Source organism: Talpa occidentalis, unplaced genomic scaffold, assembly GCF_014898055.3.
Source record: "Talpa occidentalis isolate TD23 unplaced genomic scaffold, MPIMG_talOcc4v2.1 talOcc4.12, whole genome shotgun sequence".
NCBI lineage: Eukaryota > Metazoa > Chordata > Mammalia > Eulipotyphla > Talpidae > Talpa > Talpa occidentalis.
Window position 1 is genome coordinate 31,742,073 of NW_023601212.1, and position 71,151 is coordinate 31,813,223.

Sequence of the window (71,151 nt, forward strand, 5' to 3'; positions counted from 1 at the left end):
ACTCTTGGTTCACTGGATTCTTCTAAAGAAGAGATTTTAATTCTGCCTCTTGGTCTGATAGGAGGCAGAGTCGGAGACATTAAAGAGGACAGAAGAATGGCTGGTGTCTGATTTCAGACTCTTCACCCTCTGATGTTAACCAGACTGGTGGCTTTCCCTTATCAAAGGAAAGTGAGGATAAAAGCTCTAACTATAAAGCCACTGTGAAGCTCCGTGGCCTGAAGGAAGTCTCTGTTACCTCAGGAAAAGGGTGAGAAGTTATAAAAAGTCCAGCCCCAGGCCCTCCTCTGCATCTCCAGCAACAGGGTCTTATGAAAGATGTTTGGGTAAAGGAGGCAAAAGCCACCCATCACTTCTGCTGACGAGAACAAGCTTGTGAAGCTCTTGAGAGAATGTGTTCCTTCTCTACTGCCAAAGAGCCGGTGATAGGATGGGGATCTTGAGACAAGTCTCCTAGCTTTGGGTCTGAGGAATCCCCCAAAAACAAAGAGATAAAGTTGAATTACCTCACAGAGAATACGTCCATGTTTGGTTTGGGCACTTAGTGTTATAGGCTAATTCTAAAAGAAGCAAGAAAGTCAAGTTCAGAAGCAAGACCTTTTCCAGGACCCAGTCTGGGCTGTGCCAAGACCCACCCCAGAGCCTTTTTCCATAATTCCATCACACTCCCTCCAAACCAATCTTCACTGCCTTATTCCCCAGGCTGCCTCCTCCCAGGCAATCGATCCCCTTCCCTTGGGACAGTCCCCAACTTGGAACTGCACCCTTCTGGGTACTAAGTTATCATGTAACCCTCAGAAGGAAGGTGAGGTTTATGTCCCTGGGTTTTGGTCACATGCCAGGACCCCACCTTCTCCTCCACGATTTATGTGGCTTTCTGATCCCCTTCCTACCTTACAAACACCTGGCAAAAGAACTTGACCTCCTCTCTATAATCCAATTCTCTAATTCCCCTTCCTGAAATACTCCATCCCATCAATTACCTTATTCAGCCTAGATCTGGGGCCCTCTCCCCAAAGCAATGAGCAGCATGACCCCAAAGGGCTTCACACTCCAGCCTGCCCAAAAAGACCAGAAAGGCATAGCTGGGTTGAGAGATGCCCTGAATACATGCACTTCCCCTCAGAGAGAGTGGTACTCAGGAGACCTGCCTCACCATCCTGTCCCCCTCTGCCCTTCCTACCTCCCAGTGGTGCCCCCAATGCTCCTTTACATGCAAGCAAAGCAAGGCCAAGATTACCTTTAGCTTTTCATATGATTCGCTACATAGTGATAAAATGTACTTTATGTACAATTCTTCCCCCCAGCCCACCCCAACCCCCAAAAGACTTTTTCTAAGAAAATTGGAAGAAACAGCTCCAGGCACATACACTTCAGCCCTGGGTTCTAATCCTGGGAAGTGGGAGCCAGGATCAGATCCCGATGCTCTGTGAAGTCTGTTTCTCCCTTGAAGCTACTTTTTAATCCACCTTGCCCCCCCAAATAAAGGAAATTCAGGAAATTCCACATCTGAATCTCTGGATGAAAAGGACAAAGGAAAACAACTAAAATCAGTTTGACTGCAAATATTTCAGACCCCCAAATCCAAAATCAAGACAGAGACCATTGAAAAATATTAATCACGCCTCACCTCAATTCACTCTTGCTTGAGACCCCCCAAGAGCATGAACATGGGACACAGTCCCCTCCACAAAGGGGGTCACAGATCCTGCCAGCCCCACAGAACAAAGTCCCCTTTCTGTGGAGAAAGTGAAATTTCAAAAGGCCCCTCATAAGACTCCTCTCACGGAGGTAAGCTCCTAGGGAGAAGGGCAGGGGAGACCATGGGGTTTCCTCCTCCTGTGAGGGTGAGGAACATATCACAGTCCATACACATTACATTACCCCACTCAAGCCAGGAACCTACTCAGCCTGGCCAACCAGCAGTCACGAAACAGCCTTCATATTGCTTATTGTCTTCCCCAAACGATTCCCAGACTCCCCAAGTGCCTGCAGCCTCAGGCCCCTTCAAGAATCATTTTGCCCTTTTCCTGGTCACCTAACCCTGAAACAGCTTTCCAGTCAAGACTCACTTTTCAGGGGCAGAAAACAGTCTGAGACCCAAGAATAGATTTTTATCTGAGCCACTTCTACTGCAAGGCTGCCACGCCACACAGGGGGAAGCTTGGAAGACCTCTGACTTCCCACCGATTGGCATGTGGACGTCCTAGGAAACTCACTAATGCTCATCCAATGGTCCGAAGGCAGGGGACAAAGGACATATGTTCCCTAGAAATGGCTGCAGCCCGATCACGCGCATACACCCACACCCTCACACGCTTGCACACAGCCAGCAACGTGTGTGTCTGGGACATCCTTGGCCTGCATCACAAGGAGAGAGGGGACCATATCCTTCCACTGCAGTTCTTAAAGGAAGGAGTAAAACAGCTCCTGGGGACGCAGGAAGGCTGCTGGCCTCCAAGGACACCATTGCAAGAAAGAACCCCTCTTTGGAGGAGAAATGAATGTGAGGCCACTGGGAGACAGGTTGGCCTTTCCCAAGCCTGGGGCTGCCCCAGCACAGCTGCTACCCAGCAGCCACCAGAAAGCATGGGCTTCCCTAATTTGGTCTGAAGTGCTGAGGTAAGGGGCACTGCCAGAGAAAGGAACAAGTCAGCACCAGTGTTAGCACTGGGGACATCTTGAGGTGGTGTGTCCCCAGGGAACACACGGACAGCATCTGAGGCACCACAGTCCTTACAACATCCTAAGGAAGCAAAGCATTCCACCTCATTTTCTCTTCCTGTGAAACCTCAGGGCCTAGAATTTGCAGCATGAGGCTCAGAAAGCTTGGCCAAATTTTCCTGATGTTCTGCAGACCTGATATCTCACAATTCATATTCCAGCAGAAATCCACCTTGCTGGAGGAACCATGCTGTGAGGTTACAAAGGCCACCTGGTGTGAGACCCCACCTCCAAGCCTGCACCCCACAAGAGGTACTCGGTGAGTCATTTTATGTGGGCATAGTGGCAGAGGTAATGCTGCCTCAAGAGGATGGAGTCTTCCAGCCTCTGCTTTTCCACTCACTGGAATTGCTGGCCCAGCAGTAATGTGAGTTGGACCCCCAGAGGAGTTCTCCCACACAGGCACCAGGCCCAACCTCGGGGAATGGGGCAGGAACTCTTTCGTTATGACTGTCAAGTTCAAAAATGAGCTGTGGTCATGTAACTTGCATGCAGTACCCCAAGGGTGGAGTTGGTCCCCGCTCACCAGGTGAGAGAAAGGAAGCACCGGGGTCTGTTTGGCAGAGAAGATTTCCTAAGATGGAAGCTCCCAGAAAGAGCAATTCTGGGTTCTCAGGGCCTCCCTTGTCTAGGTCATTGGACTGAGCCATTGGCAAACTGCAGCGAGACTAGTTAAAGCCTCCAATGCTTTGACTTGGCCAATGTCCAAGCAGGTAGAAGGGGAGCAGTGAATGTCCCCTCACCCATTGAGACAGCAGCACCAAGAAGGAAATACTTCAAGGAAGCTCAGCGCCACCTTTACTGCAGGGCAGCTAGAAGGATGGCTCCTTTCACAGGAAGAGAGCCCATGCAGCCCCATCCCCCATCAGGGCCTCTGCCCTTTTCTTGGGCAGCACCATTATCTTATTGGAAGAATCACTGTAAGGTAACCTCACAGAAGCTCTGGGTGCTAACAGTTTGAACTAGAACAAGATTTTGGCAGAGAAAGGATCAGAGCCCATGCCCCCAGCTACCACCCCTGTCACAAGCCATCCCCATGCCTCAGCCAGGTCCACATAAATAGAACTGGACAAAGAGGGGGGGATCCAGAGCACCCCAGAAAACAGAGGCTTCCTAGCTTCGTCTGCTCCCATCCCATTGGAGCGTGGGTCCATGGGGTGGAGGAGGCCCCAGGGCAAAGAGGAGTCGGCAGGCGGCACGTGGAGAGCAAGGAAGGGAGCCACAGGCGGGCTCCCCACAAGTGGCAATTAATCAATCTGGGGAATTAGCTCCCACAAAAGAAAAGGAGGAATCCAATCAGCGGCTTTGGAACAGCACTCCAGAGGGTGCCGAGCCAGAGGCAGATATAAATAGAGCTGCGGCAGCTCAGTGCTGAGCACAGATGGTTCCAGAATGGGAGGCCCTTTGGCCACAAGGCCGCTGGCTCCGGCTGGACCAAAAGGGACTGGCAGATGAGCTTGGGTTTGGGCCTGTCTCTCAGGCCTACTCTGAAGCAACTTCTGCTTCTGAAGCATGAGCCAAATGGTGGAAGGAGGAAAGATGCCAGTCTGGCCCTCTGCCTACCCACCCTTTGTCATCCAGGAGGCAAGAAATAAAGGCTTGGTTTAGTTCTCATTGCTGGACCCCCAAAGCAGATAGCCAGTAATCGTGGGAAGCCCACACTTATGCTCTGCATGGGAGAAGGTAGAGACAGAGAGTGAATTCGGCTGAGAAGGCATGAATTCTGTTTCAGGGAGAACAGCCAAGACAGAGACAGGGGGCACCCAGCCACAAGCCCCACGTCTGCTGCCTCTTCCTCCTCCTCTCATTGGCCACAGAAATCCATAGCACTTTGCTTCAATGTACATATATATACACATAGAGAAACCCACCAACTACATACATGTGCATTTGTATCTATATCTATATATATGTAGGGTCTGGAAGACCGCATGGAAGGCCAACCCACTTCCGAGACTTGAAAACCAGAAACAGAAGCAGAGAGCAGTAAAAGTCATTGCTTTCCTCTTCTTCACTTTCAAAGGTGTTTGAAGAGGTGAGAAAAACTAATCTAGTGAAGAAGGGAGAGGTGGGAGGAGGCAGATCTCCCTGTCCCCAGTTCACTTCTCGATCTCTACCTACAGAGAGAGCTCTGCCCCGAACCCCTGTCCTGGAAACGAGGACTCAGAGGAGACCCCCCTACTCTGGCAGGAGCGGGGGCAAGCTGAGGTCTAAGGCCCTCCTCTGAGAAGAAGGATGAGGGGGGGCAGCACACCCTTCATCGTACACCCCGCCTCCCCTCAGCCTGGCATCCTTGCTCTGGGGGCGCTCAGAATCGTGTGGTGTCACAGCAGAGTAGCGTGGCCGGGGTCGTCCTGGTCCATGCTGTTGAGAATTGCCGTCTGGTCTTCTGGAAGCTGGCGGTGATACAAGTCTGAGAGCCGGGCAAAAGGGTCAGGCCGGGAATGTCTCTTCTTCTTTCGGAGGCAGACAGCTTCATCGGGCCACAGAACCTGAGAGTTTGGAAGCTGCTGAGCCTGGGAGGCAGAACCGTCTAGGAGAAGGGGTTGGGCACGCGGGAAAATGAAAAGAAAAGAAAGTGGGTGACAGGCAGAGCACAGCCTCACACACTCATCTCCCTCTGCCTGGGCCACTACTCGGGATGTCTAGCATTAAGACAAAGAATCCCGAGCGTCTGGGAGACCAAAGCAAACTGCAGTGAAAGAACCACCTTCTTCACCACAGTGAACCCACCTCTGCTCCACTGGCTCCGCAGCCATCCAAGAAGTACAATGGACATGACTTTCTATAGATCCATAGATCTGGTCAGTCAATATTTCTTTTCTATCTTTTATTTAGTATTTAGTACATCTATTTAAAATCTTTTATCTATCTTTTTTCTTTTAATAAAGAAGTATCAATGCCTACTACCAGGTATCACCCTAGGTACCAGGGGTCAGGGTTTCTAACAGGTGGGAATGCAGTGCATCTTTTCTATCTTTTCCCAAGCAGTGATCAGCTTTACCCAAGACTCTCTTAAGTGCCACCAAGCCAGACCCTGCCCTTCCCGCACTGCAGGGTCTCCTCTCTGTCACATGGCCAGTCTGGAGACACAGTGGGACACCCTTGCTTTCTAGATTATACTTCAAAGTGACAGCAAAAAGGAAGAGGCAAACTGTAAAGACAAAAAATACAAAAATAAAATTTTCAGATAAGAAAAGTGCTATGAAAAAAGACAAAATAGGGTCATGTGAGAGCAAATGACTAAGTCACTGCTTCTGCTCTCAGAAAGAGTAACACTTGAGTTCAGTCTTGAATATGCGCCTCCCGAAGATCTGAGGGAAAAGTGTTCCCAACAAAAAGAACAGTCAGAATGAAAGCCCAAGTTAAGAGCAAATCTGGCAGGTTCCCCCAACAGAAGGAAGGCATCGCAGCGGAAGCAGAGAGAACAGAGGATGGTGAAGCAGAAGAGACTGACAAGTCATCACCAGAAGTTTGAAATCTGTTCTGGCTACAGCGAGAAGCTTCTGGAAGGTTTTAATCAGAATTGTGCATGCATATGTAGGTGCACGCATGCATAACTGAAAGAGAGAGGATGTTATAACGTTTCCTAAACATCACCCTGGTTGCTATGTGTAGAATATTCTGTAGAAGAAGCAAGGAGGAAGCCACAACAGTCAAGGCAAGAGATAACAATGACTCAGAAGTTAGTTTTAGCAGCTGAGACAGAAACAAGCAGTCAGATACAGAATACATTTTATAAATTGACCCAACAGACCTTACCAGGTGTTCTGGATGAAAGATGCGAGAGCAAGAACCAAGGTTGAAGTAGCCTGCACAACTGGGTAGATAGCAGTGCTATTTATGAAACTGGGGAGGAGCTGAAGATAAACACATTTGGAGAGGATAATCAATAACTCTATTTTGGACATTTTAAAGGCTTATAAAGCATCGAAGAGTATGTTCAGCAGGCAGCTAGAAACATGAGACTTGAGCTTAGGGAAGAGATCAGGGCAAAAACAGACTTATGAGAGTTGTTAGACCAGGGAACAGAACAGGAAAGAATATAGGCACTTATATGATGTGACCTTTGTAAAACAAAGATGACAGATAGACAGACAGATGGACCTTAAATTAAAATGGCTTTGCCTCAATTTCTCACACAAATTCTAAAAAAAACACATTTTCTTTTTCTCTCTCAGCAATCCTGTCTGCAAAATAATAGGAAACAGCACCACCCAAAAGGCTAAGTGAGAAATAAGCACTCAGCATCTTCCGAAACTTCAAGGAGCCTCTGGGTAGCATTTTTCCATAAGCCCATCTCTAAAGAAAGTCCCTCTGCAGGGGTCACTCAGATTGCAAGGATGCTGTTCAGCAGTCTCCTTTGACAGCCTATCACAACATGTCTGAAGCCACTGGTACAAAAGGCGTCTATGATAAAGAGTGAGAAATTTTCTAGGTCTAGAAAACAACTGAGTTATTTTACACTATCTTAGAAGCTACCTATTAATGCTAGATAAACTTAGACATAGTTCAATAGAGGTGTCTTGTCTACAAGATAAGGAGATTTCACTTTCTCACTAAGAAAAGCCAACCTGTTGGGGTTGCCATGGTGCCTCGGCACTGAGTAGGGTCCAATAATCACCATGTCCAACGAGAAGACCCAAAATAATAAAGAAAACTATAAGGAGCTAAGCTGGAACAAGTCATATTGCTGAGCGAAAAAAATAAGATACTAAGAGACTACTTTCATCGTTCAAAAATAAAAATCCATTCAAAGAACAGGATATATTGCATGTCTAGGATGTTCCTAAAAGGATGCATAGCACCAAGTGGGAGGAGACACAATCAGGAGGGCAATCAGAGCATTTAACTATATCCGCATTTTTATAGGAAAATTATATTGGAAAGTCATGTTGAGAAGAACAAGATAAGCTGGTGGATGCAATTCTAGAGGAAACCCAAGGTTGGGCTCCTGAGCCAATAATCCCATAATAATGGCAGGGCGAGGTGGAGAGAGGAGCAGGGCGCTTCCTGCCATTTACCGGATCGTTTCTTTGACTTCGAAGAGCCCTTAGATGACTTTTTGGGCTTCTTTATCCGTTGGTATTTCAGAGCCTCCAGCCTCTCAGGTGCAGCAGCATTCCCGGGTGCAGGTGGATGTGTTCTGGAAGGGACAATTAGAGAGGCACAGGTAAGCTCCCCAAGAGGGAGCTTTGGAAGAGAGGCTGGAAGGAATCCAACTAGTGGGCCCAGAGGAAGACAGGACAGTTCTGTGGGGTCCCAGGGTCCACGACGGTTCCTTGCCACCTGCCTTTCTATCACTCCTGGAAGGAAGAAAACCCAGTAGAACGTTCCAGCAGCAGGAGGCCTACCTCAGATGGAAACCAGGCTGCAGGGCAATCAGAAGACCTAGGAAAGGGAGAGAGACTTTAATACGAGCCCCATGGCGTAGAACTCAAGCTGTGAGGAATAAAGTCGGAGAAGGGAACAGCGCCAATATCTGAAGTTCTTAGAAACCATCACAATCAAGACCTTTAAAAACGAAAAATAAAATGGCAAATTAAAGTGGGTGGTGATCAACCCCAACCCCAATTAACTGTCCTCCTCCAAACAAGAGAAAGTCAGAACTAAATAAGAAACCCAACGCCCAGTGAGATGGAGGAACCTCAAACCCAGTTTCAAGGGGCTTCTCCCTTCAGCCCCTGGATTTGGGCAGAACCCCAATAGCCAAGTGCAGCAAATCCTTTAGGAGGGGTGTCTCCCTGACCCTCTGCAGACAGGGCTGAGATTTCATCAGTCATGTCAGAGAACAGGAGAGGGTAGAAGCAGATTGTGATGGTTACAGTGTCCAAACCTGGCAACCTTGCAAAGCCCTGGCCATTGGTAGTGAGCATCCAGTGAACCTCTATATTTTAAGATTCAATGGAGAAATGGGGGTTGGTGGGAAGGGAGACCATATAGATGATCTCTTTCTCCTCCACTTATAGAGTGGATGTTGCCATTTGCCTGACAGATCAATTTTTCATGGTTTAGACAAAGTCAGCACATTAGAGGGAGTCGTACAGACCAGGTAACAAAGGGTACCAGGCTGAAAGGAGAGACTGTCTGTGACAATCGTGCATATTGGAGAGAATTTTCCAAGAGCCATAAAAGAAGAAAATCTAGAAGATATGTTCTCAAAGCCATTTCTTGTCAAAGGAAGCCAAACTTGAAGCCTGAGGAATAAAAGCAGAAAGAGAGAGACAGATTGCTCTTTCTTTCCCATGGGTGCTGCCATTAGCACAAGGTCGGGGGTGCGGGCACTCTGCCTCCACCCCCACATCTCCCTCTTCCATCTCCATCACAACTGGTTTGGGTATATCCTGATTAATAGAAGTAGGCCAGCCAGCCCTGTGAGGGAGAGGAAATCCCCAATGTTGAGCAGCAGTCTGAGGTATAAAAAAATGACCAAGGGATACAAAGACTGCAGCCCCACCTCCCCAACACCAGATAGCTTTACTGGGATGAGGGAAGAAAAAAAAACTTACAGACTAATTGCAGACAAGCCTCTGGTCTCTGGGGGTTGACAATGAAGCAACCTCCATCTTCTTTGATGGATGTCATCATTCCACAGCCCTTTAGTAAATAAAGTATCAAGAATCTGCTCCAAAGTTCAGATCAGAGACAACTTCTGGGTTGGAAAAGGTCACCTGAGCGCACAGAGCTAAGAAGTCCCACCTACACGTGCACTGCACACGCACAGTCTTGTAGGAAAGTCATCCAACTCACCATTGGAAGTCAGGTCTTCCACCCCCATAGACCCCAATCTGCCAACACCCCATTCCTTCCTCTTTCACAAACTCCAGAGTCTACCTACAGAGAGTCCTCAGCAGTGGCAGTAGCTGGAAGGGAGTTTGGAAGGTAGGCAAAGGATGAAGCTGGCTAGGGTGTGAGGAAGCATGATTTCCAATGCTGGTCAAATGTCCTCACCCCATTCTCATCCTTGACTATTGCTTCTTCACGCTGCCTAAAAGGAAAATCAAAGATATGAATCTATTGTTGATCTGTCCCCCAGGCCTGGCCAGCCTTTGAAGAGAGACATACAAGAAGAGGGTGACATCTGACCCGAGGAGACGTGTGGGTGCTACAACACAATCCGGGGTGGATGAGGCATGAGATTAACTGGCACAGAGCACCCCTGAAAATTCTATGGATTCTCCAAGACATTATATTCCAGATAGGCTATTATTGTTACATTCAATATGTTATCACTATTATTATTTTTATCATGTAGCATTTATTCACCACTTACCAAGCCAGGCAATATTCTATGTTCTCTACAACCATTTTCTTCCATCCTTACAACTCTAAGGGGTAAGAACTACACTGACCCCATTTTTCATATTGAGACACTGAAATGGGAGTGGTTCAGTAGCTTGGCCAATCATCCATTATGTGATGGAGCCAAGACTCTCAAGAAAGTTGAACACTCTTCTAATTTCTTCCTGAAGTAATAGGCACAGCAGCCACACAGAAGAAAAGCACTGCGTCCCCCCCTTATAGAGACGCCTGCGGCCCTGGGCCCGCACACAGCAACCACCCCAATGTTCCCTGCGGCAGTGGCAGAGCCAGTAAGACAGACAGGGCTGGGGAAAGCTGGCTCAAGTTAGGTCTGAAGGCAAAAAATTCCCAAACTGGAATGATCCATCCAGGGGGGTTGCCAATTTGTGCTGGTGAAAGAGCCAAGCTCCAGGCCTTCCAGGACACCTGCTGTCCACCTGCCCCCACGTTGGACCCAGTGCTCCCAGACAGGACAAAAGAAGACTCCTGGCTGTACCAAGCCACTCCCAATGCAGGAGAGAAAAATAAAAACAAGTTTCTGGCAGGATAGGAGGGAGGGAAGGGAAGAAGGAGAAAGAAAAAGGCAGGGGAAGGAGGGGACCAAAAGGGGTCTCTATGTTTAGCCAATCATACAGAAAAGACATAGGAAATGTGTTCCAACAACTTTACCTGCAGCCTACAAAGCCCATTGGAATCAAATTGCCACCCTTTCTAGGAAGGGTGCCCATGTTCCCCAGTCAATGTCAAGCTCACCTGGGGAACTTTCCGGTAATGGAGTTTTTGGTTCTGACATGTCTCAGACAGTAGGAAGTTTGGGTTAAGCGACTCTATCCCAGCCTGGGAATAAAGCCTCAACGTGAACCTGGGACTGGCCGGTAGCCTACCCTATTAGAACATCACCCAGCCCTGGACAACCCAGGGTCACATTCTCTTCTGAGTCAACCTCAATTCTTCTAAAACATACAACAAATTCAGCAAACTCAGGGGTTCTCCTCCCAGGAAGTAAGAAAGGTAAAGTTTTAAAGCCCAGAGTGTGCTCTGGATCTTCCACAGCATATTCCCCATAAATTCTCAGTCTCCGTCCCACTGGTATTTCTTTACACACAAGAACTAGCAGTAAATGCCTAGAATTTGCTTTAATACTTGCTTTCTCTTTTCATAAAATCCATGCAAAACCCAAATCACAACTATTTAGCCCAAGAGCCCATAGCTGCTTAGCTCTCTGCTTATCCAGAGCAGCAGAGGCAAGACACAGCCAAGTTCACACGTGGCAAAAGCACAGGACAGAAAGTTCAAACTCCAGGGCCCTCGGAGCCGACCGTCACACCCGGCCACCAGGCAGAAGTGATTTAAAGAGCACGCTGTCCTCCTCACTGCCTGCTCACCTGTGTTCTGTGGATGAGAGGTCGGGGAAGATCCCCTGGGGTTCGAGGTGCAGCCAGGACAAAGGTGAACCCATGGTCCATATCCAAAATAGAAGAACAGGACCTGCAGCCAGCTCCTGCCCAGTTTTGACCAGATGGCACCTTTTTAGTGGGATCAGGGTACAAACCAGTGCCGGGCAGGGTTATTTCCCTAGGGGAAAATAACCCTTCCTAGGGCTCACCTGGTAAAAGGGGGCACAACCCACACTCCCAGACCCACCTGCGTCATCCAGGCCACGGTCGCTATTAACAGGAAAAGGAATTCAGGGAGATGTGAGAACAGGGCTACTGCGGGCCTCAGACAGGGAGCCCAGAAAACCACCAGGCAAGGGACGGGGCCACGCAGTACAACTCCCAGGTTTGAGGTGGGAGTTGGGAAGAGGAGCAGAGGGGAGAGAGAAAGGAGGAGAGGAGGGAAACAACTGTGGGTCTGGGGAGAAGGAACAGGAGAGAATTGAAGGAAACAGGAACAGAGCGAGAACGAACGTAGACAAGACGTGTCACATCTCCAAGCCAGACCGAGTGGAGACACATGCAAAGGCGCAGCATGAAGACAGCGTCTGAAGAGGAGCCGGACGCCTCCCAATGGCCCCAGCAGCTATGGCAACCGGCAACCAGGTGGCTCTCAGCAAGCAGGTGAGCAGCGTGGCTCCTGCCGCCCAGCACAGGGATGGTCTAACCTGAGGCTGCAAGGAGGATCTCATTCTCCTAGGCTGGGGATGCTGGCCAGGCCCCGGAGGAAACAAGGCTCCCTCCTCGCTGCCCTTGGTTTCTGGGTTTGCCACAGCAGTGAGAGGACAGCTCGGCAGTCTCGGCGCTGGCGCGAGGGGCAAGGGGGCTCGATGTGGGAGGAGGGTCACAGGTCCAGTGGGGGGAGGGGTGGGGACGGAGGGTGACAATAACAGTAATAAATGAGAAGAGGTCCAGGTCCTTATCAGGACTGGAATGACAGTGGTCCTGGGACATCACACCTCTGGGGGCCACAGAGGGGTCATAATTGGGGAACAAGGAGGGAGAGCAGGGGACAGGGGGGGCGGTCCAGTCACTGTCACTTTGGAGAGTCCAGCCAGCGAGATGCAGGAGCAGGTGGGCTCAAAACTATTTTCTACGCCCTCCATGCTCTCTCCAGTGCTAACAGCCACAATGCACCTGGTCGGCCTCGTACACAATCTCAGGCTTTCTCGGCTGCTGACAGTTTTATAGCTGCAGATCATAAAGTAACAGCAAGGCCGTCCTCCCTATGGGAGGCAGTACTTGTGACTGAAGGAGATTTGGAGTTTCAAGTTAGGATCACCGGCCTAGCTAACAGCTCCCCTGGGGCCTCCAGGGAGGCTCTGTTCCCAGCCAAGTGCCCCGCGCCTGCAGCTGCACAAGTTAGGGTGTCCATGGCAAAAAGCAGCGTCTTCTTGGTCACCCTCAGAGACAGAAAGCCTCAGGGAGCTCTAAAAGCCTCCTGAAAAGAATTGACACCCTATAAAATGCCCATTCCCGAGACCTCCACTGGAAGGCTAGAGCAGGCATCGAGGAGGGCAGGCGGGGCCTCAAGTTTGGGTTTTTGTGCCTCTCACCAGCAAGACTTTCTTCTGCTTAGGAAGTCTGTTCTCTCCACTCCCCCAACACCCACCCAGTGCCTCCCAAGACCCTTTCCCTAAACTGTGACCCAAGGGCCTGGCCTGCCCCTGTCCTAGCAGGACTGCAGGAGACATATCCTGAGGACCTGGCTACTGTGGGAAGGTGCTGGGCCCCACCCCACCCCCATGCTCCTTGAGAGGGCTGAATGTTGGTAAGATCCCAAGAAGACAGTGAGGGACCAGCAACCCCAGGGGAAGAGCTGGGGGATGGGAAGTGGGGATGGGAGAGGGTTAGGGAGGAAGCAGAGCACTCTGCCTGAGGCTACTGGGAAAACTAGGCAGAAGACGTGGGGGAGCGGTGCAGGTGTTTCTGGTCACCATCGTGGCCCCAGACAGATCTCCAAGGGTGCAGAGATGCAAAGCCGATCTCAGGCATTCTAGGTCCCTCAGGGTGCATGCAGAGTCCCAGGGGCCTCTGTGGGAAGCTCTAGGTGTGTCAGCAGCAGGATGGCGAGGTGTCTGAGTGAGGAAAACTGCAAGGAGGCTCCAGGGGGAGGGCTTGACATGGGGGTGGAGGGTCAGAAGCTGCAGCTAGGCAGTGCCCGAGCGTGGCCTGGTGGGGCTGTTGGAGCAGCATGATGTGGGGAACCCAGAAGCCATGGGGAATTGAGGAGCGGAGGCTGCTGCCCCCACAAAGGGGGTGAGGGGACATGGTTTGGATTCCCCTGTCAAGGAAGCGATGGCCCTGCCAAAGCCCCATCCGCCTGTCCACCCCCCCGCCCCACCCCAGCCGTGGAGCTCCCTTACCTATTGAGCTGAGGAGAGGCTTGTCTCGACAACACTGCCCAGATAGCTGAGATCAATCAGAAACAAAGCAGTTATCAACACGGGCCATGGGGGGACCACCCACGCACACCCAGAGGGGAGGAGGGGGGGAGCACAGGGACCAGAGAACCGACAAGCGAGGCCAGAGAATGGGGTGAGGGGAAGGAGAGGAGAGAGACAGAAAATCAGACGGCACGATGGGACGAAGCAGATGAGAGCGCGGTACAAGCACAGACGACAGGGCTGCGCGCACAGCATCTCCTGCACAGACACAGGTGCCCGAGGCTCGGCGCCTGCCTGGGCGCCCACCTGGCTCTCCGCTGGGGCTGGAGCTTGCTGGAGCTCTCCTGTTCCCTGGGCCCACTCCCCTCTCCCCCCCACCAGGAGCAGGGTGGGGGTGGGAGGTGAGGCTTGCACTTCCAGGTACCAGAGAGGGTGGGAGTGAGTGGGGCAGGGGAAGGGCACTGGGCTCCCTCCTCCTCAACCGCCTCCCATCCTGCCTACCACCAGGCCGGCCTCCTCTGGAACTCTCTGCTCCCTGCACAGGCGGCCACATCAAGAAGAGACCGAAGGACTGAACCAGAAAGACAGGGGGAAGGCTGAGGAGCACTACAGAGACATTGCAGGCTCTTCTGGCAACCCAAAGAAGACGGAGAAGGAAGAAAGACAGACAGAGAAAGACGGACTTGAGGAGGAAGGAAGGGCAGGAGGAGGAGAAAGGAGGAAGGAAAGGGAAGAAAGACAAGAAAAAAAGAGGCGCAGACAGGTGTCCAGGCCGACTCTGGGACTCTGGTACCTGGAATACCAGCTGCTACAGTTTAGAGTGTGCTCTCTCAGGCAGGCTGATCGCAGGAGTGTGTCTGTCTGTCTGTCTGTCTGCAGCTCCCTGCGAGGCACACAGGTTGGGGTGGGGTATGTGGCTCCAGACACAAGGTTCACAGGCCTGAGATTTTGTTCCAGCTCCAGGATGCCCTGGTGGAGAGGCCGTGGGAGGGGCTGGTGCCCACTGGGCAGCTAAGGGCAGCAATGGGGAACAGGAGCCCCTGGCCTGGGAAGTCAGGGAAGTCCAGGGAAGTCAGGCTTCCGGGTCCTGCTTAGCGAGGAGGAGGGGCCGGGGAAGGCAAGGAAGGCTGGACACGAGGTCTCTGTGCAAACCACCCCCATGCCAGGACCACAGGGACGTGAAGAACTATCACTCCAAGAGGAAGTGGTGGACCACTCATTCGGGTGCACCACACTCCCCTTGTCCAAGTGTGCCCGCGCCCCATCACCCCAAGGCCTCTGAGAGCTCTGGCCTGGGTGGAGAAGAGCCCTCCAGCTCCTGGCAGGATACCTGGGCAGGTAAGCCCCACCCCCACCCCAGAGACTACATCCCACCAATGTGGAGACCAGAATCCCGTCCCCCCTCCAAAGGGATGCTGCAGCATGTCCAGACAAGCCCTGTCATTCGGGTTGATGGAGGGAGTGGAGGGCAGGGTAAGAGATGGGGAGAGGGAGATGACCAGGTGGAGGTGGGCAGGAGAAACCAGCACACACTCACCCTGAAGTAGGTAATGGTGGTGGGGGGGCCTCTGGTCTGAGCAGCTCCTCCCCCATCCTTCGAGGGGAAGGCGCCTGTCCAAACACATCCAAGTTGTCCCCAGGTCCTGTGGGACCAGGCGGAGGGGAGGGGTAGCCTGTGGCCAGAGTAGTGAAGCCCATGGTGGGCCGGAAGCTGGGGCTCCCGCTGCGGCTGCTCTGGGAGGGAGAGCCGGTGGACGAGGGCGTAGACTTTCGAGAGAAGCTGACAGCGGCCGGCGGCTGGAGAGTGATCTCAGACATCTCCGCCTGCTGCAAGAGCCCCGGGCGGGGCCGGGCCCGGGCGGCCAGCTCAGGGGAGCCAGTACGGGAGCTGAGGGGACTTTGGGTCAGAGGCGAGAGCCGGGAGGGCTGTAGCACCACTTGATGTAAACTGGGCTCGGTGCGCCTGGCCTGCCGGGGGCTGGGCCGGGGCCGGGGCTGGGGCTCATACCACCGAGTGTCCAGGCCAAATGTGCTGGGGCCACCGTGCCCCCCGGGCTCAGCCGGCTCGGGGTAAGGCAACACGGGTATGCCCATACCTTGGCTGGTATGTCTTAGCTGCCCTTGGCTCACCAGAGGTTGCATAGGTCTATCCTGCCACTTGGTGGCGGCGGGCACTGGGACGGGGCCTCTGCCTGGCGACTTGCCTGCCCAACCCTTTGGTGCCTCCAGAGACAGGATGCCTGGGTAGGCCGAGGGTACCTGGAGGGAGGAGGGGGGCAGTCCTCGGGGGAGGCAGGCCTTGGACTGCAGACTCTCGGTCACGTCACAGGGGTGCAGCTGGTGGGGGAACATCATGGCTGGGGTTTCCAGTCCCCCAAAGGGGAACTCTGGCCGGCCCCAGGGCTCAGGGGAGCGCCCTCCTGTGGGTGTCTGAGTCAAGGGCAGCGTGCTGTTCGAACAATTCTCTCCGTTTTCCTCGGGGATGGTGGGGTGGCCAAAAGGCCCCTCGGTGTGCAGGGGTGGGGAGGACATGACAGAGCTCAAGGGGCTGCCCACTTCCGGCATGTAGAAGGGTGGAGGCTCCACCTCCCCAGGGCTGCTGCTGCTCAGGTACCCATAATACTGGCCATGGTGGAAGGGCCGGGGGGCGGGGGGCCTGGCCTGGCCCGTAGCCTGGAGTCGACCTTCCAGGCCGCTGGGTCCCTCCAGCCCACGGGGCTGGAACCGAGGGCTGTATGCTGGTGGTGGCAGGTAGGACTCCTGGCTGGATGACAGAGGGGTCAGCTGGGACTTCAGGGCAGCCACAGATGTGGGCACTAGCGGGTCATCATTCTCCTCATCTGACTGGCGGAACTCGGGGTACATGTCCGTCTCCTCTGCAAAGGGAAAGCCCTCGATGCGCCTGCTCTTCATGGAGGGCTCCATCTCGGAGGGCTCCATCACAAAGCGGCCATCGGGACCTCTGCTGATCAGCTCGATGGGTGTAGTTGCCTCGGCCTCTGCCTCCGCCTTAGCCACGCTGTACTTCTTGCTGCTGATTGCCCTTTTGGTTTTCTTGTATAACGACAGCTCCTTCTCCCGGGTGGGGCTGAGCATCCTTTTGGCTGCTGGCTGACCTTGGTCATCGGAAGACTCTGATGGCGCCCGGAGTGTCCGGATGCTCTCGGGGCTCACCTTGCCAGAGGACAAGCTGTGGGGACAGTGGAGAGCAGGACAAGAGAGGCACACACCGTCCATTACTGCTTCTCTCCTCTTAACAAATCACAAACACAGGGGGAGATGAAATGCACATTTTGGTGCAAAACACTCCTGCCCACTAGATATAGTCTAGATGCAAGTGGCCTGTTTGCATTCACATTTCTACTTTGATTCTGCCTGTTCCTGCTGCTGACCAGACTCTGCCTATTCACACCTCTAATTTCATCCCCAGGTTGCTTAGGCAATGCAAGTTCATTTCATATTCACTCAGACAAAACATACGAAGGCAAATCTACTGGGATGAAAAAAATATGATGGAAACATTTTCCAAAGGTAAGGAGAAACAAATGATCTGCTGTTTTGTATGGTCTACACTACTAATCCCACTACTGGTGTAGACCAGTTAAAATTGACACGTAGCTCAATCAATAGTGATCGCTCAGAAACACTGCTGTGTGCTGAGCCTGGTGGGCCATCCACTATCCTCTCCCTCCCACCCACACCACACACAGAAGCATCTCATGGTTCTCCAGGGACACTTACGGAGACTCTAGACTCTTCCTGCAGTGAGTGATGGAGAGTGGGGGGTCTGGAAGGAAAAAGAGCAGGTTGTCTAGGGATGCTTAAGAACATATCAATCACCCCAGGTGTCACCAGGCCTGCAGCAAAGCCACAGAGGGAAGCACTCCTTCCTCTGTTGGTACCTTTGCATCCAGTTCAGAGGCCTGACTGCAGGTTCCTCCCACCCACTGCCCACCTGCTCTGTCTGCATCAAGGCGCTGGTTCCATCAGTCTCTCCCCACCATCCATGCTGCCTTTTCCCTGCTTTCAAATCCAGTCCCACTGCAGCTTTACCCACAAGATCATAATTTCCCTATTTTCAGGGGACCATGCTAAAAAGGAACGGTCACCTCTGATGAGGAATTGGGCCAGGTAGAGCAGGGGAGTGGTCAGGGACAGATACCCACCTTTTTTGCGCTTGAGCTTACGCTTGCGCTGCTTGTTGACGAAGCAGGCGGCCAGGGTGCTGAATAGGATGGCAGCCGCTAAGAAGCAGATGGTAGCTACGATTCCAGCCAACACAGGCCGCGCGAGCCCGTCGTCGGTCAGGTCTGGCTGTGGGAAGATGTCTGCGGGGAGGGCCGGGGACAAACAGGCCTGAGTTCCTCCCACCCTCCCAGACCCCCACCTACTCTGATACTAGTCCCCAGTATTTTCCCTGACCTCTGTAGAACAGACATTAAGGCTCAAGCTCCATGGCCCCCTGTCATACTGATGAGGTTTGTGTGGCAGGGGAAGGGGAGAGTGTGCAAAAGTCAAGGTCCTGCCACAGAGCTCGGGTATCTCAGTCCCAATAAGTGATATGGCACCGATCATGTCTACTGGCTCTGTGCATTTTGCACAGTGCTTTGATGCACGGCATCACACATCATCCCCATGAGGTCCACAAATCACATGTCTGCTCCCACTCCCTAAATGGTGACACTGACTGAGGGGAGCATGTGTCGACTGGTACTCCAGGCCATGCCTGCATGGTGATGCCACCATCCAGTGGGGCCCTTTCTGCCTCATTGGGAAGGCACCTTGAGGGGAAAAAGTCATAGCAGGGGGGAGGGTCTATTCCTCTAGAACTCTGTCTGTCCACTTCTAACTTGTTACAGTGGAGGCCAGTAATCTCCACCAGGAAGATCAGGTTCAGATCTCCAGGGCTGGCAGGGACGTTAAGTGGAGCCTAATGTCCTCTTTTGTAAGCATAGAAGAGACTCTCATTTTGTACCCAGATTCACAGAGTTCCTAAGTAACAGAACCTGAGTAGACCCTGGCCTATTATACCTCATAAGACAGTTATATTAGTGAGTTCCTTCTAGGTTCATCAAAAGGGGAATCCATATAGTCTGTACATTTCTGGCCAGAAATAATTGCTATGTCAATAATAACACTGGATAAAAATAATCCAAGTCATGCTGACTGACTGAATGGAAAAATGAAGGCTGCAGCCATTGGAGAGGGAGGCCTTCAATCCAGGGGATGCTGAGGTCACTGCAGCCTTATTTATCCAGGAGGAACCTTCCGATCACGTAGGTTTCCTCCTGGGAGTCAGGCATAAAAACCGCTGAATACAGAACAGTTCACTGAGATGAGCCTGCAAAACCCTCAAGTCCTCTATGCTGGCCTTGGCTGCAAACTATATTCTCTGTTTCTCCACCTCGCTGAGTCTCTTCCCTGGAGGGAAGCCAAGACAGAAGCATGCTGGGTTCTGCTGCCTATACTTTTTTCTGTGTAAAAAGTATACATATATGTCAGAAGTCATACTTCACTCCACCCCCCACCACCTCCTGCAGGTTCTCCCCACCTGTCCACGCATCTGCCCATTCCACCCCTACCCTGTGCTTCTGTAACTATAAGCCCTGCCCATGAACTTCTTAGCCAGTTCCTTGCCAACTGGTCCTAAGGGTTTTTGTGAGAGCAGGACCCCAGGACACTGCTACTACTTCATCACTAAGTATCAGAGGAACAACTTCCCTGGGGGGGAAGGGACCCTGCTAAGTTTCAGGAACTGTAGCTGGAGAAAGATGTAGAGAATTGGGACCAGGGCCAAGAAAAAGAAAAATAAATGGAGAAAATGCTAGGGAGTTGGCTTTATTTAGCCTGGAAAAAAAAAAAAAATCAAGGGAGAGGAAAGAGTGGAGGGAAACAACACCAAACAGCAATTTTCCAAATAAAACCGCCATAATTATAAAGCAGTCTTATAATGGGCATTCAATAAATACTTGTTGACCTGTTGTCTCTTTGCTCCATCCCAGCCCACCCCAGCACAGAGGATAGCACTGGAGGAAACAGAAAATAGATAGCAAAAGAACTTCAACCATGTGGATTTGATACTATCATGAGAAGACTGGCTGGATTCCTCTCCGTGGTTCTTACAGACACAGTCCTGAATGTGGGTCTTTAGTCGAACACACCCTGCCATCATTGGAGCAGAAGCACCAATCTGAGGGGCTTTGGCAGTGCTTTACCACACATTGTTCCAGCTAGAGCTCTCCTCTGTTCCCAGCCCAGCCTCTTTTCTCATATTAGCCATTTCACAAAGGGACTCCCATGTTAGAGAACCCCCACACCCCAAAGTACCTGTGCTGGAGACACCCGCGATGTTGCTGGGCTCGCTGATCAGATCCTGCATGACGGCCAGAACCCGGAACTCGTACCAGGTGTCCTACAGCCCCAGGGGTAATACCCTGTCAGCCGAGGGGCTGAGACCACCACAGGCCCCACCGCCACTGACCCTGCAGTGATCTCTCATGGGAGAGGGCACCCAGGGCAGCAGAAGCATCTAACAACATGCTCTCTGCGGTTAAAAAAAAGTCCTCACTGTATCATCTGCCAGTTTCCATGCTGCAAACACCCTCAGCATGACTGATTTCAAACTATAAAAGGCTGCTGAAAGCAAAGCTGGGAAGAGATGCACAGGTAGGTAGTGGAAACCCCCTGAGCCAATGCTAGCATGAATTAACTGTCCAGGAAAGGGAGACTGAAAGACAGATGCGATTGTCTGTCTACATCTCTCCCACCAGGAAGAGACCAGAGTTTAAGGGGGATCAGCTGGGGTGGTCAGGCAATGTGGACTCTTCATTTGTTAATAGATCCTTCCCAGGCAAAGAAGGTAGTCCTTCCGGGAAATTTTTTCCGTCCATCCCGCCCCCAGGTTTAACTCCTAGCAAGGAACTGAGGTCAGTGCCTGCTTATGTGTGCTGGCCCTGCCCTGGTTTGTGTCAACACTGGAACTCCCTGACTCGGTGGGGCTCCGTGGCAACAATCTGAGGATTCTAAACCTTGGAGGCCATTCTGGGAGAATACAGGAGCAGTGGTAGGCCAGGACTCCACCGGATCTCATACATCTGAGTTGGGTCACTCAAAACTTCTAGAAAGAGCCATGTCACTTGAAGATTTGGGACAAAAAAGTCAGGGAAAATCCAGGCCCTCACCTGTGACAGATCCTTAGCAAAGAATTCTCCATCAGTGCCTGGAATGGCATCATCTAAAGTCTCCCAACGCTCTGCCACGCGAAACTCCATGACGTAGCGATCGATGGGAAAGCTGTGGTTGGCAGGGGGGAGCCAAGACAGGAGCACACCCTGCTGGGTCCGATTGGCTGTGAGGCACCTCGGTGGGGTAACCAGCACCAGGGGTTCTGGAGTTGTGATAGGGAATGCTGTGCAGGGGAGGAAAGAGAAGGAAAGTAGCTCGGTGGGGAGGAGAGGCTGCTGTGGCCTCATCCACCCACATGCCACCTGCTGGCTAAACACCTGTCCCTGGGGACACCCTGGCCCAAGGTGGCAGTCCCATTCCCATGGCCTAGAGCAGGCATCATTTCAGGGGCCAGGGGCAGCAGGCAGAGCCCTCCTGACCAAGGGAAGTAGCAGGGCGAGAGGGCACAAGTCTCACAACTCTGTTTTGAGAGTACTTATAAAAAAAAAGTATAGGGGATGGAGTACTTCAAAAGGAAAAAGGAAAGAGAGAACTACAGGAAGAACACAAAATTAAATGTCATTATCTTTTTAATAAGAGGGGTTCTCTGTAAAGACACCACAAAACATAGCTTTCATTCTCTTCCAAGGAAGGAGGATGATCTTCCAAAGCACACACTTGCTCTTGCAAGTCCCCCATCGGCCCAAATAGAAAAAAAATAAGGCCCAGCAAGGGGCACTGCAGACTGGGGAGCCCTCCATCACTGCTCTCAGACCCTTGTGGTAGTAACGGATCCTGGCAAGGAAGGCGGTTGGTGCTGCCATTCCAGATGCCCACTCTGGCAGCAGAGAGGAAGGTAGACAACTGCCACTAAATGGGGCTGAGGCCCAAAGGCAAGAACCAGCAGTTGGTACAAAAAAAGGAAGAAGGGCCCCAAACCCCCCTGTGAAGCCACAGGAAGATGCAAACATGTGGCCTATGGCAGAAGGGTAAAATTCAAAGTTTCTTCCCCAACAGCAATCTGGCTCATGGGATGTAGGATGAGGTACTTTGGTCCAGGCCACCCCTAGAAAGTGACAGGGCAAATCCTCATTGGAGATCAAATGGCACGATCACATGAAGAGCTTAGCAAGGTGCCTGGCATAAAAATGTCAGCTGCCAGGAACACCACTGCCACCCATGCCTTAGCCTATTCCCATTGCACTAAGAAACAACATCAAGACATCTGCCCAGGCCCTCACCTAAAGTGTTCACAGTGACCACCTCACTGAAGGCGCTGGTTCCCAGCTTATTCTGGGCCAGGACGCTGAACTGGTATGCTGTCTCGGGCTCCAGGGTGTCCACCAGCAACCAGGTGGGTCCTGGTGGCACTGGCAAAGACAGCCAGTCGTGGGGCCCGAACTGTGCCCGCTTCATCCTGGCCAAAAGAAAGAGAGAAGATCGGGGGACAAAGGGGTGGGGTGGGTTACACTGGAGAGATGAGAATCCATGCAAGGTCCTTAGGGAGGTGGCAGTGGGCAGACCTGCCTTTCCAGGTTCGAGGACAGGAAGAGGTGATGACCAAGGTGGAATGACCTTCCCAATTTTGACTGTGCCAATCCTTACCGTGCTGGGTCCTCAGCCAATGCTGGTATCTCCTCTATGACAAGGGGCCCTTAGGGAGAATTGATGCTCAATATACTAGACAAATTACCAGTTACATTATGGGAGAATCTTACCCAGGGCACAACCCTAAGAGCGGCTCTGCCTTGGGAAAACAAGGACGCTGGGTCAAGGCAGGTACCATAGCAGCAAAGTGGGCATCTTGGCAATGGCTTAGACTAGGGAAGGAGCCCAAGTGTCCTCAGCTGCCCACCCTCCAGGGACAGCCAAAAATGGGACCTAGAGCAAGCCAGCACACTCATTCAGGCCGACCAGGTCTGAGTCACCTGGAGAAGTCTCCCCGTACTGGGGACTGGGATCCCTAAGCCTTATGGGTTAGAAATCACAATCAAGGTGAAGGTCATACCATGTATGGTGAATACTGGAAATAGGGGTGAGGGTTTCCCTGGCTCCGTGTGGCCCACCTAATTCCCCTGAGCAGCAAGGCGCCATCTACAGGTGCAGTGCCCAGCATCACCACAGGGAGGAGACATGATCCCGTGGGACTGACACCCTGGGAAGGCCTCTCCTTAAAGCCCTGAGCTTCAGTGGATGCCCACCAGGTTCCTGTCTAAGTTGAAAGGCTCACTACTGTGTATGCCCAAGAGGTTGAGCTGAGAGAGCAGAAAGCACAGCAAAACGAAGCTAGCACCAAACATCTGAATCGGTGCATGGAGCATCGGAGGCAGTCAGGAACGCAGAGGTAAGGAGACCTCCCAACCTCTGCAACCGCCCTTTCCCACCCTGGGGACCAAAGCAAGTGAGCGAAGAGTGAGAAAGCGATGCAGATGAGCAGCAGCGTGGAGCACAGCCACAAGCAGCAAGGGAGACCCCCATCTGTATGCAGACCTTCTACTCGGGCACCCCCACCACCGTCTCAGCCATGCCATGTGCTCTTCCCTAGCCACAGAGTCACCCAGTCATCTTGTAGGGGTCACCCCGCCCCCACCCTGCCTCAGAAGGAAGAGATTGGGTGGGTAGGTAGATGTAGGGGGAGAGGGGATCCTGCTTGCAGTTCAGGGGGTTCCCCAAGCTAGATCTAGTTTGCCAATCCAGAATTCAAAACACCTACAATACACAGTTCAAGGAAATATCAAAACCACCGTGGCAGGAATGAGCTTTCCCTGCTGGCAAGAGGAGTGTCAGGGGCTCTCCCTGGCTCTCCATGAGGCCCCACAGGAGTACTATGCTTCCTCTTCCCCAGGCCCTGGGGAATACGCACCCACTGAGACAGGGCTGCAAAGGAGGAAGTGAGATGGTCCATCCTCCCCACTCAAGGATGCCACCCATGATGCGGGCAGTCAGCTCTGGGCTCAGGATAGGAAAGTGAGGAGGGAGGACCCCAAAAGGCATGGAAAGGAGGTCAGCTGTGGCTTGTCTTTCTGCCTTTTCTGTATTTCTTGTCCTCGGTATACTGTTGAGATCCCAAGGTTTGGGCAAAGATCTCAAATCACCAATTTGGTTTATTAATAACAAAGCTTTAAAATCAGTAAAGACACAGAGTCCCAGAGAGAACATGTTAGGTAGATGTCAGGGACAGGGCACCACTTCACTCTGGTTTCTAGAACCACTGGGGAAGAGGCAGAATAAAAATCAGATTCTATGCCAGGCTGGGATATTTCAACGCCCTGGAAGATTAAACATCTCTTCCAGACTCCAGAGGACAGAGGAACGCTGAAGAATGAAATAAGGGGCAGTGAGCTGAGCTGGAGAGAGGCCTGCAGAGGCATAGTCAAGTTAGCAACCACCAAACAGGATCCTAAACCTTCCCTAGCCAGGAACACAGGACTCCAGAGCCCCTTGCAGACACATCCAGCCCCCACAAGAACCTACTGTTGTGTCAACACACCTCGCCATCTGGAAGTGTGCCAGGAGGAGAACCGTGTCCTCACAATCTCCACCCACCCCGGGGCACTGACTGGAGTGGGGGTAGGGGGAGAAGCAGAGAGCAAAGCATGCGGGGGTGACTCACAGAGGTCCGTACCAAACTGAGAATGTCTGCTCGTATCCTCCATCATAGCCTGGCTCCCAGGACACGTTGGCAGTTGTCATGGAGACCTGGACCCGGACACTGGCCGGGGCATGGGGGCTGGTGCCTGGAGACCAAGTGGAGACCTCTCAGACCGAAAAGAACTGAGTCCAAAAAGCTGGGCACCCTTATCTCGCTTCATAATCACAAAACGCGATCCCCCAAGTGGAGTGATCAGGGATGAGGGTGTCCTCTGGGGAGTTGATGCCCCATCCCTAATAGGTAGCAGTGCTGGAGAAGGAAACCTGCCCCACAGTGCAGTCTAGTCACCTAGTGAGACAAGGCGTGAGCCTCAGGAATATGGCCCAAAGGGAAACTAGAACCTCATCATCCAGGCCAAAGCGCACATGGGGAGCACAGAAATACTCCCCCTTAAAATCACAGGCAAAGCCAGAGTCCCTCTCTGGCCTCGAGAGACAGCCATATTCCACCCCAATGCCAACGTGGGAGACGGCGCAGCACAGCAGATAGCAACTTCAGCTTGGGTTTGAGTGATGTCACGCTGGCCGGGTCCCCCCAACCCCCACTCAGTGACCGGTACCCTTAGGAAATACCAGCTGCTACTCAGAAGCATAAATGATGAGGTGCCACTGGTGGTAAATGCTCAAATATTGTAGCGCTTGTGTCCCCAGAAGCAGAGGTCGGGAGGACATACACTCAGGCAGAAGAAGTGGGGGCAGAAGGTGGGCACCAGACATGACCCTTAGACCTTGGCGAGGGAACCCTCATCCCCGACTCTGGCCCTTCCAGCTTCCCACCAGCCCTCGACAGCTCTGAGCGGTGGTGCTGGCCACGCTGGGGCATCGGCTCTGTGTCAGGGCAGCAGCAAGTACATCTACCTGTCCCTGTCAGAGGAAGGTTTCCCAGGACGGGCTCCGTGTCACCTTCCCTGACGCAGAGTCCACAGAGGGCTGAGCTGCATGTGGCGGGCTTCTGGTTTGGGGGTGGACTAACTCCAGAAAGATGCCCACAGAGAGCGTGGGTCCCTAGTCCCAGATCACAGCCCGCCAGCCCGCGCCCCGTACCGATGACGGTCAGGTGGGTACTGGCAGTGACGCTGGTGACCACGTTGGTGGCGATGCACTCCCACTCCCCGTGGTCCTCCTTACTCAGGGCTCGAAACTGGAGGCTCCCGCTGGGCAGGGCGTTGTGCTTGCTTCTGCTGGGCTTCCCTACCTTGGCCAAACAAGGGGGCAAGGAAAAGGGCAGGAGCAGGGCGGCAGGGGAGGACCAGGGCAGACAGGGAGGAAGAGAAGCCACCAACACCTCAGGCATCTGAGAAGAGGGGGGAGGGGGCAGTTCCAGAGTGCTCAGCCTGCACCCCTCCTGCCCCGCCTCCGGGATGCCCATCATTCTGGGGGTCACCCTCAGCACTTAGCACATGGCCCAGTCAGAACAGAGCCAGTTCCTGGGTTTTTGCCCGCCACCATAGTCCCCAACAGCTCCAGAACCCAGAGGTACCTTTCTCCATGTGATGACAGGAAAGGGGTCCCCTGCGGCAGCGCAGGGGATGAGCAGCTCTCGGCCGGCCTCCTGTCTGTACTCCCAGCCTGGTAGCACCGTAAAGTAAGGGGGATCCTAGGGAGAGCAGAGCAAGGCTCTGATTTCAGACTTTCCGTGCACCCACCCACACTGAGGCCACTGGTGGCCCAGGCCTCACCTTCAGGACAAGCCTCGCAGGAGCAGACTGGCCCATGGTCCCCAGAGTGTTGTAAGGCACACAGGTGTAAGTGCCAAGAGCCTCCTCTGTGGCCTCCTCAATGCGAATGGAGCCATCTTCCATTAAGGTCCAACCCAGGTTCTGCTGAAGCACAGAGGACTGAGTGGGGAGCAAAGGTAAGGGTGTGGACATGGGGACAGGGCTGGATCGCGCTGGCCAGCTGGGCAGGTAAGGGCAGACATGGGTTAGTCTCGGGGGTGATGCCAAGCACTGGGAGAACAGGACTGCAGACCCACAGAGGAAGTCACACTGTTTTCCCAGAAATAGGAGGGAGAACAAAAGGAGTCTCAGCAGGAATCAGGAGAGCCAGAGACTCTGAGTCAGGAGGGCCCAGCATGCATCTCTCTAGCACCTTCTCGACCTGAAGCGGGCGGCCATCCTTGTTCCATTTGACCACGGTAGCCGGTGGCTCTGCATCCACAGGGCAGCGGATATAACCATGAATCCCCACAGGCACATAGATTACCGGGGGCATGTTGAGCACACGGGCTGGGTCTGCAGAGGGATAGTGTGGAGGAGAAGAGAGACACAAGAGATATCAAAAAGTGAGAAACCTGGGCAGGCGGCCAAGCCACCACCAAACCCCTGGGGTCCCTCCCAGACACTTGGGCTCCCAGGCACCATCTTTCACACCTACTCGCCCATTCAGTGAACATGTCCTACATGTGTCCTCAGCACCCCACATAGAGCTAGGGTGCCAGACCATTTGTCAGTAATAAGAACCACAGACTCTAAGACTGACAAGCCCCCAGTTCGAGAGCTTATAACCCAGAGGCCACATCTGTGGCAGGCTGCAGGCTTCTTCTGTCTGTCCTGACTAACGTGTTCTTAGGAACTTCTTTTTTTTTTTATTTATTTATATTTTACATCATTGTTCATTTTTAAACCAAATTTGCTTTTCCGCCCTCAGGTGTAGTCCCCATAGAATTTCCTCCACCAATTCACCAGTGCACCATCACCACAATCCCCTGTGCTCCTCCCTCCCTCCCTTCTGTTTTGGATGCTTGGAGGTCCTCAATGGCATATTCTAGTCTGCCCCAATCTGCGGTAGCCCTCAAAGGCTTCTAACTCATGGATTTCAACACCAGGCAAAGATCCTCATGGTCCTGCCAGTGGTTTCATGCCTGTTACTCCCAGTCTGGTAAAATATGTAAAGTATAGGAGTCCTAGGGAGACCAGAGCCCCCACCTCCAAACCTGGAAGCCAAAGAGCAACCACCTCCTCCCCTAGCCACTCCTGATTCCATCTCTCCTGGACACCAAGCAGCCCCCTCTTACACCTAAGCCAGTTTCACACATAAGGTGATGAGGACACAGCCATGGGGAGTTCTTTTCTCGCCTTTTGTTGTGCTAGCAGTCCAGCTGCCCAGTCCTCAGTTTCCCATCTGTGCTGCTGGAACACAGGCTCAGCCCTGGCCTCCGAAAGATGCTCTCAGGAGAACAACTCTGCGTGGGTGAGTCATCACCTCTTGATTCTCCCCAGTTTCCCCTGAGGGCCACTGAGGAGAAAGATCCAGAACTTCCAGGGAGGCTGTAAGGATGAATGAGCTGCTATCTTTTAAGCATTTGGAGCTCTTCAGAGAACAGCATTACATAAATACCAGGCCGAGTTATATATTTAGACATAGCTTCCTACTTTTGTATGGTGGAGTTTTTTTTTCCCTCCAAGGTTTTCAAAGGGTTTATGAATGGGAAATACTCTGAACACTTCTTTTTAGCAGAAATAAAGATCCTTGTCTCACCCACCTGAAAACCTCACCCCCTGGATTCTCTTTGAAGACAGGAAGGAGATTTAAAAAAAAAAAAAAAAAGGACAAGAGAGATGGGGAAACCACCCACCCCTCCCAGCAAAAAGGTGGCCCATGGCTTCAAAGATGGGGGGCCGCATCCTGACTTGATTCACCAGGCTTCTGAAGCCACCCTGTGGGCTCTCTCCTTCCACACTGCCACCTACTTGCTCAGGTGACACAAGTCAGATGAGCTACTGCTCCAGGTGGAGTGATCCTTCTGCACTGCTTTTCACCTGCAAATATGCACATACACACGCACATGCTCACGCGCGCACACACACACACAGCCAGCTACAGGGGTCCCATGGAAACTGCCCCCACACTCGCTCTTTCTTTCTGCCAGTCTGGGCCAGATTGACCTGATATCTGGGGTCACACCGTTTTCATGGACCCCACAGAAATCATAGGAAACTGAAAGTCCATTTAAGTTGTGGACAGCAGAAGTGGGGCGACGGTCCCTATGCCCCACCAGCAAAATCATCCCATAGAGATGAGCAAACAGTGAGCAAGTAGGGTTAGGAGTTGAACGGGGCTCCAGGCCCAGCCTGGCTCCACGCTGCACCTATCACCAGTGGCTGAAAATATCCAGCTCTGTGGGCAGAGAGGAGATAAGCCCTGCCTCCAGGGTCACCCCTTGTCCTTCCACTTGTCCTCAGTTCAAATGCCAACTCCTCACCATGTCTCCATTCCTCACCCTGCCTCTCCATCCCTGAGGAGGGAGTGGTTTTCCACACCAGCCCGGGATGATGGACAGCCTGTCACCTAAGGCAACCAAGTGGGGCCTTTGTTGCCTGAGTGACGGGGCCATCCACAAATCAAAAGGAAGAAATTAATCCTCATTACTCATCTGTCTCTCTCTCTCTCACAATGCTCAGCCTGCCAGGGGGTTGGGAGAGCAATGACTACGCTGAAGTATTCAAAATTAGCAAACTGAATTATTGTGCTCACACAAAAGCCTTCGATTGTTCTGGCATGAGGAGCGGCTCATTCATCTGGGTCTCTGGCAGCCCTAGAGATGAGCAAAGAGGAAGCTGAGAGAGAGCCAGGTGCTGGCAGAGCTGGATCTAGTCACCCAGAAGAGGGCTGTAACCCCCTGTCCACAGTGGGGTAAATGAAGCACTGACAGGAAAGCTGATCTTACGCCTGTTTAAGCTCACTCCCTCACAGACAGAACAAGGCACCAGAGAACATCTCAGTTAGGGTACAGGCAGAGGTGCGCCGAGCCTTCAGAGAAAGGACAATTGTTCAGAAAGGCTGCCTGTCCTTGAAGCCAACCTAGACCGGCTGATGGATGGATTACCTAACACACCCTGTGGTGCTGGCCCGAGGAGAGGCCCAGCCAGCATTGGTCAAGCTCCCCGAACAAGCTCAGATCCCATCTCCTCCCTCAGTCATTCCTCTGCCCACATTCTCTTGAATGACACTCAGTCTCTGTGGCTCCCCAGCTTCCAGCCGGGTTAATGTGGCCAGAACCTTTCAGAACTCCCACCAAAAGGGGCTCTCACTCCCCTACTCACATTGCACCGTCAGGTACGCTGAGGCAGAGGGGGAGCGCCCCAGGCTGTTGCTCGGGACACAGGTGTACTTTCCGGCATCCTCAGGCTTCACCCGGAAGATGATCAGGGTGCCGTCAATCAGGATCCGCACTCTCAGCTTCAGGTCACTACAAAGACAAGGGGGGGATAGGTAGGCAGGAGTCCAGAGCAAGGGAGCAAGGCATCCTTCACCCATAGACGAGGTAAAGAGACCTGGATCTTCCTCCCATACCTGGGTCCTTCAGAAGACCCCTATGTGCAGAGGCTGGCCTTAGCACCCAGGAGACACGGACCTGACCACACCCTCTCCAAGCCCCTGGCTTCCTCATGGAGCCCCTGCTCAAAAACCATACAGGGTGGGGGGAGGCCTGACTGGGGATCCCAGCAGGGCCAGGTGGTGCTCACTTCTGGAAGTAGACATTCTCGTCCTGCCAGTACCAGGTGTAAGTGAGGTTGCCGGGATACGCCTCGGCCCGGCAGGTGAGCAGAGCATCCTGGGAAATGTTGACAGTGATGTTCTCAGGAGGGGAGACTATGAAGGGAGGCCCTGGGGAAACAGGAAACAAACATGACCTCACCTGGTAAGGGAGGGGGAAGACAGGGCCACCTAGAACACTCTGAAATGTCTCAGGAAGGGTACCCTAAACCCTGGGAGAGAGAGCTAGGGGTGGCACTGGCCCAGGGTGAACAGAACAACCAGGGCAGTTGTCATGGAGATGCTTCCCTCATCAGTCTCTGTTCTTATTCTCTCTACAAGTCCCAGAGATGCAAATAGTCCTGGGGTGTGCCCATATTATGCGCCACCCCCTCCCAAGAGCCAGCAGCAAACCTGTATCCACCCCGTGCACAACCCCACTATATATCCTGGCTCCCCAAACTAGGCATCTAACCCCCTACACACACCCATGCATGCCTGCACAAAGGCGTGCACCCACATACGCAGCCCTTCCTGCCCACCCTTCCTTCCAGCGGAGCCCTGAGCAGGAGACATGCAGGAGGGACAAAGGCCGCTCTTCCAGCCAGAGCTAGGAATAATCTTGTCTCCAGAGGAGTAAGAGGCTTGTGCTGCTTACCAACCAGAGGTTAAGAGGGCAGCTTGGGGGAGAGGAGGCAGGGGGAGAGCAGAATAAATAGAGGGTGAAATTCCAGCAGTCCTGGTGCTGGTTTCCAGACAGGCCGCACTGCCACCTGGCCCTCTTCTCAGAGGGCAGCTCTCCTACAGGCTGCAGGGGCCTCTGGCCATGCTGCAGCTCAGCACTCCAAGTTGGGAGGAAGCCAGAAGAGCTTGCACCACGGCGCCTGACAGACCAGACAGCTGGACAGCTAGAGAGCTAGACAGCCGGACAGCCACCACCTATCCTGTGGTTTCCCCTGCAGGTGGTGGTAGAGTGGGTGGCCTGACTCAGTGCAGAAGAGAGAACCTACCACCCAGACACCACCCTTTCTCTTCTGTGGGACTCTGGGCCCCAAGGAGGCACGGGCACCTCCTACTGCTGATCGTACATACCCCACTCCTGCCAAATACCCTTGGCGTTATTTAAATATTTGGGGTTTGGACTGGACTCTTATCTTTATTTATTGATTCCATCACTAATGGATGGAGACCGGAGAGAGGTCTTATTCCCTGGGGAAGGTGGGGGCATGGCAGGATACTATCTGGACAGAGAAAGTGGAAATCACCCAGCATGGAGCCACCCACGACAGCAGGCCACTGTAGGAGCTCCAGAGAGAGGTGTCCCACCCAGCTCTTCACTCACTCCCGTTGTACTACCCGTACCTGGGGCATGAAGAAGCCAGAGCGATGGTCCTACCTTGGACAAGCAGGTGGGTGGTGTGGATGGCCTCCCCCTGGATGCTATATGCACGACAGGTGTAGGCTCCTCTATCTTCCCGACTCACTGATGTCACCGTCAGGCTGCCGTCACTCACCTAGGGCCAGGAGAGATGGAGCTCAGCGCCCAGGGCTCTCTCCAACAACCGCCTTAGGAGGAGATGACCCAGGGCTCTCACATTTGGGCACCTGGGGATATGGAGGCAGGTACCTCATTTTCCATCCCTCTCCAACAACACAGACACCACGCCTGTGGCAGAGCCAGGATGCCTGATGTTTTCATGCCCACTCACACCTTTACAGTACATTCCCAGTCACATGAAAGGAGGTGGGGAATACCTTGGAGACAGAAAAAGGGGCAAAGGAAGGCTGGCCACCAAGGAGCAAAAACAGAGGCCCCAACAGAGAACAACACTCACCTGGTATTTCCCACTAGCACCTAGGAGTGTCCCCTCCTTGAGCCAGGTGACAATGGGCTTGGGATTCCCAAAAGCTGTGCAGGTCATGGTAATACTGCCACCCTCCTTGGCCTCAATGTACTGGGGGGGTGTTTCTGTAAAGGTAGGAGGAGCTGCAAAGAGACAAAATGCAGGTGGAATAAGCCAGGCTGCCTGCACATGGCTCCCACAGCACAGGCACTGGGCCTGGTATGCTCAGGTATAATACAAAGGGGAAGGATAAAGGTGAGAAGGTGGAAATAGGCAAAACCCTGCCCACACACTCACAGCAGAGGAGACCTAGAATTCAAAGTCAGATTGACTGGATCCAAATTCCAAACATTTTCTACTATAGTTGGCTAAGTCCCAATAAACTAATTTTTTTTATAATGTTCTCTAACATCTTTTTATTTTATTTTATTTATTTGTTTTTGTGTGGAAGAGTTGGGGTGCAGGTCAGAGGTGCAGGGGGGTGAGAGGATTCACCAGAAACACAGTGGGGAGCAGAAAAGGCAGATCTACTGAAATACACTGCTAAAGGGAGCAGCAGACAAGACAGGAGAGGTCTGCTGCACCATGTGGGTTAGCTCCCTGGCCAGGGATCGAACTTAGGCTATCATCATGGTGATAGTGCTGAGACTTAACTCCTAGGGCACCAGAGAGGCCCCCAATAAACTAATGTTTTATGAGCATCTATTGGGAAGTAAGTGCTCTACATTAGAGACATGTGGACAAATAAGACAATGATCTCCTGGCCTTCACTAGCTCCACAGATGTTTCATCATCTTTCACTCTTTTTCTTCACAGTCACTAAGATAGAGAGGCCCCTCTTTCCATAAACCTCAGCCCTGCCAGGCCTCATATTGGGACCTGCACCATCTGAGCCCCATCTAAGCCTGCAGATCACAGGTCAAGATTACACAGAATCTTCCTTTTCCAAGATTCTGCAGAGAAAAATCATTCCCCTTCCTTCCCATCAGGCTTCCACTGTACAAACTTCCCCCTTTTTAATCCTTTGATATGCCAGTGTGTCTCACCACCACTTGCATTGGAGTTTTGACTAAAACTCCAATAATCAGTTTTTAAGAGACGTGGCATCTGCAGTTAATAAAGATGCATCAAATATATATAAAGCAATTATTGCAGACCTAAAAAGAGACATTTACAGCAATACAATAGTAATAGGGGAGTTTAACACCCCACTTACATCAATGAACTGATCAACTAGAGAGAAAATCAACAATAACCTTAAACAAAGAATGAAAGCAGATGGGTTTAACAGATATTTATAGGGCATGGCACCCCAAAAAAGCTGAGTACAGGGCCTTCCCTGGTGGCACAGCAGTTGAGCGCTGGGCTGCGAAGCTGCCCACAGCCTCTGCAGCGCTGGTTCGATCCCCGGCCACCGGTCTAGGGTCCCACATGGCACACAGACCTCTCCTGCCGCCTGCTGCTCCCCTCAGCAGTGTACTTCGTCAGTCTGCTCTGCTCTCCCCTCTGGCTCTGGTGAATTCTCTCACCCTCCAGCACTTCTGACTGTACCCAGCGCTTATATAAATAAATAAATAAATCTTTAAAAAAAAAAAAACTGAGTACACATTCTCCTCAAGTGCACATAGACCACATGCTGGGTCATAAAACAAGTCTCAATAAACGCATGAAGTTTAAAATCATATCAAGTATCTTCTCTGACCACAGTGGTATCAACCTAGAAATCAACCACAAAAAGAAAGCAGGAAAAGTATCTAACAATACAGATTTACAAGATACTAGGAATGGAACAAAATGAAATCAAAGGAGAAATTTTAAAGTACCTGGAAACAACTGAAAATGAAGACACGAGCTATCAGAACCTATGGGACACAGTAAAAGCAACACTAGGCTGAAGTAAGTAGTAATAGAAGGCCTACATCAAGGAACAAGAAAGATTTCAAATAAATAATCTAATATTATAAGGAGCCAGAAAAAAGAAGAACAAATGAAACCAAAAGTCAATAAAAGGAAGGTAATAATAAAAATTACTGTGGTGATAAGCAAAACAGAAATTTTAAAAAAAAGATAATCAATGATCAAAAAGACCAAAAGCTGGTCCTTTGAAAAGATAAACAAAATATGCAAACTTTAAATAATCTCACTTAGAAAAAGAGAGAGAGAGAGCACTAATAAATAGAATCAGAAATGAAAGAGGAGTTACAATAGTCATCACAGAAAGACAGAAGAGCCTAAGAGACTACTATAAGCATCTTTATGCCAATAAATCCAGAAGAACTGGACAAATTCTTAGAACGATACACTATATCAAGACTAAATCAGGAGAAATAGAAAACTTGAACTGACCAATAACAAGCAAATAAACTGAACAATAATCAAAAGTTTCCCAAAAAAAAAAACCCAAAAGCTCAGGACCTAATGGTTTCACAAGTGAGTAATCATCAAAGATGAACAAATACCTATCTTTCTCAAAGTCTTACCAAAAAAATAGAAGAAAAGGGAATGCTTACAAATACATCTTAGAGACCAACATTATCCTGATATCAAAAGCAAAGACATCAGCAAAAGATGAGAAAACTACAGACCAATATCCCTGATAAACATAAACATAAAAATCCTCAACAAAATCTTAGCAAACTAAATTCAACAACACACTAAAAGATTCATACACCATGACCAAGTGGGATTTATTCCAGGGATGTAAGAATGGTTTAACATTTGCAAATCAATCAATGTAATTCATCACGCCAACAAAAAGAAAGATAAAAACATATGATCCTATTGATAGACGCAGAGAAAGCATTTGACAAGGTCTAACATCCATTTATGATAAAAACTCTCAATAAGGGGTGATAGAAGGAACATATGGCAATATAATAAAGGCCATGTATGACAAAACCATAGCTAACATCATTCTCAGTGGTAAAAAACTGAAATCTTTTGCCCTAAGACAAGGACATGCACTTTTACCGCAACTATTCAACAACATATTAAAAGTCCTAGCCAGAGCAATTAGGCAAAAGAAAGATATAAATGGAATCCAAATTAGAAAAGGAGAAAATTATCACTATTTGCAGATGACATGATAATACACATAGAAGATGCTAAAGACTTCACTAAGAAACTATTAGGAACAATAAATCTTTACAGTAGAATGGCAGGTTACAAAATCAACATACAAATGCCTTTGGCATTTCTCTACACCATCACCTAAAAGGGAAGTAAATCAAGAAAATATCATCATTAATAGCCACATCAAAAAGAATTAAGTGGCTAGAAATAAATTTAACAAAGGAGGGGAGAGACCTGTACAAGGGAAATTATAAGGCATCCTTAAAAGAATAGAAGACACAAAGAAATGTAAATATATCCCTTGCTCTTGGGTTGGAAGAACTAACATTGTTAACATGGTCATCTTACCCAAAGCAATATACAGATTCATTCTAATCCTTATTAAAATTTTGATGGCATTCTTCAAGGAAATAAAATAAACATTACTGAAATTTGCATGGAACCACAAAAGAGCCTAAATAGCCAAGACAATCCTGAGAAAAACAGAATGGAGGTATTTACTATACTCCCAGACATCATATATACTACAAAGCTATAATAATCAGAACAGTATGGTATTGGAATAAAAACAGACACAGACACCAATAGAATAAAATTAAGAGGCCAGAAATAAACCCACATTATATGGACGGTTAATCTATGACAAAGGAGCCAAGATTATACAGTGGAGAAAATAAAATCCTCTTCAACAAATGGTAGGAAAACTAGACAGCTACATGCAAATGAATGAATTTTGACCACTATCAGATACCATACAAAAAACTAACTCAAAATAAAGACTCAGATATAAGACCTGAAACTGTATAATACATAGAAGAAAACATGGGAAAAACACCCTACAACATTGGCTTCAATGATGTCTTTGGAGCCTTAACTCCAATAATAAGGGAAGCAAACACAAAATAAACAAATGGAACCACATCAAACTCAAGTTTGTGCACAGCAAAAGGAAGGTGGAAAGGGCCGAATGGACTATGGTTAAGGACTATTGGGGATCTGGTTGTGGGTGTGGTGTGGTGACACACATCTGAAGAGATATGAACCTAAACCCCTAAAACAAATAAAGTGCTGTAAGCCAGTATTTTCTCAATAGAAATAAAATATTATAAATGAATGAATGAACTGATGAATGAATGAAAAGAGACTAATGTCTCATGTGTCTGTGTTGCTTATAGAAGTGATCTGAAGCCTTGGATTGTCAGTTGGTAGTCTCTGAATTGACGGCCCAAATCAGAACCCCAGCCTGGAACTGCACAGTCCAGATAGAATAGGTCACTTAGCTCATCTCAAGTACCCACTTGCCAGGCTCCCACTTATTTTGTACCCTGAGCAAGTTACTCAGCCTCTCTGGGCTTCCTAAATCCCCCACCCTCCAGAACTGATGTGAAGAGTAAATGAGATAAAAATTATGAAAAGGATGGTGTAAAATGTAAACATGAAAATGTTGGTTATTTTGCCATTACTATCTTTATTACCATCTCCCCAGGAGCCTCAGAGGCACAGATGAAAAGCTTTGAGAAGGGTCTCTCCTCTCCTGGCAGCACTGCCCTGAGAACTAGTCAGAGAGCTTTAGATTTCATCACCCATTCCGAGGCCAACCTCATCTTCGATCACATTTCCCCCTTTGCTGTGCTCTAACCACAGTGGTCTTTGTCTTCCTTTGTCTTCCAAGAACATCCAGCCTCAGGACCTTTGCCCCTGCCATTCTCCCCATAGGTTATGCACACCCAGATCACATTCCTTCAGTACGTGCCTTTGCTGACATGCCATCTCTGCTTTACCCAACCAGTCTATCCAACATGGCACTCTCAGCATCTCCAGCATTTTAGACTTATTTTCTTTAAAGCACTTGTCACTAACTCTCCTTCAGAGCAGATACTTTTCTGTAAATCCCACTGTATGCCCAGCTTCTAGCATAATGCCTGGCATATAACATCGTATTCAACAAACATCTGCTGAATGGACAAAGGAGTAAAATGAATGAAGATGCACATGCACCTCCAGGCCAACACAAACACATGGAAGTTCGTAAGAACAAGACCATGACAAGAGCACTTTCTCTGACAATCCCCAAAGCTCTTAGCTCAGTGTGGGCACAGGAGGCACTTGGATAGAATATTGAATGAATTAAGAAGGGCACTCACACATACACCATCTTCATGAAATTCAATTCTCATCCAGTATCTAACACACTCAAATCATGGCACAAATCATTCCAAATCCTTTCAAAAGAATCCTGAAATCCTAACATCCAGGCCTCCCTCCCTATTATGGAATGTCAGCTCATCTCCAGTGGCACCTCCTGCCAACCCTGCCCCTGAAACACAGTTAACACAGCCACAGCCTCTATTACCTCTGGTGTCAAGCTTTAAAGAAAAGATAATAAATTAAATTACGTCCTGAAGTGACAAATTAATTACTAATTACATAATTACTTTATTATTTAGGTGCTAATCAGGAAAGTACTTTGAACAATTTCGAGTTTTCAGGAAAATAATGGTTTGACTCTCGATTATTTACTGAATTAGGTGTTAGCTTGCCAGCTGCATTTCCAGGCTTAATTCTTTTTTACAAGTGCCCTATAATTAATAGTGTAGGTTAGAAATAGGCTGGTCTCTCCTCCAAGTAATTCATCGACCTAAAGCAAGGCTTGGCTTGGGCTTTTTGGGTATTTTAGATGTGATAAAGAAATAATTAGGTTTGCTTCCACCCAACTGGGCCTTCAAGAAAACAGAGAAGGAGGAGATCACTTGTAATTCTAATTTTCACTGGTCTTTCATTTTCCAAAGGTGATCCCTGTCAGGAGATGCCTGACATTGAATGCTCTTGCTTGGAAGCAATGGAATGCTGGTGCTCTGGTGTGAAGTTCTCCTTCGATAATAAAAATATGAATGCTGCCAGGAACCTCCAAACTTCGGATGAAGGGGAGGAGGAATAAAGAATAATCTCAGGAGACAGGCTCCTCAGGGAGGGCAGAGAACTCTCTGAAGAGCCCTGGTTCTACAGCCCAGAGCACCTGGTGCAGTCAGCTTTTCCGCCGGACCTTCCTTATAAGCAGCCTATATGCTCTCCCCTCATACACCAGCTCGCCTTCTTCTGGGCATCCAGACACATGCTGTTCCCTCTGTCTGGAAAACCCCTCCCCAACTCCAACGCCCACACCTGGCTAACATCTTTTCCCTGGTCAGGGGTCTGAAGAGTGGTCCCTTCCTCAGAGAAGCTCTTCCTCAGCTGTGCTCCCAAAATCCACCCTGTGTTGGTCTCTGGTCATGGCTGCTTCTTGAAATCTAAAGAGAGTCTGGCCTGGTGGTGTCTATGGCAGTCTCCCCAGAGCCTGCCACAGAGTGGACATTCATGTATCTTGAATGAATAATTATTGGTAGATGCACAAATGCCCTCAAAAGACCACAGTTCTCTGCCTCTTCCAGACTGTGGTCCATTCTCTGTTACTTCATCCCTGCCACTACATTTTCCTCTGATTTAGGCTCTTCTCTCTGTGGAGGAGGAGATGGCCAACAACCTCTTACACATTATTACCCACGCATAATTATGGTTCCAGACACTGTGCAAGACTCTTTCTCACAGCATGTCACTGAATCCTCACAACAGCCCAGCAAAGAGGGTTTGTTTTCCATAACTGAGAAAATCGAAGCTTAGAGAGATTTGAGTCGCCCAGGATCACACAGAAGTGAGTTCATGAAGAAGCCAAATCTTTTCAGGGTCTTGTACCAGGCCTATTCCACTCCAAGCAACTAGGAATTCCTAGACAATTACCCACACTGGTGCAAACTAAGACAAAGTCCAGAAATTCCATTTCCCCATTCTGGGAGTGCCCACTGACCACTGGACAACTCGGACACTCAGGCATCACTGGCAGCACTGTGCATGAGGAAAAGGCAGTGGAACTCGAAGGACACTTCAGCCAAGTTTAGGAATGGGCATGAGTGAGAAGGAAAGTGACGTGGGGACTCTTGGCTTGGTTTTCATCAGCAAAGCTTTTAGCAGAAGATTTACCTTCCTAATTATGTTTTGCTTGGGCTAATATTAAGATGAGTTTTCCTTCCTGGCACACACAACAGCTGGCATCAAAAGGAGGTGACTCAAACCTTTGGAGTGTGGGGACAGCCTACCAAGGCTTAAAATAAGCTTCCAGTGTGCCTCTTGGGACTGGCTGGTGGGAGCTGACAGCATCTACGGGTCAGTTGCTTGGACCGACATGGACCTAGGCCACCATCTCAGAGTTTTCTTTCCCAGACATCAGTGCTCTTGTTCAAATACTCTGTTCTCCCAGGATCCAGAGTCGGTTCTCAACCCAGGAGAGCACAACTTGACCTAACCCTGGGAGGAAAGACTCAGCCTCACAAGGTAGAATAGGATAGAGTCATCCTTCAGGGCAAGCCAATACTGAAAGAAGCTTCCAAGGCAGGAACAATATCAATTTCTCTCCCAACCATAGACCCTAAAGTCACAGGCATTGACCCTAAGGACCCAAGCCATGTATGGCACAGCCAAGCAGAGAGGACTATGTCCATAAGGAGCATAGCATCTGTGACACAGTGGTGGCTGAACTCATCCTGCCATGAAGCAAATGAAGAACAAAAGTCTGGTTGGAAAAAGAAGGCAAAATAAAACATTTTACTACAACCTCACTCTGCAGGGGGCTACTTCAAATTCTCTCCATGGTTTCAGGCTTCTCCGGGCTCCTCCAGAATATCTCCTCCTACATAAGAGCTCACAGGGACACAAGGGGAGCACCCAGGCCCCCACCCTAGGCCAACGCTGGGAACTCAGCAAACTCATTGGGAGTCCTCGGCGAAGCCCTCCTTCACCATGGCAGACACACAGCACCACTCACTTCACCTAAGTGCTCAGTAAGCGAGAGCCATTAAGCTGTTACTCTTGCAGGTTTCTCCCATATCATCACACAGCAAACCCGGCACAAGCAAGGGCCAAGTCGGGCCTCACTCATCACAGACTTCCCACGATCAAGGGCACAGCCTGGCACTCAGCAGCCCTTCACCACAATTACTCAAATGAGTGTATTTAACAAAGAACCAAAATAGAACCTAAAAAGGGAGACTGGGAAGGGTTGGGGGGATCCAGGAATTCCACTGGAGAGGGGAAGCCTGTCAGGGTTTTGCCGAGCCTGGGAACGGGTACCTTGTCACCACAAAGCCTGAACCCTCCTGGTTGCAAGAACCAGCATCCCATCTCCCTCTCCAGACTCTGGTACCACTAACCACAGCAACCACCCCACCTCCCACCTAAGAACCCCACACACCCCACTGACCACAGGCACTGCCCTCTCGCACACCCCACTGACCACAGACACACGAAGAGGACCCCCGAGGGTCACAGGGGGTGAGAGTTGTGATCTAAAAGGCAGGCCTGGCTGAGGCAACTCTGCAGCAGGAGTGTGGGGCAGGGCAGGGTGTGGCTGGGAAGCTGTTGGGTCAGAGCGCAGTCCTGGGGCAGCCCGGAAGGAGGACGCACGCACCGTTGATGGTGAGGTGCACCCAGCTGCCGTTGTGGAAGGTGTCATACTGCTGGTCCAGCATGAGCACTTTGCACTCGTACCAGCCCTGGTCCTCAGAACGAACCTGCTCCAACCGCAAGGATGCTTTGTCATGAAGACTTGCCCGGCCTGGGGGAACAAAGTGGACAGAGGCCATCAGGGCCAGAGCAGCAGCACATCACTCCCCTGCCCAGCCAAAGGCAGAGAGGTCCAGTGGAACCTTCAGACTGTTTCCCATGGCAGGGCCCCAAAACACAGTTGGCACCAACCTCCGGCAGCAGGTGGCAAAGGAAAGGGCATAATAAAGCCTTGGCCATGGAGCTGCCTTGCCACCCCGGCCCTCCAGCCTCAGCCGGCCCCACCCACCGCAGCAGCAACTCAGGCTGGGAGAAAAGTCTCCATTCCTTACAATGCCCCATTCTTTTGGAGATCTCTTGGGACAAAGGAAAGGCAGGAAGGTTACAAAGTTAGGGGGCTGGGGGCAAGAGAGAAGAGGAGAAAGGATGCAGGGGAGGAAGGGGAGGAGAGGAGGAGAGGAGAAAGGATTGTGTGGGGAGAGGGAAGGTGCAAACCAAAGAGGATGTGGTAGGGTGGTCCCTGGCAGCCCCTGGAGCACCTCCATTCAGGCTGAGTAGCTCCCACCTGGGCCCCCATGACTACCACACCCAGCAACCCCCTGTCCGGCTTCCCATGGTGGAGCAGAGAAGGGCAGATGGGGGACCAGGGTGCTGGGTCCCCTCCCAGTCCCACTGCCAGTGCCAGTGACGATTCCTTTGACCAGAGCCCAGGCCGCAGAAGCTGAAGTTGCAGGGAGCACAAGGATGAGGAGGGGCTGGCAGGTAGAACAAAGAGCCTCAGAGCCACCCTCAGCTCCATCTTCTTCATCCCTTGTGGTGAGGAGAAGGGAAGAGTCGCAGAAGCTTTGGACTGGCATCTCCCTTCCTCTGTGACCCCAGGAGGCAGAAGGCAGAGTACCCTCAGGGTCCTCCCTCCCCGCACCCACCACCTTGGCTCAAGCCTCTCCCGATACCACCCCTTCTCTGCTTTTCACCTTAACAACGGTGATCTGCCTAAAAACCAGACTATCAAAACTAACTGTGGTCCAAAAAAAAGAGGGGAGAGGGGAGACACAGACATAGCAGGGGGGGAGGTGGAGGGAGGGAGAGACAGACAGAGACAGAGAAAGAGATGGAAGCTCCAAGGAACCAATGCAATTCAGGTCTCAGAAGTCAGAAGTAAAGATAAAAGCAGTGTCCCACCTACTGCCTCTCTTCCTTTAAGCCCCAACACACACACACACACACACACATGCTCTCCTATGCATGCACTTCCATGCAAACACACACTCCCACACATGCACACTCCCACATGCGCATTTACACAAGCACACTCACATGCACACGTATATGTAAAATCATACATGCACACTCCCATGCATGCATGCTCACGCACACTCACACTTACATGCACAAAGCCTATACTTGCACTCATGTGTACAGTCACGTGCACGTGTGCTCATGTGCACATTCACATGTGCACACACACATGCACACTCCCATACATGCACACTCATGTGCACACTCAAGCACACCTCTCCTGGCCTCGCACCTTCCTCCCTGGAGGGCAGGCACTGGCAGTGACTCACAGTGAGGCCTCTGCTAGCAGGAGTAATTGCAGAGAAAGACACCAAGGGGCCAGGAAGAGGGAGGCTGGAGCAGTGGTGGAAGCAGAGAGCAGGCGCCCAGCAGTGGCACAGTCTGGCATAGACAGCTAAGAGGTTTACTTACTTTCAGGGATGGGATGAGGTCCCAACTTCAGAGCCAGAGGGAGGGAGTGGGCGAAGCCAGACAGAACAAACCCTCCAGCGGCTGCCAGCAGCCTGGCCCAGGATGGCAGCTCTGACTCAGCTTCCTGCCTGCACAGAACTGCCCTCCTGCCTGACCTCACTCTGTGTCCCTGATGCCTGCCTCTGCCCCATGCATCCCCGGGCTGTGCTGCTCAGGAGGCTGCATGCCTACATCACTTACCTACTCCTCCCTCTCCCCCTGCCACTTAATTAAAACCTAATAGAGCTCAAAGGATGGGAGGAAAGAATCAGACACCATGGAAAACAGACATAACAGACCAGTGAGAAGAAGGCAAGTGGCAACGGAGATGAAGGCAGAAAGAATGTGGTCATGTGACCACTGGGAGCAGGAGGGCCCAGATGGAAGAGGGGGCTGTGCCTAAAGCAAGGAGAGGAAAGGGGTGTGCAGGGAAGCCCCCACTGGTCCCAACCTTACCTGCATACTCTGGGTCCACATGGGGGGGATAGTAGCCAAACTTGATGAAGATAGGGATGGGCACCCCAAACTTGAACCACTCTACAACATAAGGCGGGGGCTGCCCCGTCACCGGGTGGATCACGTCGCATCGCAGGACCACAGCCTCGCCAGCTCTCGCCGTCACAAACTCGGGCTCCTCTCGAAGGCCGTGGGCACCTAACAGGAGAGCAAAGTGGGAAGGCAGAAGAGGAGGCGGCAAGAGGTCCTGCCCAGGCAGCCCCGGAGGCAGCCCCTGCCACCTCCAAGGCCCTCTGCCCCGGCCCCTGGCCCTCCTCCCTCACTCCTCAGAGGGTCCCCAGTGCACGTGACACCCCTCCTCCTTCTCTGCTCACATTCCCTAAAGCCCTGAGCCTCCTCACATCCAGGAGCCTGAGGAGGAAGAGGAGAAAATAGACAAGGAGGAGGCAAAAGGGAAAGATCCTCTCAAGTTCCACACACCAATCCCAGGCAGAGGCGTGATCATGCTCTCCCCTGGGATGTGCGGCCTAAGAATTCTGAGAGGTCTGGTCAGTGAGAAGGTGGAGGGCCTGCGCCTCCACGCTGGGGACCCATGGTCAGAGCCAGAGCCAGGGGAAACATGGCTCCCTTCCTGCCTGGGAGGAGCCGAAGAGCCAGTGGCCTTCTCCGCCCCACCCCCAGCTCAGCCTGATGTTTGCAGCACAAAACAAGAGTACTCCACACAGGAGCAGGGAATCCCTGACAAGCAGAGCCGAGGCTGCTCATGGCAGCACCAGAGGGAAAAGCCCACAGGCCTGAGCTGGCCTCTCCAGGCCCCTCCTCCTCTGTCCTCAAGCCTGCCTCAGAAAGAGGGGAGCAGGAAAGGCCTGCAGCTTTCTCATTCCCCAGCCCCAAATCTACAGACTGAGGAGCCCCACATCAGCACCATTAGGATGGCAGGCACTGGGAACAGAGGGGGGGGGCCAAGAGCTAAGGGAAACCATTCCACCTCTGGCAGAGGACAAACCACACAGGTAGAAGGGATGCACCAGACCCCCGGCAGGGGAGAAGGGGAGACCAAGACAGACCCAATGCAGCCCCCAGCCACAAGCGGGCAGATGCAGCAGAGAAATTAACCGAGACATCACTTCAGGCACCTCACTCCTGGTCCCTCAGCAGCCCAATTCCACGGCTGTAGGGGAGGGGAGGTGGTTCTAGACAGAAATGCAGCCCATCCTCTGGTCTGACACTCCTCTCTCCCACACCAGGCCTCTGTGCCCACAAAGCACCTTGTCCAGCTTATCTGCCAGTGAAAGTGAAGTCACCCCCTCCTGCCTGTCTCGCACTACACAACACAACCCAGGCTTGCTACAGCTTTCCCCAGGCTGTCCCTCCCATCCCAGGACCCGCCAAGCCTTCCAGGCAGCACCGAGGACAGCAACTGCGCCACTGAGGTTCACCGCCAGGGGGCGCTAGCGCTCCCACCACAGAGGACGCAGGAGAGGATGCACCTGTCTGGGGGGATGTCGGTCTGGGGTGCCTCTAGGTCTGACACTTATTGCATCTCACTGGTTTTACTTCCCCCTTTCTCCTGTGTTTCTCTCCTATTCCTGCTCTTGTCTCTCTTTGTCTCTTTGAGTCTCTGTGCCTCCTCAAGTCTCTGTGTCTCTGACTCATTCTCTTTAGATCCCACTCTATACGGGTGATTCTTTCTACTTCCCTGTCTCTCTCCTTGTTTCTGTGTCTGTCAGAGTGTATGCGTGTGTGTGTGGTGTTTGTACTGGGGGAAGATGTGGTTTCCTGTCTTCCTGTGCGAGGGGAAGGGATTCTGCCTGCTTGTCTGTGTGGAGGGGCCTCTGTGTGCTTGTGGTCCCTGTGTCTGCATCCCTCTCGTGTCTGTCTGTATGTTGTCTGTGAGTCCCTGTGCTTCTCTTTCTCTCTCCCCCTCCCCCTCTCCCTCTCTTCCCCTGCAAGTTGCGGAAGGAGGAGGAGGCAAGCCCTTCCAGAAGCTGATTGGCTCCTGGTGACATCACTGTTTTCTAGAGAAAGAGCTAAGATCACAGAGTATTTTTGGAGCAGAGCAGAGTGCTGTGCTCACCTGCCAGAGGCCCCAGCAGGTTTCCTGGCCCCCACCCCTCAACCCTGCTTCAGGCTAAGTTTGAATCCTAGTCCCTCAGGGAAAGCGGGAAGAGAACCCAGCTGTGGCAAGCACCTCCCCCTCCACCCTAGGGGCACCATAGGGACAGAGCCTGCCTCCCAGCATCCAAGAGCACAAAGGCTCATCCTGGACCCAGGAGAAATGGGCACATGCAGCGGATGCTGTGAGCAGATGAGCAGGGAAGCATTCGTGTGTGCATGTGTGTGCACACAGGTGTGTGTGTGTGCACATGTCACTCTTAGCAGAAGGATGTGTGGGTATGCGTGTGCATACATGTGTCACTATTGGGAAAAGACCTGAGTGTGTGTGTGTGTGTGTGTGTGTGTGTGTGTGTGTGTGCTTGCAATATGGGTGTGTGCAGCACAGACTTTTGAGGAGAGGAAAAGAGGAAATACAGAAGCCTGGGGGAAGAGGATGGAGTCATTACCAGAGGAAGGGGCCAGGGTACCTGGTGTGGTGGAGAAGCTGTCCACAAAAGGTGGCTCCTTCCCAGATCATTGGCCCTAGAGCCTCAGGCAGGAGCAGGAACTGCCATATAACTGGCTACTGATTGCCTGCCTCTGACAGAGAAATTATTGGGGGGGTAGAGGGGGGTCCTCTGCCATGGGTTCCCACAGTGCTGGCTGCTCATTTGCACCTAACGCTGCCTCATTCTCACTGCATGACAATGAGCAGCCTCTTTCACACCTCCCTTCACTGGCAGTGGCTCCAGGTCCCCTCCCCCATCCCAAGCCAGTCCCTGGGCTCAGGGTCCAGAACCCCAGTCAATCCCACAGGGGACCCTTTCAACCCAGGAAAAGCAGGTGAAGAGGGGAAGGTAAGATAGTCCTCCCAAAGATGACAGGCAAGGCAAAACGAGGCATGGGGAGGAGGGGTAGAATCCTACATCCCAGCCTTGAAACTCAGACTAATTCCTCCTGGGTTCTGAATCCTGAAATATTGATCAGGTTTCTTCCCCATTTCTTCAACACACACACACACACACACACACACACACCATGTTCCCTCACTCTATCACCCACAGGCACTTCTCCCTAAGCGTGATCCTTTCTGAGCCAAAGCATGTCTAATGAAACACTTTCTCCAGAAAAGCTCCATATAAAAAAAAAGTAAAGAGGCTGGCAGTAAAGAGGGAAAGGGGCTTGATGGAGGAGAACAGATAAACTCAAACTTAGGAAGACACCAAGGCCAAGTCTAAAAGTGAAAGATTCAAGCCGCAATGAAGGAGACACAGGCAGGTCTAGTGCTTACTGGAGACAGGCAGAGCCCCGTTCAGGGAGAGAGAGAAGCCTGCGGAGCACAGAGGACTCAGGCACTGGACCTAGAGCAAGAACCCAGCCAGGGGTCAGAGCAGAGGCTGCAGGTTCAGGGCACGGGGGGCTTCTTCCAGCAGAGCTAGCTTCCAACAGAACAGGAAGGAAGGGGTGGGAGGGAGAAGCAGAGGATGGGTCATAGCCTGGAGTGGGGAGGGAGAGGCTATGAGACCCTTAGAACCCTCAAAGAAGCCTGCAGCAGCCCACAGGGATGAGGCTCTGACTTCAGAGGGAAAACAGCTTTGCAGTGGTGCAGACAGGAGGGGCAAACGTACCCCAGATTTCATTTTAGAGAACGCAGGAATCAGCAGTACCCTGAGCGCAGCAAATCTGTATCTTGGGGATCTGCCCAGCCCACTTTGGAGTTGTTCTGCCCCAGCGGGAAAGAGAAAGCAGGAGGGTAAAGGAGGGGGTGGCCCCTGTGGTCTGGCTGACCTTTTGGGAAGCCCATAGGGTACAGATGGGCTCTCTGGGCCAGGTGGTACCCAGCAGGCAGCCAAGTCCAGGCTGCCAGTGGTCTCCTATGGGCAGAGAACCATGAGCATCCGTCCTGGCATGGCCCCACGTCCCGCATGTGCAACCTGGAGTTCTTCCACACAAGCAGGGCCGGGGCAGGAAGCGCACCAAGAATGGGAATGACACTAAATACCAGCAAAGGTAGAAGAGCTGGGCAGGGAGAACCCCAGGAGGACCTAGGCTCTCTAACACCTATGGCATGCGGCCTTGGTGCTGCAGGCCCGACACAAACTTCATTCAATACCACAGCACCCACCTGGCTGAAGGACTGCCCTCTCTGTTTTACAAATGAGCAAACTGCAAGACTACCTGGCTAGGCCATGTGCCTCAGGCAGCATGTGGAGGTTCGTTCCTCCTGCCCTACCCTGGGCTCTCCCAGCTGCATCCCTCCCCTTTCCCAGCTGCTGGGTTGGGGGCCAGCCCTGGCCCACCACACTCTCTGGATGACTCTGACAGGCAGACAGACCCCTGCTACCCAGGACGGGAGAAAGATCAGGCTGAGCCTCTTTCAGAAGGTGCTGGCCAGCTCTGGTGGTTCTGGACTGAGCACCACTCTGCTTGAGACCCAGAAGTCTCTGCCCAGGCCTGGCAGTAGCCATAGTACAAAAGGACTGGCCATGGGGTGAGCAACAGCCTCCATCACTCATGAGTACCAGTCCTCACTGGGGCTTCGTCCCTTCCTCCTGCTCTTCCTCCTTCTCCGGGCACCAGACTCCCAAACCACAGGCCTGTTGTCTAATAATACCAGCGACAGCCACCACCACCTCCATCTGCTAGCCTAAAAATAATCCCTGCTGAGTCCAAAAACGGCCCAGCCCCCCATAGTTCCCCCAATTTCCCCTCCCTGAGAAGCCAGGAGGTTCCAGGGAATCCCACAGAGCCTCCCACGGAGGTGCACACCCAGAGGGTTGGCATGAGAAAGACAGAGGACAGAATCCCTGTTACCCAAAACAAAGCTGAAGACCACTCTCCAGTCCAAGATGCAGAGGAGAGCTGTGTCCTTGTTGACCTTTGCAGAAGGCAGTCGGGCTAGAGGTCACGGCAACACCAACCTGCCTCCAGCAAGGACCCTCCACGCCCAGCCTAGGCAGGCCTTAAAAGAAGTCCCGACCTACAGTCTCCCCACTGGCGTCCTCACAGTCCTTCTGGCCCCACTCCACATCAAACCTCTCAAGGTCAGAGATCAGTGATCGGACAGACCCTAGCCAGGAAATATTCTCATCTGCTGTAGAGCATGGCCCCAGGTAGAGAAGGGCAGAAACAGCAGGCCCCCTTCTTCCTACGGGGGTCTTTCCCCCCAACCCTCTCCACTGGGCTCCCCCAGCACCCACAAGGCAGCAACGCTATTACCAACCTTAATTTCCTCCAGGCCAGATTGTATTTCCCAGAGTCCTTTCCCCATGAGCCCCTGACAGGAAGTAGGCAGTAATTCAACCTCTACCCTGTTCCATTAATGGCTCCTCAGCAGAAAGGCCTAGTCACACCCCTCCCTACCTCTCCAACACCTGAGCAGAGGACACCTGCCCCCTGAATGAGCATGCAAATTCTCAGGTGTGTACACATACGTGTACATGTCCAGAGCATGTGTGTGTGAGGAGCCAGCTGGTCAGATAAGGGTACCAGGGGCCCTGTCCACACAAGGCCACACCAGTGGGGGTGGCGAATTCAGCAGGAAATGGAAGCCCCATGTTCACTCACAACGAAGTGTCAGCATTCCCTACGCAGAAGCCAAGAGATGAGGACAGTGGCTCACCTTGCCATTTGTGAAGTCCAGCCTGTGCACCGGCTATTTACCACAGACCTTCTCAGGGGGGCTTGTGAACAGGCAGGAGGTAAGGGAGAGCGGGGTGAGGGGAGACAGAGGACAGGTTGAGAGGAGTTTATCCCAGTCCCCTCTCTTCTCAGGAGAGTGAGGCTGCTGGGACTCCCTCAAAGCCTTGAGGGAATTGTTCTCTAGAACCCCATGGAAGTCCATCTCTGCTCACCAGTCTCCAGCTTATTCATGCCAGAGAGAACAGAAAAGCAGGAAGATTCCTAAGAAAAATAGGTCAGCTGCCTCAGGCAGATGGGCTTGCTCCCGCGAGCAGTGCCCCTGAGGGGACCAAGCTCCAAGCTGCCTCTGCTCCCCGCCCACCCTCTCCTGTCTCCCCAGAGCCACGCCTTCTCCACTCAGGTGTGTTGGGCTCCCTGATGCCACTGCCCCTCCTGAACAAGACACAGATTTTCAGCAACCCCAGGATCTCTGCCTGTGTTTGTCCCTCACTTAGGCTCTCTCTGGGAACTCAAGTATCTCTCAATTCAAACCCTGGGCTAAGCTTCCAACTTTGGAAACTTCTGGGATGCCTAGACTCAGGTGCAAAGCAGGGTGATGAGGAAAGCAAGGGGGCATTCACTCCAAGAGGAGTCTCCCTGTGCTCCACAGCCCTGGTGGGGGGTTGGGGGGCAGCAGCTCCCGACCTCATGCCTGGAACCTAATTGTCCCCGTCCTGCTCCATCTCACAGGTGCACACACAAACATGCATACAGGTGTGAAGACACAAACACCATACATGCACACACATAAAGGCATGCATACACATGCACATGTGGGCTAACATGATCACGTGTGCAAGCACACAGAGACATGGGCATGCACACAGATGTGCACACACAGTCAGGCAAGTGCTTACACCTTCAGACAGCTCGCGCCAATGACAGCTCTTTTCACAATTCAGATCCACTCTTCACACAAGCTGCTTAACCCATCTTAGGGAGCAGAGAGAAGCTCTCCCCTGAGATCCTGGTTCCGGGCCTGAGAAGGCATCAGGATGTGTGGGGGAGGGAGGAGATGTTCATGGAGAAGTACCTTCGGTCTCAGACCTACTCCACCTACAGGCTCACCTCCCTGCCCTCACTCCCCTGGCACAGCACCCAGGAAGGCTGGGACAGAGAGCCAGCAGAGCCAGCACCCAGCAGACCGAGAAGTAGCGGCAGCAGGCAGGCTATGAGGACCGCACCCTGGCTGGGGACCGGGCACCGGGAAAAAGCATGCCAGGAAAGGGAGGGGCAGAGAGAGCTGCTAGGTTGCTGCATTCCCCAGCTAGGCAGCCTCTGCTCTTAGGGTAACCAGAGCCTGGTTTTCTGTCTCAGAGCTGTAATCATGAAACCAACCAGTTCTGGGGCCTGACAAGTTCAAGTCCAGCAGATGCTGGGCCTCAGGCCAGCAACTGAAGATGACGCCTCCTGCTACCCCTCCCTTGTGCCATTTCTAACACATCACTCAGCTTGCCCCAGGATGCACACACTAGACACACCCCTTCTTTCAGCACGTGTGTGGCAGATGAACACACATGCACACACTGCGCAGCTACTTCTCTGGTTCTGAACCTCCCCCCTCATATCTTCTTTGCCAAAGGGACGGAGGAAAGGTCACAGCCAGGCAGAGAATAGAGGGTATTGGCCCAGCTACCGGCAGGAGCTCGGGATTCTGTAGTCAGAGATAATCCAACCACAGGATCTGGGGTAGACAGGAGGAGGAAGCCCAGACTTCCCCTTCCCAATCAGCCTCAGAGTCCGTCTAGCAGAGCCCAGTTCTCCCCCAAGCTTGCTCAGCAAATCTGGGATGCTGAGACTCCAAACCGTTTTCCTGGCTCCAGATATCTTTGGTCCCTCACCATGGACTCAAACCAGATACACATAGTTAAAGTCAAAAGAGAGAGTCCATTCCTTTTTCTGTCTCAACCCTACACTGCCCAGGGGCCATTCTCTTTCAGCCCTCTACTGGAACAGACCCTGCTTCAGTCAAACCTTAAGAGAGAAATCTCAAGCCCCTCCCCCTCAGGAATCTCCCAGAAGTCACCTCTGTCAGTTCAGGGGGAGAACAGCTGAGCTCTCACAGGGAGCCAGCAATTTGAGCACTGAGGGGTGTTTCTCTCCGAGCAGGCCCCCTCTTCCTCTCTCCAGAGGCTGGGATGCTATGAGCTGCCGGCCAGCTGGACGCTCTGCGTCCTTCCCACAAGCCTCTGGCCACCGATGAAACTCCAGTTATGCAGATCTTTCAAAGGATTTCCAAGCAAGCCCGAGGCCTGCTCACTCTGCACATCTCCCTGGGAGAGAGAGGGATAAGAGGTTCTCCCCAGACAAGGTCAGCCATAAAAGGGGGCTTGGTTCCCGACTGAGGAAGCCTGCTGAACTTCCCCCAAGACACTCCCAGTTCCCGTTACCCTAAATGGCCAAGGACAAGAAATTGAGAAGGGGCCTGAAACCCCCGATATTGAAATAACAATAATAATAAAAATAATAATAATAATATTTATTGAGCATTTACAATGTAACAGGTAGCCATTCAATTCTTTATAGGTCTTTATGTTCACAAAAAATCCTGTAAGCTCATACCCCATGTTCCATTGATGCCAGTGACATTTAGAGAGGTTGAATAATGTGTCCAAGGTCACAAGGCCAGGAAAGTGACAGAGCCAGGATTTGAATCCAGGTCATTTGACTCTAGACATAGGTGCTTTTCCATCACATGTAGAGCCTCCTTATACTACAAAGACCCCAATACCAAAAGAGTGTGGCAGGCATGTCAAACCATCACAGACAGCAGGACCTCTTCATGCCCAGAAAGAAGGTATAACCTTCATGCCCAACAACCATCAATATGGGGAAGTCCTTCTTTTGGTCTTGCCATTCTATGTGTTGCTGCAATATAAACCCACTTGCCTTTACCTTGTGCTCAAACTTGCAAAAAGCCCATCCCCTCACCCTGACTTCTTGGGTTTGGAGCCTAACTCAGGGCCTCCCGTCAGTATCTTTTTTATTCAAAGATCCCAGCATATCCTTTTGTGCTTTCAGTGAGAGTCCCATGGCAGGAACATACCAAAAACCAGAGGGGAGGAAACCTAGGGCACTGGAACTACCAGGCTTTCGGGGAAGTAGGAGGCTCAGGCTAGAGACAGATTCTAACTCCCAGCCCCATTCCATGAGCGCTGTGCTCATCCTGATGTCAGTATCCCACCCGACAGCTGGAAAGGTTTAAATCATCCAGGTTAAGGTAACGTTTAACAAAATCCCCTTCCCTCAGCCCTCGGAGTCTGTTTACAGACACCACCCCCACCCCCAATAGCATGGGAGACATATTCCATTCCAGAAACTTTCTCAAAGCACCTTCCCTTCCCCCTACACATCCCCAGAAAAGGTGACAAGCGGCTCCGGTAGAAGTCACCTCCTGCCAGCCCCTTTCCATGGAGCTGGGAGCAGGTTTTCCTGGTGGCAGGTCCTCCTAGCTGACTTCACCCACCGACCGGGTCTCTCCCGCAGGCATCTCCTCCAGCCTCTGTGGACTTGCCGCAGCTGGGTTGTGTCTGCGCTCTGAGAACCGTGAACTCACAGAGTCCTGGCACCCTCCAGGCTCCGCTCCTATTGCCATACAAGGGCCGAGAGCCTGGGGTGCCACCCAGAGGCTTGCTGGTCGCTTCGCCCGTCTCCAAAGCAAAAGCCCGCGCGCTCGCGCACGCAACACCCAACTCACTGGCTTCTCTCTTTCCTCTTCCCCAGGTCAGACGCAGAAACCGAAAGAGAAAAACCTCTCCCGGCTTCGTGAAGCAGCCATGGGGACTCCCCCCGATCCGGTCTCCCTCCCCACCCCGCCCCCCCGCCAGCTCTGCCTCGCAGCGGGGAGGGCGGCGTGGGGTCGGCCCTGCTGGAGCGCGCTCCCAGGGAACTTTTGCCTGGCCCGGGCCCAGGTGCGGTTGAAACAGGCGCGGCTGTCAGAAGGACCAGCCCAAAGCTGACCCTCCTCGGAGCCGGTCGAGGGACCCCGGGGCTTAACCAGTTCTTCCCCTCTCCGGGGCTTTAGCCCCCTCCCCCCCAGGAATCTGACCTCCCGCAGCTCTAATGTAGGGACTAGGGGTGCGAGAGCTGGAGGGTCTGCGCCGCAGGGACGACGATTTCATCCCTGAACCGTGGGTGCCAAGAGTCCCGCGGCTCAGGGTCGCGTCTCCCTGCAAGGGCTTTTCCGCGGAGCGGCGGCGCTGAGCGGGGCTCGAGCGTGCTGCAGCCTGCCGAAGACCCTCAAACTCCCGCAGCCAGAGTTAGGCAAGGCGCCGAGTCCCCAAACCCGGAGGAGGCGGTGACTCAGGCAAAGGGCATCCGTCTGGGCACGCTGATGTGGGGCCCCGCGGGTCGAAGGTGAGCGCAGTCGACCCGGATCCCAAGGCGTCTTTTCCCAAGTGCCGGGCAGCCCGTGAGCTCGGGCTCCTTCCCGGCCCGCCCCACCGGCCCGCGGCCCCCCCACCCCGACCCTCCCGGCGGTACCCAGAGCGCGCCTGGCCCGAGACCGAGCCTCGTCCGCGGAAAGGCGCGGCGCTCCGCAGGGCAGGGGCTGGGAGCGCCAGGGAGGGGCAGAGAAGGGACGCTGCACTTCAACTCACCTTGAGCCGCAAGACCTCGGATGCTGATCACACTTGCTATCAAAGTGGCCACATACCAAATCATAGTACTACCGCGCGCCAGCCAAGAGCCTCATCCTATCGCAAAGTGCTCCTGCGCCCGCACGCTTCTTGCGCCCGAGCGCCCACTCACGCCCGCTCGCGCCCGCCTACGCCCCGCGCCGGTGCTCCTGCAGCCCGGGTGGCCCGCTCTCCATCCCTCCCCAGCTCCGCTGGGCTCGGCGCGCAGCCTCCCCGGCCCCCGGCGCAGCGGCACCTGCACTACTAGCCCAGGCGGAGCGCAGCCAGCTCCAAGGTGAAGCCTAGCCGGGCCGGGCCTCCGGGACCGCCCCTGCCACCCGCCCATTGGGCGTCACCCACCAGCCTGGGGGCCGATTGGCTCGAATGTCTGCCCGTCGCGACGCGAAGGAGGCGAGCCCATTTCAAGGTGCGTTGAAGAGTGGCGAGCACAGAGCCGCAGAATCATGCGCATTGCCAGGAAAAAGGCGTTGTAGCGACTCGGCTCTGTGCTGGTCTGTGCTCACTCTGCATGGCAAGTTTGTGGGGAGGGAAAGGGGAGCACCTGGGGCTTGCTAACGGGACCCTCGGGAGTCTCAATTACCCCTGACAGGTCTGAGGGGACGTCGCCCCCGCCCACCCCGGGAACCCAACATCCGGTTTCCATCCAGCAAAAAGCAGTTCCCGGAGGACGACACTGATTCAATGATGGGGAAACCCAGGAACCGGCAGGCTGGGAAAGCTTGGGAACGTCCTTCGCTGGAGATCTCAAAGAGGTCACGCGCTACCTTCCCCACCCCCACTCCTTTGCACACCCGGACTCTCTTTCCCTCAGCCAAGCAACCCCTCCTACCCAAACGTGATGTTAAGTGAAGCTCCTTCCTGCCTGAAGGCAGGGGAATGACTAAAATGACCTCTCAAAGTCGCTAAGAATTAGAATGAGTCATCGGCTGGGCTCACGAGTGTCACAGACCCCCTCTGAAGCACGGGTACATTCACACTGCACCCCCAGTGTGCTGGTCATCCTTGCTCATCATTACTTAATCTCCAGTTAGAGCAATAAAAGTTTTTTTTCCCCCTTCTAAAACAGGCTGCCTCCTCGTGCACAAGATTCCTCCCCTGCCCACCTAACAAGGTAGCCAGCCCTATCTCAGCTGCATGAAGCCAAGGTGGTTTGGGGTGGGCTTGGGAGGGCAGTTGAGGGGTTGGGGATGGTGGGATCCATGAAAAAAGAAGGTGGGATTCTCATTCCTACAGAGGAATATAGAGGAGGAAATTGGAAGCTCTTCCTATCTCTCCAACATTCCCTCATCCCCTCCCCCAATACAGTTGTATTTGCAGAAGAAATAAATGAGTGTCATGGAAACATCTACAAACAATCACCTCACACCAGCGTTCTGAGGCTGCAGTGAAGATGTTTGTTCTTTCAAGGAGTGGAAGCAATGGAGAGTATGGCGCAGCTCCCCAGGATTGGCCAAGGAAGACACGCAGAGAGGCAGCAAAGGAGAACTTGGGAATTTTGCCCTCTCAAATCACTTATTAACCACAAAGCACTGACTCTAGGACAGGATGCTCCCATAAGAAGGAGACGTGCTTCTGGGAAAACACACACAACATACATTGAGAGTGGTCTTGAACACTAGAGGAACAGACTTCCGGGAAACCTGAATCCTCTTTAGCCAGCAGATGGCTACTGTCAGCCAGCAGATGGAAGTCTGGGACCCTCCCAGCTGAACAGGAAATACACCTTGTGAAGTCTTAGCATCTGGATGTCATCCAGGGAACCTGAGTTCTTGAATACCCTTCAACCCAACTCACCCATTCCAGCCATGCATGTATACATAAGACCCCTACCTCTGGGACATCTTTCCTGAGTCACTCTTGAGGTTATTTTTTTTCTGGCAAGGTGCCTTTCTTGGGGAGATGAAATGAGTTGGGAGCTCTAGACCCCTTATGATAAGCTAATTCCTAGCTTATGGAGGAGCTCTAGACCCCTTATGATAAGCTAATTCCTAGCTTATGTTGATGATGGAGGACAACAGCTCCATCATCAACACATACACACAGACACACACACACACACACACTTTCTCAGGGTCCTAGGGCTGTAAAGTCTTACTGAGATCCATTTGAAAAACTGATGATAACAAGATTCTTCTTCCAAACCCTTAGGCTGCTAACTGGCCTAGAGAGATGCTTGATCCCCAAGGGCTACCCCAGTTCCTACTCCTTTATAGGTATAAACAAAGCAGAAGAATGAGAGCATCTGGGCCCAGAGAAACATCCTTGCAGTGGCCTGCAGAGTAAGCGGGGAGGATGAAGCCCCTCTAACAGTCACCTTGACTGTATTTGCTTGACCATCTATTTTGTGCTATGCTGTGTATTTGTTTTTACTATGGATTTAAAACTGTCACACTAGAAGGGAAAAAATAAAACAGATAAAAAGCTTAAGATCTTGACTTGGTTTAGGAAGGATTTCCAAAGGAACTATCTAAAAAGGAGACTAAATTTCTTCTGGTTAAGTCTATTAGAAACAGTATAACAAGGGAGCTAAGGCAGAGAGGATAGAGGAACATGCTGAGATACGAAGGGAAAGTTGGCATCATTATCATAAGGTGTATCTCAGTTTGGTTTCACAGCAGCTCAAAAGAGATGTGCTGTATCAGGTCACCGTGAAGAATGAGGGTCATTAATTATCGTCCTCATATGGCTAATCTCTGGACCCGGGAGGGATAGACACTCCCGAGTACCGTGAACATCAATTGGGGTGTTCGAGGTGAACATGGACCTCAGCTGTCCAAGAGGGACCTGTGGAAAGGGTGTAAGACACTCCAGTGAGCAGTTCTCAGGTATACCTGACCAGTGAATGTCACACAAAGGTACACCTTCTGATGTCAATAATAAATGCCATTCACATATCAGGTATGGGGGTATATGTCATCCCTCCCAGTTTTTGGAAATCCAAAATCCAAAATATAGTCTCATTAGTTACTTCATGAAAAACCCTATCTAGCCACCTACCCACACATCCCTGGAGGCCCTTGAAAAGTGCTGGCCAAAGCTTCCAGTGTAGAAAGAGAGGACACTATCCTTACTCCTTCCTCACATCCACTGAACAGAGAGGACTTAAAAACAACAGTTCAGGGCCTCCCCGGTGGCGCAGCGGTTGAGCGCTGGGTTCCGAAGCTGCCTGCAGCCTGTGCAAGGTCGGTTCAATCCCCGGCTGCTCCCTGGCCACCGGGGGAGGGTCCCACATGGCGCGCAGACCTCTCCTGCCGCCCGCTGCTCCCCTCAGCAGTGTGCTTCGGTCCTTCTGCCTGCTCTGCTCCCAGCTCTGTCTCTGGTGAATTCTCTCACCCTCCCGTGCTTCTGACTGTACCGTGTTTGTATGAATGAATAAATAAATAAATCTTTTAAAAGAAAAGAAAACAACAGTTCACTCACCTGTTACCTCTCACCTTCCTCAGCAGGCCCAGACTTCTTTTGTAGAATCTAGGTTAGGGCAGCTGCTTATCAGGAAGAGAAGCAGTTCTAAGTAAAAGTAATTTTTTTAAGATTTATTAATTTATGCATGCAAGAACTGGGGTACAGGCCAGAGGCGTGGGGGGTGAGAGGATGCACCAGAGACAGAGTGGGGAACAGAACAGGCAGACTGACTGAAATACACTGCTGAGGGGAGCAGTGGGTGAGACAGAAAATGTCTGCTGCATCATGTGGGTCAGCTCCTTGACCGGGATCGAACTCATGCTGCAGTGGCTGCAGTCAGCTTCATAGAGCTGCGTCTTAACCCCTTGTGCCACCAGAGAAGCCCCCCAGTTCTAAGTTAAAGTAATTTACTCAAAATGAGCACTAAAGAGAATGTTTAATGTTTATATAATTAGGGAACTATATCCGTTATCTTGCCATGTAAAAAAATCCATCCCCAAATGTAGTTTAAAGCAAGAATGGTTTATTTGCTAACAAATCTGCAACTTGGACAGGACTTGGTGGGGACAGCTCTTCTCTGCTTCATATGGCATCTGACCAACTGGGGGAGGGAATTTGTACTTTCAAGATGGCTCACTCACATGGCTAGCAAGTTGATGTTGGCTGTTAGCCAGGGCTGTAGGCAAAGCTGTACTTCTTTTCCATGTGGGCTTCTCCACAGGCTGCTTGGGCTTCCCCACAGCATGGTGGCTGCGTTCCAAGAGCTGGCATCCCAATAGAACCAGGTGGAAAATGTATTACCCTTTATGTCCTAGCTTTCGAAGATGCCTCGCATCACTTCACCAGAGTCAGAATCTTTGCCCACTTCCAAGGCAGAGAATGAAGTTGCCCACCTCTCTGCAGAAGCAGTATCCACGTCACATTATAAGAAGAGCTTGTGGAATGGGAGTAAAGATGGCAGTCATGTGGAGGTGATGCAATCTGCCATGGAAACAACCTCTACAACTTAGACAGAAATGACTGATCTCTAAAGGGAATCCCCAGGGGGAAAATGGGGTTGCAAACAATATCCAGATCTTAGGATTTTCTCACTTTAATTCAAGCTGCTGCTACCAGGCCCAGGCACACAAGGGTGTGAGCTTTACACTTTAAAAAAAATAGGTGAGCCCATTGGTGAAGCAAATCTTTTCACCTGTTTTCTCTTAATACATCAGAAACCAGTCAGCATGTCTTAACAGAACTTGGAAGCAGAGAAAAAAATAAACAAAGGAAATTGGATTTCCGAAACATAAATATCTAATCTTAAGATCTGAAGCAGGAGAAGTGGAGAACTGCTTTGCAGGATTCTCAAACCTTCTTATCGTAAGAATTTTCCATCCACGCTCAAAACACTCACAAAACTTTTCAGGCACCTTGCTCAGCAGCTTCCTTCTCTCCCAGATCCTTGCTTCCTCTTTTGGGTGCGTGACCCCTGGCCTTACATTGTTTTTCTGGACCTGAGTAGCTATTCTATCATTCCACTTTGACACCCTCCCCCAAATTCCTAAGGACCTCTTCTTATTAAAGCTGAAAACTTCATCATGATTCAAATGTCCAATACTGTTCATTGCTCCCCCAGCCAGTTGAAATTCCCCCTGAAGACCACATCTTGCTTAGATGGTGGTGACTGATCCAGAGACAGCTTGTCCTTCCTGGCTTAAGATAATTTTTGTAATCACCATGGGGTTATTTTATGATCTCTCATCCAGATGAGTATGCAAGCACAGAAGGAGAGTCTACCAGCACCCTACCCAATACAGAGAGAGAGCATGACATTGCTGCACACCCACACCTACCCCCCAGCCTGTGCATGAGGTGGACAGAGCACGGTGGAGCAGGCGGGAGAGGACACTTCCACCTGTGAATCAGGTGTGCACACACACACCTGCAGAGCATAATTTTCCCATGTTGATTCTTAAGTGCAAGTTCTTTAAGATGTGTTTGTGGCATCTTACATAGAAATTAACTGATCAAGAAACCAGTCTATGGAATTCTAATCAAACTATATTCATTTCTTGTTGGACTGAAAAGGGAATAAGTTTTCAGAAAGCAGTCCATTTAACTTGGTTCAATGTGTCAGAAAACTAGATAGGTAACTCTTTCAACCACACCAGCCCCTCTCCTTTGTCTTCATGTCTTTCCAGGATGGTTCTGAACAATCTCAGAGAAGTCATGTTTCTGTGGCTTCATCTAAGAATGCAGGAGATTCTCAGCTTTACATCAGATTTGTTACACAGAACTCAGGAACCCTAATGACAGCCCTCCTGGGTGGGGGTGCCTAAGCATCTGCTCCCACTCTCTGTGCCAACCCTCCCCTTACCGTGGGCTCTGGGCAGCTCTGGCCCACCTGAATATGTCATTGCCTGCCCAGGGATGAAAGCCCCAGCAAAGTAGTGCTGGAACAGAGGGGGAGCAGTGGCCCCTGCTTCTGCACCCTGGCATTCAGGGCTCCACTGAGATATCCCAGCTCTGGCCCTAGCACGCCATGGTCTGGGTCATTCTTTTGTCTGAGTTGTGCTTTCTGTTTTTGTTTTTTTTTTTTTAAGATTTATTTATTTATGCACACAAGAGCTGGAGTGTAGGCCAGAGGTGTGGGGGAAAGGGGTGAGAGGATTCACCAGAGACAGAGTGGGGAGCAGAACAGGCAGATCTACTCAAATACACTGCTGAGGGGAGCAATGGCAAGACAGGAGAGGTCTGCTGTGCCATGTGGGTCAGCTCCCTGGCTGGGGATTGAACTTGTGCTGCCATGGCTGCTGATTCCTTCATAATGCTGAGACTTAACCACTTGTGCCACCAGGGAGGACCCAGAGTTGTGCTTTCTCATCTTTAAAGAGGACTGTAGAAGACAGCGCTAATAAAGGAGCTCAGCATCTACTTGAAAGATGAGACTGATCACTTGGGCCACACTTAACGACATCTGTTGACACAGAACACAGAGAGATGCTAAACCAGGCTTGAGTTGCTATAGAACCAAAGAAGGTGGGGATGGTGGAGATGAGTGAGGACTGAGTGGAGGGAGGGAGGCATAAGCTAAATCTTAAATAAAGGAGAAGAAGAGAGAGCTTGGATAAAAGGAAGCACTGCAGGCAAGGACAACTTCTGGCCGGTGACTCCTGAGGCCAAAGAGCTGCTCCCCCTAGTTCTTAGACACCTTCCTGGTATCTCTCAGGCAGTGGGGGTTAAACAGAGCACTGTGGGAAAGAATGGTGAGAGTGGGGAGAAGGCGATATGGCTGGCATGCCCATGGCACAGGAAGAGGCCTCCATGTTTAGAGTAGAAACTCTGTTAGGGGGAAATGAGGAAACAGGTCAGCAAGAAAAGGTGAGAAGGAGGAGTAGGCAAATAGGAGTAACACGAGGGAGTGTGGGGTTCATTAGAGAGGTAAGAGGGAGGAGGTGAGAAACAGGTCTAGGCCTAAGGAAAGGCTGAGGAGAAAGCATCTTTCTTGACTCAAATAAAACTGAGGCGAGAGAAGTGGGGGTGGGGCCTGACAAGAGGCGCAGGCAATAGTGTGGGAGGGGGCCTGTGCTTCTGCTGTAGACCCACAGATGGATAGTCTGGGGAGGGGGGAGACTAGGCTCTGGAGCCACAGCTGGAAGGCTTTAGGGGTCTATTTTTGGCACACATTCGAGCCCCAGACTCTCATTCTTGGACCCCTCCAAACTTAATTTTCAACCCGCACACAAAAGGGCCTTGTGTAGGAATGCAGGAGATGCCAACTGCATCTTTATTCCATTGCCTCCTCCCTCCACCCCTTCCCAGAGCCTTGGCATGAGCTTCATTCCACCAGGTGCAGGAAACAGGAAGAGAGGGCTGGGGACCAGATAGGAGCCAGAGGTTGGGTGGAAGCATCAGCCTCGCCCTCCCAGCACTGAGATTCCCTGCTGTCTCCTCTCTGACTACCCACCCCCCCACAGCTCCCCTACCCTCACCTCTGCCCCTCTGTTCAGGTCCCCTCCCCCCCTGCTCTGATTGCCTCCTCTGTCAGGAGACCTCACTTCTCAATTTTCTCTCCTTCTCCTCCTCCCTGTCCCTCCCCTTGTTGGGTTTTGGAGTGGTATGAAGAACCTAGAGACAGAACCAAATTTATTCTTGGGAAAACATCCATGACAGAGAATACCACAGCAACAAATTTCCATGGTGCTCCAACATGGCAGGAAGGAGAGAATTCTGGACTCTGAGGCAGAAAACCTGAGTCCCATCCCTGCCTTACAGCTCCAAGATTATGTCCTTAAGCAAGTTGTATAATTTCCTTAAGTCTCATTGGGAATTTCATCAATTTCCAAACACTTAACCAGCAGCTGTCACCCACAAATAGGTATTAAGCACCTAATGTGAGCCAGTCACCCTACTGGGTGCAGGATGAGTCATGCAGACCTGGCCCTTGCCCTCGGAGAGCTCACAGCTCATAGCCAGTGGGGTTTTTCAGAAGAATAGACAAGCTAAAGGGTTAGCACAGTGGCCAGTCTGTAGTAAGTGTCAAGGAGCTACTAGGTACACAAGGTATACCAGAAGCCTGGTGAGGAGAGCAGTCTGGCCTCCATATTCCCCAAGGGGTGCAGTTACCATAGCTCTGGTTAAAATTAGAAGGTATTACAGAATCCCTAACCTTGTTTGCAGTCCAGCATCTGTTTCGAGGTGGTTAGAAATTGGGGGACAAACCTGAGAGAGTGGAGACTCAGTCACACAGGAGACAGGATTGCCCAGTCCAGGAGGACACCACCGTATGTGAGATGCTGGTATGTTGAGAAGGGTGTGTTCCTGTGGGTGAGATGGAAAAAATACTAATAGATAATGAAGGATGGGGACTCTTGGACAAAGGTGAATTCATCCAGAGCCCTGACTTCTGAGGGCTTGAAACTCTGCTGCCTCCCTTCTCCCTTTCTAGGAAACCACCTTGGAAAAGCCTTGGACTTTGGGATGGTCACAGCTGCCAGAGAAGCCCAGGGCAGGAGGGTTTTGTGAGAGGAGACCCGTTGAGCCACTGAAAAGAGAGTCTCATAGGGAATGAGGACAATGAACTGATAGAAGGAGGCGTGTAGAGAGAAGGGGGACAGGGAGGCAGGCGGCCATGACGCTGCTGTCCTGGCAACTTCCCAAGGTTAATCAAGGGGCACAAGAAGCCTCTGCAACATTCCAGCAAGAGGGGAGCTGGTTTGAAAAGAGCATTTGCTGTGGGGAGAAGGGGCCTTTCTCTACCCTATGCTGCTGTTCTTTTGTGGAGGTTCTTTGAGGCATGAGCCCTGCAAAAAAGCAGGGTGGGGGCGGGGAGCAGAGTGGGTGATTTGCCATTCATCATTCAGGCAAATGGTCTGCCCTCGGCAGACACGAGGGAGGTCAGTGGCCAGTTCAGTTGCCTTTGGCCCCCTAAGGTGATGGTAGCTGGGAAGCTCTATACATGGAATTCCAGACTCATTTTGCTCCCATGAATGATGGGTGTTTAGAGAAAGGCACAAAAAAAGGGAAGGGAGAAGACTGAGCATCAACTGAAAATTAGTCAGTGGCTTTAGGGGAGGGGACATGAGTTAGTCACAGTGTAGGAGAAAGTGTTGATATTCTGTGAGGTCAGGTCCCTGTGTCTAGGTTGAAGGGCTTGGCAAGATAAGAACACCAAGGGTTTGGTCACCGGGTATGTTAATATGACTCTCCACAAACAAACACACTCACAGGAAACACACTGCACACACACCCATTGTAGAGACTCACACACATGTGCAAAGTCATGCACATAAAAATGCAAGACACTCTTATGTCCACAATCACAGGTAGAACCTCTTCAGAAAACTACACGTATGCTATATTTATATCTGTATATACCTACAGAGCCCTCACCCTCTTCACTGCCCACATGGGCAAGTGTTTGCCATAATCTTTCACATCACAAAACCAACACACTAGCCCCGTACTTCATTTTTTGGGATTTCCTCCTTCTAAAAACCAGAATTCCCAGCATGGATACTCTAGAACATTCTTCTCTACTTACAAAGTCAGGTCCCACATGGACTTTCCACATGAAACCTACCTCCCTCAAAATCACACTGAGTCCAATAATCAGGTTGCCCTAGGCTTCACCCCTACTTTTACTCCTATCTTCAGGGGTCCCCACTCCCCTGCCTGTGACCACCACCAGTTAAGGAAACTAAGTAACAGCCACCAGCAGGTGGCGCTAGCAGGAGCCATCATGTAACCAAGATTGGTATTAATGAAAACAAATTCACATCTCTGGGAGGCAAAGTAGTTATGGCAGTGTGAGACTCTCCTTATTGTGTTCTGGGTCGAGACCAGTAAATGGAGCTACCAAGAAGAGAAGGGCTAGAAAATCCACCTCCAAGGGAAAGGAGGCAGAAGACAAAGATGGGGCGCTCCACAGAAGGTGGGAACTCAAGATGAGGGCCAGAAAGGAGGAAGGGACAGACGAGAGCCAGCTCCAGTGTGTACGTTCTTGCTTTGTGTGCACATGTGTTCTTGTCTGAGTGTCTTTTTTTAACATTTACTTTTTTTTTTAAGATTTATTTATTTATTTATACAAGAACCAGGGTACAGGCCAGATTCGTGGGTGAGAGGATTCACCAGAGCCAGAGCGGGGAACAGAACAGGCAGACTGACGAAATACACTGCTGAGGGGAGCAGCGGGCATGACAGGAGAGGTCTGCCGCACCATGTGGGACCCTCGCCGGCCAGCCAGGATTGAACCAGCGCTGCAGAGGCTTCAGACAGCTTCACAGCCCGGTGCTCAACCACCTGCACCACCGGGGTTGGCCCTCTACATGTCCTTTTGAGTGCTGTGCTATAATGCTGGTGGTTACTTGTGTATAGCAAATACAGGAGAAGTATGAATAGGCTTGAGAGAGTGGGGTGTGTGTGTGTGTGGTGTGTAGTGTGACTCAGGAAGGGATAAAGATGAAGCCAAGCAAACTAGACTCTTCACAAGTACAGCACCACCAGCAGCACACACAGCACAGTTGTTAGCCCCCTCCCACACACTCTTCATACCACATACACTCCAGGGACATATACACACTCTCGCACCACCCACACAGACAGGTGCGATGATGCCATGTACGGACCTGGCTGCCCACACACTTTCACACATCTATACGGGTTCTGCACAAAACACATATAGATGCAGTCAACACGCGCGCTGACACCCCTGCATACATTGGCTTTGCACACACTTGCACATGTGTACACACTTGCATATTTTGTGATGTATCTGTACATTCTCAGCGGCCCCCCATTCCCAGGAAAGGGGTCAGGAAATGAGGTATCACTCTCATTTCTGAGCTGTTAGGAGTCAGCGTGAAACCCAAGTGTCCCCTATGTGAGGGCTGTGAGGTTGCAGAGACAACCCATGTGAACACGCCTCTGCCAGATCACAAGCAGCTGCGTGGACCCCTCAGCACTGCGGACAGCGCCTCCACTAGCAGGGACCTGGAGCCCCGAAGCAGTTCTCAGGGGTACAGGACACTGAAGTTCCCTTAACAGCAATCAGGGGAGCAATTGGAGTCAAATATTTTCAAGTCCCAACTCCTTTGATTTTACAATCTTATAAAAGAGAATACACATTCCTGCCTCTCAGGGCTAAGGGTAAATGACTTGAAGATCATAGAGCTCCCAGCTCTATCTCCACGTACATAACTGCTCTGACTCACCTCCCTACACACCTCCAGATCAGGAGGTGAATAGTCTATGAAAAAAATATTGATTTGCTTGGTAATATTGCGTTACCTTGTTGTGCAACTGTGAGCTGGGTGATCTGGGTTCAGTCCTCAATCTTGACAAATTTTACCTCTGAGACAGAGACACACACCCCATTTGATCCTGTTTCCCCTTTTACTGACCTCTTATAATAACAGTGAACATCGATTGAGTTCCCTACATGCCCAGCCCTGTTATAAGCACTCTACAAATATTCAGTCACTGAATCCTCATGACAGAAATGATCTGTTATCATCCCCCGTTTTAAAGAAGTGAAAGCTCTTGCCTAAAATCGTGCCAATAGTAGGAGCAGAGATGGGATTGGAACCTTTGGCCGTCTGCCTCCAGAATTCATGTTCTTAACCGTGACTTGTTGCTTCACGATATGCCGACTGCATCGTATGACATCATGGGTATAAAAAGTATTTTGAAGACTGCAAAGCATTACACAAATGTTAAGGTACATTGTTATGCATCGCAGCCTGGCTCATGCTATGAGTAATTGCACAAGGGGAACTGAAATGAATAAGGAAACAGGATGGAGACGGGTGCCATCTGGGACTGGGGTGCCACACAGGAACAGCAACGGGTAGAAGATGTGCCCAAAGGGACAAACAGCCCTGAACCTCCTTTCATGACTTTGCCTCTTTTCCTTTGTCCATTACTCACTTGAAGGTCAAACTGCTTTGTGGAACATTAAGATCATTTTCAAGTCACATTGAGTTTTCTTAATTGTAACTATTGTCTCACCAGCAAAACTTCACCCTCCATGACCTCCATCATCACTCCTCAATCACAGGTCTTAGTGTAGAACATGTCACTTGCTCAGTGACATTTTTGAGACTCATGACAAAAGATCCACTGTGATAGCCCAGAGCTTCTTAGAGCAGGTCTCAGAAGCACAGTCCAGTACAGTCAGCAGACCCTGTGAATTAGAGAAATAAGTTAGAAGGAAAAGGAAAAGTATCAGATTATTTCGCTTATAAGAAGAATACAGGGAAACAGCTCAGGTTTTTTTTTTCTTTTTAAACAATATTTGCTGCCCCCCACCCCCTCAGATTGAATCCCCATAGAATTTTCTTCCCCAAGGCACCCGTGTGCCATCACCACAGTCCTCTGTGTTCCTCCGTCCCTCCCTCAGATCCCTCTCCCTCCTCTCCCCTGCAGTATGTCTCTGATTTATAATTGTCTGTTTTTGCTTTGTTGTTGTCCACTGTGGAAAGCTGTCTGGAGATTCCTCAGTCTACTGAAAATGGAGCTACCATGAGATCCCTCAATTCCACTCCTAGGGATCTACCCAAAGGACAAAAAAACATTGATTCAAAAGAACACCTGTACACCTATCTTTATTACAGCACTATTTACAACAGGTAAAACCTGGAAACAACCCAAATGCCCAAAAATAGATGACTGGATCAAGAAGAGGTGGCACATATACACAATGAAATATTATTCAGCAATCAAAAAAGATAAACTCATGCCATTCACAGCAACATGGATGGAGCAAGAAGGGATTATGCTCAGTGAAATAAGCCAGAAGGGAAAAGAAAAATATCTGATGGTTTCACTTATAATAGGAATATAGGAGAACCAAATAAGACATCAGTGTAAAAAAATAATAACAGCTCAGGTGTTTTTGTTTTTTTTTTTTTAAGATTTATTTATTTATTTATTTATGCATACAAGAGCTGGGGTATAGGCCAAAGATGCGGTGGGTAAGAGGATTCACCAGAGACAGAGTGGGGAACAGAACAGGCAGACTGGCTGAAATACACTGCTGAGGGGAGCAGCGGGTGAGCCAGGAGAGGTCTGGGCAGGCACTTCACAGTCTGACCAACAGTTACTGCCCTAACACAGTAACCAGCCTCCAGATCTGTGAGGGTTACACTCTTTCCAATCAAGTTTTGCCCCAGATGAATAAAAGTCTTCATGCACTTGCACACCCTGTACCTTACTTGAGAGTCTCTGGTATAGGAGAAAAAACCCCTCTGACAGCCCAGAACTGGGTCTGGACTGTCTACCAGCTCTCCCGCTGACTCACTACGGGGGCCTTGGTGAGAGACCTTGATGTGTGCCTCCGTCTCATTATCAATAAAATGGGACATGAGCCTTTTAATAATTATGCTGTGCTCCAAGTGAGAAATGAAAGTGAAAGCTTATTGGAAAGCTAGAGGTCTTCAATAAATGATATGTGTTTTCACTGGGATGTGAGCAATGCATGGGAGTAAAAGACATGGTGTCAGTAGCTATCAGATATTCTGCTTCCATGCTGCAGATCAACAAGGGCCCAAACCCAAGGTGCTTGGTCTCCAATCCCCTCCAGTCCATGGCTCTCTGCTCAGAGCTCGTCCTGAGTCCAGTGAGAAGGAAAGCTGACTTGGATCAAGGGAGAAGCGCCTGGGTCCCCGTGCATGAGTCTGCTCTCCCGCATGCCCGTCTTCCCTGAACCACTGGCCCCATCAGGGCGGTGAACCCAGCCCTCTGCATCAGCTCCTTTCCTTCTAATTACTCTTCACACACTCTGGCGCCAGGCCCTCCAACCAAATTACAATTGATTCTTCATTCCTCCTGGATCAATGCCATCGACCCTGAACAGGGAGGACAAACCCAAACTCACCTTCTGGGAAGCAAAACCCAGCGGAGAGAACTGTCCCCCCAAATTTTGCATGTGGGTGTACAGTGCACATGTGCACATGACCACACATGTGCCCAAGAAGGCATCTGGATGGATTGGGCACAGAATGCACAAAATTCACACCGAGATACCCGCAGTCTGCTCTGCTTGCCTGAGAGCATGCATGGGTCTCAACATGTGTGTAGGGAAGAACCCTCACACTCACACATGGAGACACATACACATGCCACAGACTAGAAGAGGACACTTAGGGAGTCACAGACACATGCTCTGGCTTCTCCACAGCCCGCTTCCACCTGCCCTGCTGAGCTGCACACTCTCGACCACTGCCTGCCAGTCCTGGTGCCATGAACCCCACATGTTTATGACACAGGTGGGAGCAATAGCTCTTCTTGTAGGACTCTGGTGTCCATGCCTCTGGAATGTGCCCTGCCCACCAGCCCTTCAGGATGCTGGAGGAATGCCCAGCCACTGCCATACCACATAGAGCCCATTATAACTCAGCTGGGCTCTCTCTGCACCTCCATCCTCAGAGGCGCTCAGAGCACATCTGCACCTGAGGCCCCAAACATTAGAAAATGAGGTGCAAAGCTTCCCAGAAAAGGGATGGCCGCCAGCACTCCCATCTGACACAGATAAGGGGGTGCAAAGAGGAGAGGGCAGGATGGGACCACCCACTCTATATGGCAGATGCCCAAGGTCTCAGACTACACTGCCCCCTTCCTTTGTGGTCAAGGTCACGTACTCTCCCTCACACACACCCAGGACATGGATCTCGTGCCAGGTCCATCTGCGGTTCAAGTCACACAAACACAGAATGTCAGAAGTAGAAAATTCTTTCGAGATGATTAAGCCACCCTTTCCACATTCTCTAAATGCCCAAATTTCCTTAATAACCTTCTCAACAAGAGACCATCCACAATACTAAACATGTTCGCTGGAACATCTTGGGAGCAGAAAACTCTCAAGCAGCCAGTTTCCTGGCTGGCCAACTCTAAAATTCTCCCAAAATAGAGTCAAAAATATTCCTCCCTTTAATGTCCACCGATTGGCATGAAGAAGACGGAAAGCCATTTTAATTATAAATGCTTTGTCATTCTACGGAAGCCGCTTACAGGAAGGAGAATTATTTTACATCTGCACTCACAGATCTCAATAAGGGACTGTGCAGAAGTTGATGACTGAGACACAGGAGTAATCTGACCCTTGGAAGGATATGCAGGTGATTTGAAACTCCCACTTGCAAGGGGAGATCTTGAAAAAGTCCTAGACAGCTTTCAACCTATGGAGGAAGTCCAATTTTAGTTTGGTCTTTAATTGTGTCTACTAATTTTCCTATATGACAGTGGCAAAGTTCTTCTTGGGCCTCTGTGGGTTCGGCTTCCCACAAAATAAAATGAATCAATACGATGATCACAGGTGATGATACATCTAAGTTCAGAGGAGACCATTTCGGTGCTGTGTATACACACCCCAAACCTTGGCTAACATTAGAATCTGAACCTTAGCACATAAAGTGGGAGCCTTTGAACTCCCTTTCTCCATGGGCACATTTTGAAGTTTCTCCACATAATCTATTGCCTCCCCTCACTTACAGAGAGCTTTTCCAACTCCTCCCTTGAGGGCCTTAAGATCATCAGCTATGGCCATTGTGACCTCCACAACCCACTGGCTATAACTGCTCAGAATGAGGGGGATTGCTTTATCATTCATCAGTCACTTTCAGGCAAAACAACAGAAGGTCCATCGGATCAAAGAAAGAAGCCTGTGGGAGATCCTGAGAGCAGCTCTATCCCCCCCCCCGTTTCGTTTCCCACCACCACCCACCATCTACAGGGAAAGGTCAGAAAGCATTTCCCAAACCATCTTGCAGCTATGCTTCCGGGTGTGAATTAGTTCCACCCACTGCATGCACTGGCACAGGGCTTGGAAGACACGCAGGAGACTGAGATATCTTCCCGCAGCCTTGGCGGTGAATGTTAGCGTGTTCCTAATAGTCTTGCATGAGTTCCCAGTGTTCATTCTTCATTTTCCAAGTTTTAAAAACAGTAGCAACGGACTCCCCATCTGAAAGTCTAATCCCTGCATTTATTCTTCTATCTCAAGTCTCCAGAGACGTCTCTGGGGCCAGTGGCAATTCCAGCTTCTACGGGCTTCACCCCAATGGCTGTCTGAGTTCCAGCACTTCTGCATTGTTCTGGGAGTCATTCTCATTGTCTGAACATTGAAACTGTTTGTGTCCTTCCAACAATGGTGTACACCCCTAAGTTTCTCTAGTAAAGACTTTTCTGCTTGAAACCACTCTAGTAGAAATCATGTGCAGTATTGTACACTAGTGTGAACTCAATAAAGAAAAAAAATCTCTGCAGTAGAGATTATTTCCTTCACTGAACCTTGACAAACAAGGCAAATGTGGGATTAGAGTAGGTTGGGTGTGAACTCAGTTCAACAAGTATTTAATGAACACAAATGATTTTCCCCGGCACTGTGCCCATGGGGGCTACAAGGCATCTAAACATGCAAGCATGTCAGGAGGTCCTGACAGGGTGGAGATGGCCAGGTCAGGGGGAGGAAGTTTTAGGGTCCCCCACCCCACCCCAAGCAAGCAACAGAGAGGTACATGGGGAAAAGGCAGCCTGCAGGGAGAGACAGACAGGGTCAGAGCCCACCCCAGTGCTTGTCACCAAATAAACAGGCAACGTGCCTATGCTCTGCCTCAAGCTCAGCTTCTTTGCTTTGCTCTTTATCACTGATCCTCACCCTAAGGTCTTCCTCGATGTCCTCCTCAGTGCCTCTGCTAGCCTTCTTTCCACATGGTTCACAGCAAGTGTTCTGTAGTTTCCCATTCCAACACTTCTTCTTTAGCGCGTACACACACACATACACACACACACACACACACACACCCCACTGGAATAAACTATCAGTTTTAGGTCAGGACCCCTAAATGCAAACCTGAACCTAAGATACAGATTCTTACGCAAGGGCGTTATTGAGGGAGGGCTCTCAGCAGGACCCTGAGAGCAGTGAGGAAAGTAGAACAGGCAGGGGAGGAAGCCAGGGGAGGATCCGCTTGCATCAGAAGTCTATCTTCAGCCTCTTTTCCCCTGGAGTTCTACAGCAAAAACTCCATGGGCCCAGAGAACAGTGCCACCTTGAGCAAAGAGGGTTGCTTTAGTCAGTCATTCTGGGAGAACCCCACCCCCATCCCCAAGTGGGGGAAGTAGCCTCCCAAGCATTCTCCTGCAGGAAAGGGTGCTGCCATGACCCACTGGTGGCCAATACCAGTAGCTGGGGTGGGTGTCTCAGCCCAATAAAAGGATCTGGGAGAAAGCCAACAGTAAGAGTTAGAAAAGAGCAAATGCACCATAGGATTCCTAGAAAATAAAAGTTGGGCAGATGGGGATCAAGGAAATGACAACAAGTTTCTGATGGAGTCACCTTTCTCCATTGGTTGAGCCACTGTTGGGTGAAACAGATTTTCACCAAGACAGTGACAAGGTCATAACAAAGGATTGGTTAAGTTTGCAGGTTTTTGGAGATTAATAATGAGCTTATTAATTAAGTAACATAAAGCAGCAGGGTGTATTTTTTATTATATGCAACAAAAGGAGCTGTTGTTCAGACTGCTGTGAGTTCTACACCATGTGCTGGGACCTGTAGACCAGAGGGCACAGCAGGTGGGAGATAGCTAGAACTGGGCTCCGGCAGAAGGCATGTCCCTCTGCCTGAAATGCTGTCCAAAGACACATTTGCTTAGCACCTCCCAGGAGGCATCAGAGTGACAAGACTGTGAGGAGATGTCTGTCCTTCCTCCCTCACTGAAGGCATTGCCATTCCTTTTGGAAGCCCAGGATGAGTAAGAAAAGCCTTGTGTTAGGAACATGGTAGCAATCCTGGCAAAGCAGCATGCAGCAAATCCTTAGTGAGCCAGTCTTTGGTGGTCCCACAGTCCAGAATGAGCCCCCAGAGCCGACCTTCCCTTGCAGACACAACCCTGGAGCCTGCAGGGTGACCTGGATCCCTGGCCCTTGGCAGATAGAGACAATGCCAAGGTGACCCAACACCTGTAATAATCTGCCCAGGGGATTGACATCAGGGCCA

General features: G+C 51.2%; 1 protein-coding gene across 1 annotated transcript; it reads right to left on the bottom strand.

Annotated features, from left to right (window-relative positions):
* Window positions 1–1,351: 1,351 nt before the first annotated feature.
* On the bottom strand, window positions 1,352–53,365 carry IGSF9B (immunoglobulin superfamily member 9B). The gene is made up of 20 exons (XM_037505650.2): window positions 53,232–53,365; window positions 42,856–43,053; window positions 40,556–40,702; window positions 31,978–32,129; window positions 31,539–31,656; window positions 30,133–30,274; window positions 29,710–29,855; window positions 26,756–26,898; window positions 26,344–26,484; window positions 26,145–26,261; window positions 25,709–25,859; window positions 24,639–24,750; window positions 22,255–22,430; window positions 21,031–21,257; window positions 20,177–20,261; window positions 18,016–18,177; window positions 17,591–17,636; window positions 15,387–17,039; window positions 7,749–7,870; window positions 1,352–5,257 (listed from the first exon to the last, which is right to left on the bottom strand). The coding sequence occupies exons 1-20, from the start codon at window positions 53,293–53,295 to the stop codon at window positions 5,049–5,051; spliced, it is 4,311 nt and encodes a 1,436-aa protein (XP_037361547.1). The 5' UTR covers window positions 53,296–53,365; the 3' UTR covers window positions 1,352–5,048.
* Window positions 53,366–71,151: the final 17,786 nt, after the last annotated feature.

Excerpts from the sequence above, each read along its gene's own strand:
- IGSF9B (XM_037505650.2), bottom strand. The coding sequence starts at position 53,295 with ATGATTTGGTATGTGGCCACTTTGATAGCAAGTGTGATCAGCATCCGA. Across the intron at positions 31,657-31,977 it reads GTGCTAGTGGGAAATACCAG|GTGAGTGACGGCAGCCTGAC; the intron begins GTGAGTGTTGTT and ends TCCTGGCCCTAG. Across the intron at positions 17,040-17,590 it reads AGGAAGAGTCTAGAGTCTCC|CTTGTCCTCTGGCAAGGTGA; the intron begins GTAAGTGTCCCT and ends CTGTCCCCACAG.